This window comes from Prunus mume, linkage group LG2, assembly GCF_029339155.1.
Source record: "Prunus mume cultivar Tortuosa linkage group LG2, ASM2933915v1, whole genome shotgun sequence".
Taxonomy (NCBI): domain Eukaryota; kingdom Viridiplantae; phylum Streptophyta; class Magnoliopsida; order Rosales; family Rosaceae; genus Prunus; species Prunus mume.
The window spans coordinates 27,167,932-27,240,020 of NC_142699.1; the positions used below are offsets into that span (position 1 = coordinate 27,167,932).

The 72,089-nt window shown below is 36.8% G+C and overlaps 1 protein-coding gene and 4 long non-coding RNA genes across 5 annotated transcripts; 2 read left to right on the forward strand and 3 right to left on the reverse strand.

The window, feature by feature from the left end:
• Nucleotides 1–1,086: 1,086 nt before the first annotated feature.
• On the reverse strand, nucleotides 1,087–2,216 carry LOC103323953 (uncharacterized). Its single transcript, XM_008225981.2, has 2 exons — nucleotides 1,947–2,216; nucleotides 1,087–1,509 (listed from the first exon to the last, which is right to left on the reverse strand). Exons 1-2 carry the CDS (start codon nucleotides 2,073–2,075, stop codon nucleotides 1,408–1,410), a joined length of 231 nt encoding a protein of 76 aa, XP_008224203.1. The 5' UTR covers nucleotides 2,076–2,216; the 3' UTR covers nucleotides 1,087–1,407.
• Nucleotides 2,217–22,675: 20,459 nt separating this feature from the next.
• Nucleotides 22,676–23,526, reverse strand: LOC148919944 (uncharacterized). Its single transcript, XR_016123701.1, has 2 exons — nucleotides 23,385–23,526; nucleotides 22,676–22,965 (listed from the first exon to the last, which is right to left on the reverse strand). It is a non-coding gene; the product is annotated as an uncharacterized LOC148919944 (long non-coding RNA).
• Nucleotides 23,415–25,389, forward strand: LOC148919945 (uncharacterized). The gene is made up of 2 exons (XR_016123702.1): nucleotides 23,415–23,549; nucleotides 24,030–25,389. It is a non-coding gene; the product is annotated as an uncharacterized LOC148919945 (long non-coding RNA).
• A 22,402-nt stretch (nucleotides 25,390–47,791) lies between these two features.
• On the reverse strand, nucleotides 47,792–48,642 carry LOC148919946 (uncharacterized). The gene is made up of 2 exons (XR_016123709.1): nucleotides 48,501–48,642; nucleotides 47,792–48,081 (listed from the first exon to the last, which is right to left on the reverse strand). It is a non-coding gene; the product is annotated as an uncharacterized LOC148919946 (long non-coding RNA).
• Nucleotides 48,531–50,505, forward strand: LOC148919947 (uncharacterized). The gene is made up of 2 exons (XR_016123710.1): nucleotides 48,531–48,665; nucleotides 49,146–50,505. It is a non-coding gene; the product is annotated as an uncharacterized LOC148919947 (long non-coding RNA).
• The last annotated feature ends 21,584 nt before the right edge of the window (nucleotides 50,506–72,089 follow it).

Sequence of the window (72,089 nt, forward strand, 5' to 3'; positions counted from 1 at the left end):
TTGTTTGATATATTTTTAAATATCTTTCATGCTCTTTTCAAATAGAGAGAGAGAGAGAGAGAAGAGAGAGAGAGAGATTTAAAAATATACTAGCGTTTCCGCACCCTCTTCCACGCATGCGTGAGGCTTTAAAAAAAAAATTAGAATTAAAAAAGATAATGGATGGTTGTATTCCATAAAAATAGGATTTATTATCTGATTTTTTTTTTAATTTTAATTTTTTTAATATGAAAAAGTGTGAATTTACCATATTATCCTCATTTAATTAATAATTTTAATTCTTAATGTTTGCTAACCAACAACATTTTCTGCCATTTTAATGTTTCACAATTCTCTACATTTTGCTTTATATATATATATAGATAAAAAAAAAAATTTAAGTTGCTTTAAAATTATATTTTTTATAAATTTTAAGTTCTAAAAATATTAAAAATATATATTATATTATATTTAAAACTATGTGACGCTATACCATTGGATGTGTAGGCTTCACACATGTTCCACGTCATCAACTTAACAGAAAATCTAACGGAAACTAATGGCAAGAACCATTTTGATGCGTGAAGACTAACCTTAAGGACCATTAGTGTCACAAAAAACGTTAGGGATGAAAAGTGATAATTTCAGAAACCTCACAGACCATTTGTGATAAATAAATAGAAAAACCTTTTTTTTTATTTTTGGTCTGAAGGCCTACATCCAATTTAGGGCAATAAAGATTTTCTTTTCAACACACCCAATTTACACATTCTATAATCTTAAAAATAAGCCTAACCAAAATCATCACTGCCTCCAATATAAACTTTTTTTTTTTAACGAACCGTTCTTTAATACAAACCATATTCTATTTTAATATAATCTAAACTAGGTGTTTTAATATAATCTAAACTAGGTGGGATTCAAACTCGAGTGCACAGCCAACTTCACTAAGCTCATGTCTACCCAGTATCAATAGTTTTTAATGAACAGCTAAGGCATGAAATTTAACAGTAAATCCAGATATTCAACCTTCCAGCTTCACTCAAGCACAACCCAGAAAAGCAAACCAAAAGAACTGACTTTCAAGTAGATTCCAGCTCCACGAAGAACACGAAAATGAAAGTTCAATAGTATATGAGGAATATTGTAGATGTTTGGTCACTTTCAAATCCATCCATGGTTTATCACAACATATAATTTACATCCTGAGTCACAAAAGCTCGTTCGTCCTCCACACACAGCATGAAATGGGCAAAGTGGATTTGAAATTTTAAGTAGTATTTACAAGGCCACACTAGAACTTGAAATAAAACCCACTTGGCCTCACCATTATTTCGACTGAAATCTAAATGCAAAACACAGCATTTTTTCGTTTTCTCTATAGCAGGCACTTACAAGTTACAAAAGAAAAGAACCCCAAACAAAGCATCAACGGGCATTGTTCTTCCTAGCTAGTTCTCGCGCCATCTCTCTCATTTCCTCTGGTGACGGAGGTCTCGGCGCTTCAGGTGGATACACAACATAAGAATGCTGCAGACCAAAACCTAATAGCTCAGATCATATCAAAATCTATATAAGCAAAGCAAGCCCCTTTATGCCATGAACTAGAATATCACATCCATTCCCTCTCGGCTAAATTAAACCACACCATAAATTTCAAAACCAATAAACCCGCATCACATTTCAAGCAAACTTTTCAGTATCTAACAGATTCTACCCACAATATCACCTCAACTTCAAAGGGTTCAATTGACTCACTGCAACATGCTAGATTAATAAAACCCACATCAAAATTCAAGCAAATTTTTCAATATGAAACAGATTTTTCCCATAATGATACTGCAATTTCAGATCTACTCTTACCTCAACTTCGAACAATTTAAATTCACAGCTTGCTCCGTTATACATAAAAAAGCTAATACTAATACAAAACCAGTAACAGAGAGAGAGAGAGAGAGAGAGATTACGTTTCCCATGAATCTCTGGAGATTCGTAGTGTTGTTGGCGAAGGTGTACATAAGAACGATGGGGACGGAGACGTAGAGCCCAAACTTTGCGATCTCTAGAATTCCCTTTGAAGTTCCCAGAGAAGACATGTTCCCTAATCAATCAAAGGCCACTCTCACTGTTCGGTAACTGAAGTTTCAGCTCACAAACCCTAGAAAAATGTTCCACCTTCTCTCGCAGAGAGCCGAGAGAAGAGAGGGATTTAGAGGGTGAAGTGTGCGGATGAGGGACTTGATACGTGGAACGATTTTGTGAGCTACGAGTCAGTGTTTGTAGAATTGGGCCTGGCCTGTTTCGTTTAGTCTTTCTGTGGGCTTTGCAATTTTAATTTTAAAAACATTAATATTGAAGTCTCCCAAACCAAAGCCTGCAAGTCAAATTCAGGCCCCAGTTTGACATAGAAATCAAGAGCCCACATTTGAATATTGTTTGAAAATAAAAATTAAAGAACCCTAGTGAGAAATATCATACCACAAAGAGCTTGTGGGGGAGAGGAATCGTGCGGATATGTGAGAAAGAAGATGAAGGATAATTAATGTAAATTGTTTAAAGTTAACAGGAACATTGTAGGGATTTTTAAAAAAATCATTAAACAATATCAGCTCTCATTCCGCTTTTCGCAAAAGTGGAAATGCAAAGTTGTCATTGAGCTGATTCTCCAAATGGATGTGACTTACAATGATTTCTCATAATTTTTTTTTTAATCCTTCTTTACCAAATGGTAAGTTTTTGGTCTTCAAGCAAATGATGTAAAGAAAAGTACGGGTGTGTTGAAAAGAATCTTTATCGTCCTAAATTGGATGTAGGCCTTTCAATATGGGTTGCAGCCACTAGCCCTCATCCACCGTCACCTCACCACTCCCAGCCGCTCTCACCATGACCCGCTCTTTTGTTGGAGTTGGCAAATCCCTTCGAGTAGTCAAAGTCCTCCACAGAGATCTTAGCTTGGATTTTAGCGATGCGCGATTCGCCCACATCAAATCCGTTGTTGAAGTTGGAATTGGAATATCCCCTCAACTGATGACCGCCCTTCGCTCTGATTTCAACGTCGCCACCCCGAATTCCGATAGATTTGGGGTTGGAATTTTTAAGATAGGATTTGGGGTTGATTTCATTGTCCCCACCCCTAAACCCTACACAGCCTTGGTTGCAAAAGTTGGTTTGATCTTGATTCGACGTCATTATCTCTCTCAATGATTAGTTTTTAGGTTATGGTGTGTGTTTGCTCTGATGATCAACTCATTGCCTCATGGTTGGTCTCCTTTTATGCTTGTTGCTTGCATGGGCAAAAGTAGAAGATATTTTATAACGGCCGATACCCTGAGCATAATAAAGATTCTATATTGATCAAATTCTATACATTTTATCTTCTAGGAATAATATTCTACAGTGAGAGACAATACAGTCGTAGTGGCCTTTCTTGTTAGAGGATCTTTTTAACTTCTTTCACAAACACTTGCAATACATATAATATTCCTCACTCAAGTTATTGATGACCCTATATGTACAGTCAGCAGGCTTCACATGTATTTCACGTGTTAGTTATTAGAAACTGGTAAGAGTTTGTTAGTTTGTTAATAGCTTACTTAAGCTTTTAGTAAGCATCCTATAAGTATGCTAATGTATACTGTAATTCATTCTTAACAAATATGAAAATCAGAATATACTTCTTCATCTTTGATTTCTCTCTGCCTTTTCTCTACTTTCTTTAGCTTCCTTCAATTCTAGTCTCTGTGAAATATCTGATCCGGCATCAGTTACCACTGTCAAACCTCAGTAATGGGTTAGCTAATCTTTAACAAGGAAGTCAAGGCTTGTTTTGTAAGGTTTTTTTTTTTTTCCAAATAATGAAGAAGGGAAGGGAGCTCTTCTAACGGTGAGAAGAGCAATGCAACTTGGTTGATAGCTTGAAAGATGGATGGTGGGAAGTCTAACCAGTAATTCCTATAACTTCAAGGACAGTCCATTCTTATGATATTGCACGTTTAAAAAAGTTGAAAGCAATATTAATTGAATTGGATAAGGATAATGAAGTTGACATAGCTTTTCAGAGACAGATTCTATATTGATCATAATATTCACATAGTAAATTCGAATTCCATATATATGTAATATGAAGTTGATAAATCTTTCGGAAAGGATAGATCCATATCTAATATATTCCTCATTGAAGTTAATACTATAGGTCCCCAATACTGATGAGAATCTTTCTATCATATCAAGAATTCTCCACTTATTTCATGAGTTGTCCTTATATGGATGGTGGGAAGGTTAATTAGCTTTGTGAGTAGTTTCAAAATTCCTTGTCACACTCCAGATTCTGGATAGAGTAAAAGTTTGTGTTTCATGCCTGATGATAAAGTAAATAACAACTTAAAACCAAAAGATCAGCTTTCTTCTATATATATAAAGCAAAAGGCAGAGAATGGTGAAACATTCAAGATACCAGAAAATGCCCTTAGTTAATTCAAACATTAAAAATTAAAATTATTAATTAAATGAGGATAATATGGCAAATTCAGATTTTTTCATATTAAAAATTTAAAAAAAACAAAATCAAATAATAGGTCCTACTTTTATGGAACATAACTACCCATGTTGTCTTTTCTTAATTCTAAAAATAAAAAGAAAAAAGAAAAAAGAAAACCAATTGCAATATGCGTGAGCATGTGCTAAGAGGCTAGTAGAGAATAACCAAAAACATATATATAAAAAACATGATATACACTTATGCTATAACTTCAGCTCACCTAACCCATTAGAGAAAATGTCCCATATTGGAAAACTAACAAACCTTGAAAGGATTTATAAGGAGTTGAACTACTCGCTATTGCCAATTGATTTTGGGGTGGAAGAAGGATTAGACACTTGAAATTCTACAATTGTCAACAAATTCATAGCTTTGTCCAACCATGCAATAATAGATTGTATACTCAACAAACTCAAATAGAGGGAGGAAAATTAAAAGAATTAAAGGAAGGGAATCTTTCTTAGTTCGGATTTCTAATATTCACTTCTTCTTCTTTTATTCTATATATACAAAGAGTACCGAAGATGCTTACCTTGTTTCTTGCATGCCCTTCTACAATATCCTTTAAGGTGATCAAAATCTTCCTCTTGACATCTCTGTTTTGAGATTTCCAAGGACAGAGATTATAATATCGGTGAGCCCCTCAATGGAGATCCAATCCTTTTTAATAGAATTCTCTCGCATAACATTTTGCATTTGGCTTAAGGCATCTAACATGTACGTCTCAAAACCTGATAACAACTTTGCCTTGGAAGATCTTATCTTGAGGCAGTAATTAATTTCTCTCCACTCTTCTATTGATTGCCTCAATGGAAGGTTACCCCTCCATGAAATATCTTCAAGAACCTCATGTGTTTCGACGGCTAACTAATTTGATCCAACGATTAAGAGATAAGAATGACCATATATAAGGCCCTTACTATAGAATTCTTGCCCTCAACCAACTACTCCTATATCAAAACCTACTGCCTAGGCAAAGCCCCCTCAGACTATTAGGAAAGATGCCTTTGGTTCATTGCTAAACAAATGTCACAATTTCTTCTGGTGGGCGGGAGAGAGTCAACAACGATATAAAAGATCCTTATCTACATTTTTCTAGCTACAAATGTATACTAACTTTTTATTTTTAATGAAATCGCGAGGGAAATTCGATCTTGGGATATGTCAAAATAATATTATTAAGACCTAGTTGGTATTGACTATTTGATGTCAGATGTCAAATTATAAACGCAAAGTTACATTGTGTACTCTTATTAAGTACGTGGAATGTACATTGTGACTTTATGCAACATACCTTGGGTAGTGGTTTGGAGCAATTAAGTCCTAACATTTATGCAGTGTGCGTGAACTTAATATATTATTGCTCCTAGAAAAGGTCCTTTTAAAAAATAAATTCCTAACCAAAATCATTATTGCATCCAATATAAATAGTTTTTAACCAACCGATAAAGCACAGTAAAGCCAGATATTGAAATCCACCTTGCTACTTTTACATACTCACTCAAGCACAACAAGAGATATCGTAAGATGCTAACATGTTTGGCCACTTTGCAAATACATCCACGCTTTTATGATATTAAAACAAACATAATTTACATTGCATCCTGGTCACAAAGAATCTCATATTATACTTAACCAAAATAATGTAATATGTAGGATAAACTAATAAACTTCTTATTTTGTTTACATATGTTATAAATTAGGTTAATTTTTTCAATAATCTCTAATCTTAATTTGGGATAGAAGTCATACATTTTGATAAGATGTTTTTATTTTATTTTAAAGACTTAGCAAAAAATATTAAAAAATATTTCTAAAAAAATGAAAATAAAGCCCATGGTAGTTAAGCCCGTCTAGGCCCAACCGGCCTTTGAAACCTTGCTCCAGCCCGCCCCGTATCCAACTAGAACCCAAAAATTTCGGATCGGGCTGACGAACTGTACCTCAGGATACTTAAAAATGTTTTTGGCACCCACTATGTTCTTCTATGGTGTTTAATTAATTTCTTTTAAAAATTAAGAGTACTTGTATTTGAACCCATTATTTATCTATTTATTTCCGTAATCATAGGATCCAGAGGGCCAAATAGCTCTTGTAAAGCAACAATTCCCTTTATTTTTTATTTTTGAAAAAAGATTCCCTATCAAATAAAATACATATGAAGAGAAAATCTATTTCTACTGACATAATCTAAAAGTTAAATATTGACAAACAAAAAAATCTAAAAATCTAAAAAGTTAAATGTTGAATTTGATATTTAATGTCAAGCTCCATTAATTTATTAGAAGAACAGTTACATAAAAACGTGGCCTATAGGCTATAGATAAGAAAGGAGCCTCAAATATTAATACCGCATTAGCTCTTATTTTAGTGTAAGATATTTTAGTACATATTATTATGGCCTTGTTCAATTGTATGCTTGCAACGAGAGATTGCCATTACAAGATTACACACATAGAGATAGTACCGACATTGTTGTCGAAAAATCGGGCATTGTTAGGGTCAGCACCATATCTTATGTTGGAGTTGGAGTCGAAATATCGGGCATTGTTAGGGTTAGCACCAAATCTTATGTTGGAGTTGGAGTCGGCAAATCCCACAACGTTCTCCTCCGAGATGTTAGCTCTGATTTTAGTGAGGCCCGTGTTGTTCACACCAAATCTTTTGTTTGCAAGCCCCTTCAAGTAGTCAACGTCCTCCTCCGAGATCTTAGCTCTGATTTTAACGAGGCGTGGGTCGTTCTCATCAATTCTTTTGTTGGAGTTGGCAAATCCCTTCAAGTAGTCAAAGTCCTCCACAGAGATCTTAGCTTGGATTTTAGCGATGCGCGATTCGTTCACATCAAATCTGTTGTTGAAATTGGAGTTGGAATATCCCCTCAACTCATGATCGCCCTTAGCTTCGATTTCAATGTTCCCACCCCGAATTCCAACAAATTTGAGGTTGTTATTTTTAAGATAGAGTTTGGGGTTGATTTCATCGTCCCAACCCCTAAACCCTAAACAGCCTTGGTTGCAGAAGTTGGTTTGCTCTTGATTCGATGTCATTGCCTCTCTCACTGATTAGTTTTTAGCTTATGGTGTGTGTTTGCTCTAATGATCAACTCATTGCCTCATGGTTGGTCTCCTTTTATAGTTGTTGTTTCCATGTGCAAAAGTAGAAGATATTTTATAATGGCCGATACCCTGAGCATAATACAAATTATGTATTGATCAGATTCTATACATTTTATCTTCTTGGAATAATATTCTACAGTGATAGACAGTACAGTCGTAGTGGCCTTTCTTGTTATAGGATCTTTTTAACTTCTTTCACAAACACTTGGCAATACATATAATATTCCTCACTCAAGTTACTAATGACTCTATATGTACAATCAGCATGCTTCACATGTATTTCACGTGTTAGTTGTTAGAAACTGTTAAGAGTTTGTTAGTTTGTTAATAGCTTACTTAAGCTTTAAGTAAGCATACTATGCTAATGTATACTGTAATTCATTCTTAACAAATATGAAAATCAGAATATACTTCTTCTTGTTTGATTTCTCTCTACTTTCTCTAGTTCAATTCTAGTCTTTGTGAAATGTTTGATCTGTCATCAATTACTACTGTGCGTAGATTGTCAAACCTCATTAACGGGTTAGCTAATGTTTAACAAGGAATTCAAGGCTTGTTTTGTAAGTTTTGTTTTTCTTCCAAACAATGGAGAAGGGAAGGGAGCTCTACTAAGGGTGAGAAGAGCAATGGAACTTGGTTGATAGCTTGAAAGATGGATGGTGGGAAGTCTAACTAGTAATTCCTATAACTTCAAGGACAATCCATTCTTATGATATTGCATGTTTAAAAAAGTTGAAAGCAATATTAATTGAATTGGATAAGGATAATGAAGTCGACATAGCTTTCAGAGACAGATTCTATATTGATCATAATATTCACATATTAAATTCGAATTCCATATGTATGTATAATGAAGTTGATAAATCTTTCGGAAAGGATAGATCCATATCTAATATATTCCTCATTGAAGTTACTACTATTACTACTATAGGTCCCCAATACTAATTAGAATCTTTCTATCATATCAAGAATTCACCACTTATTTCGTGGGAAGGTTAATTAGCTTTGCGAGTAGTTTCAAAATTCCTTGTCACACTCTGGACCCGGGATAGAGTAAAAGTCTGTATCCCATGCCTGATGATAAAGTAAATAACAACTTAAAACCAAAATATCAACTTTCTTATAGAATAACCAAAAACATCTCTTTGCTTCCTGCCTTAAAGGCCTTGTGCCATAGTCCGCCTTTTATAATCAAGGAGGTGCTTAAGAAATGGCGTGCAGATCAATGATGTACTGAATGAATGCATATACATACTTGTACATCATTGTATGATAGTGTCAATTTGTTTCTTTTGTATGCAGATGTGTGAAATTCATGTTGTAAGCTTTTCCTTTTGCTTCCTTTCTGTTTCCCATTTAATTGTAACTAGCTTTGCTTGGTTCAGTGCAAGGGAAGAGGGGGCACACCTTGATGATATAGCCCGACAACTGAAAATTCCAGTGAATGATCTCATGTCTCTCTCTCTTTCTCCTTTCTCCTTTCTCCTTTCTCCTTTCTTTTTAAAATTAAGAGTACTTGTATTTGAACCCATTATTTCTCTATTTATTTCCATATTCCTAAGATCCAGAGGGCTAAATAGCTCTCGTAAAGCAACAATTCCCTTTATTTTTTATTGTTAAAAAAAGATTCTCTAACAAATTGGTTTCCATTAACATAAGGCCAGTTTGGAATTGTAGTGTTGTGAAAATAATCACTTTCAAATTTGCTGTGATAGAAATCAGTTGTGAATGAAAGCAGTTGAGCGTTTGGTAAACTATATGTTAAAAGTGATGTAGGTACAAAAATAAGTTTTATGAGTATTTGGTAAACTATGATGTAAAAGTGCTATAGTTATAAATAATGACTAAAATATAAATGATACTGAAAATAAATTTTTATTTAACTATTTAATAAAGAAAAGATTTTGACTTTCATTTATGCAAAGCTTGTACCTAAAAATTACACACCCCAAAAATATTTCAACATAGAATAATAAAGGTAAACAAATAACAAGTTGTGAACTTGCGTACTGCATGTTTGCCACCTCAAATATTCTTGAAGCTTCTATTATCTATTGTCCAGCCTCAAATGTCTTTATCATTGGCAACGTCTCTGATCTCCCTTCCTCTCACCCTTAATAAATAAATAAAAAAAGAACAGAAAATGCCTAAAATACTTTGGATCGAGATTGGTTTGGGCTGAACAATCCTCAGCTTTGTTATTCTTCCAGATGACATATCATTCTTCTTCCAGGTTCCTCTGCTATACAGAGCTTTTTCTGAGTTTGTCAAAAACAGTTGAGTTCCTCTCATCTCATGATCCGAATCATATTTATAGGATCCAGAGGGCTAAATAGCTCTTGTAAAGCAACAATTCCCCTTTATTTTTTATTTTTAAAAAATGATTCCCTATCAAATAAAATACTTATGATAGTAGAACATAAAATCATGTAAATATATAGTGCGCACCTGTCTCACAAACATAAAAAACATTTGTGTTACGATTAAGCAACTATTTGAAAAAGAAAAAGAAAATCCATTAAATCTCTTGGTTTACACTAGAGACAAAATCTGTTTCCATTGACATAGTCTAGAAAGTTCTCCATCATTTTATTTGAAGTACATTCAAGGAAGGAGCCACAGATACTGCATTAATTAGCTCTTATTTTAGTGTAGATATTTTATTGTGGTACACACATATTAAATATTTATTATGGCCTTCTTCAGTTGCGTGCATGCAACGAGAGATTGCCATTACAGGAATACACAGCCACCGATAGTAACGTTATTGTCATAACCTCCAGGAGGGGCCCGGGAACAGTTGAACGTACAGCTATTTCCAAAACTACCGGGATGGGCCCCGATGTTGGCCGTCCTACCATTCAGTTGAGCCAAGCCCGTGCTGCTCCTACCAAATCCTTTGTTGGCAAGTCCCTTCAAGTAGTCAACATCCTCCTCCGAGATCTTAGCTCTAATTTTAACGAGGCGTGGGTCGTTCTCATCAATTCTTTTGTTGGAGTTGGCAAATCCCTTCAAGTAGTCAAAGTCCTCCACAGAGATCTTAGCTTTGATTTTAGCGAGGTGTGATTCACCCACATCAAATCTGTTGTTGGAGTTGGAGTTGGGAAATCCCCTCAACTGATGACGGCCCGTAGCTTTGATTTGATCGTTCCCACCCCAAATTCCAGTAAATTTGGGGTTGATTTCATCGTCCCTACCCCTAAACCCTGAATAGCCTTGGTTGCCGAAGTTGGTTTGATCTTGATTCGACGTCATTGTCTCTCTCACTGATTAGTTTTTAGGTTATGGTTTGTGTTTGCTCTGATGACCAACTCATTACCTCATGGTTTGTCTCCTTTTATTGTTGTTTGCATGCGCAAAAGCAGAAGATATTTTATAACTGCCGATAACCCTGAGCATAATACAGATTCTATATTGATCAGATTCTATACATTTTATCTTCTTGGAATAATATTTGCAGTGACAGACAGTACAGTCGTAGTGACCTTTCTTGTTAGAGGATCTTTTTAACCTTTTTCACAAACACTTGGCAATACATCTCACTCAAGTTACTGATGACTCTATATAGTGGCGGATTCAGGATTCTCATGTCATAGGGTCACAATGTAAAAGTGTCGAAATTTTTTAGGCTAAACTGTTAAGGCATTTTGTAGAACAAATGAGTCACTTCGTATCCAATTATTATTTTTTAAATGTAAAAATAATAATAAATTTAAAATAAAATAAAAACACACACACACACCACTACTACATTTTAGTCTTTGCGACGAAAGTATTTTCACAAGAAAATCGATTTTAGTCGCACATCATTATGCGCGATGTAATATTCGTCGCGCACAATCCGTCGCGCAAAGGTCGTGAAGAAAGCATTTGCGCGACGAACAATGTCATTCGCGCGGTTTGCGCTACGATAACATTTTCGTTTCAAAAAACATTTGGGACGACCTCATTGTCCGTCGCACAAATATTTGCGCGACGAAAAGTCGTCGCAAAAAAATGACGGAATTGTCCGTCGCAAGTACATGAACCTTGCGCGACGACATCTTATTCGTCGCGCATACATCTTGCGCAACGAAATTACTCGTCGCGCAAGATTAAGATATATTTAAATGTTTTTGCGACGATTTATGTTTCGTCGCGCAAAAGCAATATATATTATTAAAAAATTTATTATTATTTGATTTTTAATTTTGTAAAAAAATAAATTTTGTTTTTTTTTAATTAAAATGAAATTACTATAAAAAAAATTAATCGTAAAGAAAACATCTATTATATAAAATAAAATAAATGTATACAAATTGTAAAAATAATTATAAAAATAAAAAACTAATCAAATAATGTTCCGAAATCTAATTGGTCATCGCCACATGCGGCTCGGAGGTAGGCGGCTCGAGGTATGGGTGTCTGCAGGGGCCGTGGTGTCTTGGGATGCTCGGGCTGGGCGGGCTCGGAGGTCGGACGCACCAAAATTCGGGATTGGAATCCGGACCGCGCGAGCTTGCAGAATCACCGACATCCGACCCTCAAGCTCGGCAACCGCGATGTCAAAAGCAGTCACCTGATCGTTTGCTCGCGACGATGACCGCGGTCGAGGTTCCCTCTGTCGGGCATTCCCATCCCCTACAATACGTTCCGGCCTCCTCCCAGTCCGATCCAACATCTGCGTCAAAATCAAATCCAAAGCATCATGCGGAGGATCCACAGACTCGATCGGAGTCTCGGGAGGAAGTTGGGAGGCGGACTCTTGAAGAACCAACTGGCTCCTCTCCACCATCGTCGTCTGTTTAACATTACATAAAATATAAATTCAAAAATGCATATAAATTGAAAGTGTAACATAAGAATTAAAAATACATAATACTTACATGAAGGGACTCGGCCAACTCATTCCCAGGTCGAACATAAACGTCACCAAAGACGTCGATCTCTGGGAATTTCGACCCCTTAATTGAACAAGAGAAGAAAAATATTAGTATGAACAAAAGAAATTAATAATAATGACGTATTAAAAATTAAATATAAATTATATTATTCTTACCCGACGCCGTGCATCCATCCTATATGAGAAGGGCCTGGAGCCGGAATGGTGAAGAAGAGTCTTCTTCTTCCTATTGCCCTTATTCACTTGGGCTTTATTCTGTTATACAAAAAATAAAACGTAAGAATTGAACTATAAATAAATTAAATAATAATGAGATATAAAAAATAAAATAAACATTAAACAAATATTATTAAAAAAATACCACATAATCGGGCGCCTGAAAATGAGCGCAGAGCCACGCCCAACTATCCTCCCGCCCCTCAAGCTCCTTGGGCAACCCTCCAAGAGCGACTTCAATCATCAAACGCTGGAAATGGTGGTGCAAGTCGCTCTTCCATCGCTTGTACCTCTCACCAAGAGTGCATTGACGTCGCCAAAGTCTCCTCGTTGAGGTCCTCTAAGTCGTAGTTCGCTGCAATAAATTGATTACATACATTAAGTAATAGAAATATATAAAGTTTGAAAGAAAAATAATTAAAAGATAGGAAAAATACCGACAACGGCCGCGAACTTGCATCTTGATCTCGTCGGTATGACCTTCCAAGACTTCCATTGCATCGGGCAATGGGTCCGAACGACGTGGCCAATGTCGTGGGCCAAGGAGCTATGCGGTCCGCCGTCGGTGCAGCCCGATGGCGCTCGTCATATCCGATCTTGTCATTGTTGGTCACCCGGGTGACCTTCGCCGTCTTCACCTGCCGACACGGCCCTCGGGTGTTCCTCTTGGCTGCAAAGGGATAGGACAATATTGTTACATATACAATCAAATTGAACCATCAAATTCCCAATTAAAAAATGTTAAACAAAAATGAAAGGGAAGGGTATTACCAGAGGTGCCCCGAGGCACCGATCGATCGATGGATGTGGTGTCGGTGGTGGTAGCGGGCGGTGTCGCCGCCTAGCGCTAAGAGGCTGCACCACCGAAGAAGATGATGATGCAGCGCACAGGATCCCCGAGACCAGCTAGCACGTGGTCGTGCTCCATCGATCTTTGGGCGGAGCGGTGATCTGGTGGCCGAGCCGGCCTCCGAACTTCGGTGTAGCCGTCACCGCCCTACGACGTCTAATCAAGTCGACATCGCACAATTTCATTAATCCAATGTAGCACATACAATGTCAGTAAAAATTGAACTAACTAATTAAAATCATAGTTTGACCTAGGGTTTGCGATTTCGGAGTATCCGGGACTCCGATCCACAATCCGTCGATTCCTAAAGCGATCCTATAAATACATGGTACCACATACGTGAGTTTCAGCTCGATCCAACGGTCCGAACATATCAAACCCTAAAATCGCACAATAGGTTAGAACCGTTCGAGACTCAAACGATAACCAAATTCCAATCCGAGCACACCTACGCGCTCGTGACAACGAAATGTTTGCACTGGGACAAAATGCCCTATGCCACAGACCCCACGCGCCACCACACGCGGCGGCGACACGTGGGTGCCCTAAGAGATAACGATCCCCGGGAAATCCTACAAATTAAGGGGCAAGGTTCCTACCCTAGGTTTAAAACATCAATTGGAGCCACTTTTGTTCTCGGACCTACCGAAAACGGACGGAAGTGGCCGGAATTTGAATTTCAAAACCGGCCGAAACCTAGGGTTTCAAATTGACTACCCTATGCACACAATCAATCAAATCCTACACAACCATCAGCTAGAGCATGAAAAATAGCCCAAAAAGCATACCTCAATTGCCGGATTTGGTGCCCGGAGGAGAGAGAACAACGGCGGCGGAGATTCGGGCTAAACCGAGCAATTCACGGCGGCAGGATGGACAGCCACGGCGGAGAAGCTCCTGGGATCGACGGTGGCGGCGGCAGGATCTGATTTGGGGCGGATTAGGGGCTGAGGTCACGGCGGAGAGATTTGGGAGGTTTTAGGGTTAGGTTTCAGAATTTGGGAAAGAAGGAGAAGATCGCGATTTTCAGAAAACTTATTCGACTTTGCGCGACGAACAATGAATTTCGTCGCGCAAACTTCATAAATAACCTTTGCGCGACGAAAAAATAAACATGTCGTCGCGCAATATTATAAAAATTGGACCTTTGCGCGACTAAAACAATCATTTTTCGCGCAAACTTGTAACAGAGATACTTTGCGCGCGAAAAAACTACATCGTCGCGCATGCTTGTGCGCCCAAAATTTTGGGATTTGATTTTGCGGGGAAAAATCAATGCAATGAGATTGCGCGAAAGGAAGGCTATTCGTCGCAAGAATCGCTTTTGATAAAAAATTTCACTAAGTCTTTGGAGCGGAGAGGAGGGAAATTTTGTTATTGATTTTGCGACGAAAAGAAGTTTCGTCGCATAATCGCTTTTGATAAAAAATTTCACTAAGTCTTTGGAGCGGAGAGGGGAGCGAAATTTGTAATGATTTTGCGCGACGAATTGATTCTTTGTCGCATAAGGTTTGCGCGACGCGTAAGTATCGATCGCGCAAAACCATAACCCTAAACCCTAAAACCTGTACCCTAAGCCCTAAACCCGAACTCCTAAACTAGTTTCAATGATCCAACCGACAATCTTCTTTTTTCATAGTTCAAGATCGTATACGTCAAAAATCATAATGAATGAACATTCAGAGATTGAGTAACGGGACAAAACGTTTCGACGGTTGTAAACAAATTGTCCCGATTCAACGGTGATTTTAGCTCCGATCTTGAAAATTTTTTACAGCTGCGGTTCTTGACCCTATATGAATACAGAGATGTAATTCGATCTTCAATTTCAGATATTTACAGTAGAAGACATCACATAATCTTATGTTAGACTGAAGGAATGTATAAAGAAATTATTCAGTTTTTATGAATATTGTCTTTTTATGGAATACGCATTCTAGGAAACTAGTTTCAGTAATCTAGCCGTCAAATATGTTTGTTTATACTTCGAGATCTTATACGTCAAAAATGAGAAAAAAAAAACATTGAACTCAAGTAACGGGACAAAGCGTTTGTGATTTATAAGCGAAAAGTCATGATTTAACGGTTATTTTGACTCTGATTTTGATGATTTTTTAAAGCTACACTGTTTAACCCTATGTGAATACAGTGAACTACTTCGATCGTCAATTTCAACTATATACGTGTGTATAATTCAGAAATATATATATATGTATATGTTTTTGCGCGAGTCTTTTTTCGTCGCGAAAGATACTTGCGACGATATTATTTGTCGCGCAAATGGTAGAGTATGCGCGACGTGTACATTATCCGTCGCGCAAAAATTGCGCGACCATTATGTCTTCGTCAAGCAAACCACATATTATTAATCTGAAGTATTCATCATTACATATAATTACTTGTATGAAAGTAAGGGGGGTGTATCCAATTCTAACTTTCAAAGACTTTTTTTAAGTGAGTAACTTTCCTAGAGTTGACAAATTCTTAATGACTTTAATATACTTGATAAAGTTAAGTAACAAACTTTCATATACTTTTGTCATATAGTTTTATAGACTTTTAAATACTTATTTTTAATGTTTTAAATTTTACGAATAGCATTTATCTTTTATGTTGAATGAACTAGTCGGCATACATGGAACAAAAAATTAGGAAAAAAAAAAATTGGATACAAATCCTTATTAATTGTGTATATTTTCATAATAGCTTATTAGTAAAATGCATCCAATGCACCTTTTTAATTTTTATTTATCAAATCTAATCACATAGATGAGTAACATATTTTTATTTATCCAATTCTAACTTCCAACAGAAATGGTCAGATTACAAGAGTCTATATTCCCACAATTCTCCTAGCCCAATACATGGGATGTAATCAAATTGAGAATATTATATGAAAAAAGTATCCACATAATGAATTATGGGTAAAGAAACAGTACCTAAATAATAAATTAATGGGTTTAAGGGCAAAAAATTATATAATAAAATATTGTATGCAAACAATAAAAATATGAGACAATCAATATAATAAAATATTTATATGCAAACATAGCTTTGTGATGAAATATTGATAAGCTTCAGGATGCAAGCATGATGAAAATAATAGAAGAAATATTCATCAACAGAGGGAAAGTACACGTGTGGATGAGAAGGGAAGAAAAACATTCAAAAATTTTTACTAACCTGAACTGAAGGAAGTGAAAAACATTCAAAAACATTTGCATTACACAAAATATGTCCACTAACATAATAAAATTACAATAAAAATTAATCATTCATCATCTGAACTATAATAACTTTCGTTATCGTTGCTATCATCACTTTCGGTCTCCCAATCCTCTTCCTCCTCCTCCTCCTCCTCCGCCTCCTCTATAACTACATCATCGTCGTTGCTCAGCCAACTGCAACATCATATCGCGGAAGATCACCGAGGTCAATTGTAATTGACTGAATCGGTATTTCGATTGAAGACACTCCTTGTATTTGAAATGGCTCTTGTATAACATTAGTATCTCGAAGTGTTTCCGCATCATTTTCCATTGAAGATTCTAAACGTTGGTCAGCTACATTGTTGACGTTGTTGTCAGTTGGGTCTAGTTCTGGTATAGCATACACGTTCCTGTGATCCATCTTTTGAACAACGTTCCAACCGCTTCCGGCTTTAGGGTCATCTAGATACACAATTTGTGTTGCCATGTTTGCCAAAATATAAGGGTCGTCATCATACCAAGTTCATTCATGTTCACAGATAGTAAGCCATGATCGATTTTAACACTTCCCGGCCTATTTGGGTTGGTGTCAAACCATCGACACTTAAACATGATCACTTGGTATCGATCTTTGTAAAGCAATTGCACGACAGTTGTGAGTTTGCCATAGAAATCAATGTCCGTACTTTCGCCTCCACCTGGAGACATGGACACCGCTGTTTTGCGTACACAACTTGTCATCTCGTGCTTCGGCCAAAAATTTGACACCGTTGACATTACAACCGAGAACAATTCAGCGCGAATCGGGCCAAACGCCAAGTTATATAACTCATCACTGTAAGTTGGGAATTCAATGATTTCAACTTATTCACCTAATATTATACAAAACCATTCATATGTTAGTCTGACAAAATTTATTAAAAAATTTATATTTCTCAAATAACAAACACTGATAACTTACAGAATCCAAAAACCATTGTGGAAACAATTCACGGTGTTTCTGGGCAACCAAATGTGATGGATGTTCTCGCTTCATCATCTCTTCATGCTCATATAAGTATCCCATGATCTCATCACAATTGTTCAGTACGAACCAATGCGCTACCTCCATGTCATTTCTAGAAAACGACTCTCCGCGTCCGGGATCTCCGAAGGGTCGTGCGCTTTGGGCAAAAACAGAAAGTTTTTCATTTCTCATACCTCCATCATGATTGCGCTGAGGACGATTGAAAACCGTCTCCACATCTTTTAAATACATTCCGCAGAAAGTAAGCGACTCATATTGAACCCAAGCCTCTACGATTGATCCTTGGGCCATACATTGCGTACACTTTTTCAGCTCCGAGAAGCCTGCCAAAATAAAACGATATGATTGAAATTAGCAAGCATGTGATAATGATGCATACACAAATGATAAGGATTATATACCTTTCTATTGGATACATCCAGCGATAGTTTGACAGGACCAGCAAGTAATGCCTCTTCTGGCAAGTGAACCATCACGTGCATCATACTTGTGAAGAAAGCTGGAGGAAATATCATCTCAAACTTGCATAGGACTTGGACAATGTCATGGCGCAACTGAAACATGTCCGTTTTTCGCAAAGTTTTCGCGTCGATTGGGAAAAAATCTGGACAACAAAATGATTGGCTTCACTACATCTTCAGGCAATAGGTGTCGAATACCAACAGAAGTAGGCGTTGCATAAACACATGGCAGTCATGGCTTTTAAGTCCAGTAAATTTACCCCGTCAACATTCACACAACGTGCGATATTAGAAGCATACCCATCGGGAAACTTTACTGATACAAACTTTAGAAACTCTTTCTTGTCATTCGGTTTCATAGAAAAGAATGCAAGATCCCTTCTAGCTTTATCATTGTCCATATTCATCCATAAACCCCTTCGTATGCCCATTCTTTCCAAATCAAGACGAGCTTTGATCGTGTCCTTTGTCTTCCCCTCGATATCTAGAATCGTGCCCACCAATGTGTCGAATACATTTTTCTCAACATGCATCACATCTAGATTGTGCCTCAATTTTAGTTTCGACCAATATGGGAGCTCAAAAAACATAGGTTTGTCGTCGTCCAGTTCATATGTGTAGCAGTGCGTCGACTAATGTTTTCCGAAGGAGCAAAATCAACGGTTCAGCTGGTCCAATATCTCATCACGGACCATTCTCTGGGTCTAAGGCGATGCTCAGTGTTCCCGTCGAACTCTTTATCTTTTTCCCTCCACTCATGGTCCCATGGCAACCATCTCCGATGACCAAGGTAACAAACTTTTCCAGCATGCCAACCAGAAGTTACATCTTCCTTGCATACAGGACATGCCATATAACCTTTTGTGCTCCACCCAGAAACCATTGCATATGCTTTGGGAAATCATTCACGATCCACATAGCGCTGCCCGCAAAGTGAACATCTTCCCGTTGATTTATAAATGCGTGCGAACACCGTTTGTCCACAAATCCTTTAGCTCATCAACCAGCGGCCTTAAGTAAACATCGATTGACCTCCCAGGATCCTCGTTATCAAACAGTCATCATCATGTATTCTTTTTCATGCATTTCCAATACGAAAATCGGCCAAGTCTTTGTGGTGTTGGTTTAGAATCCCATCTGGATTGAATCCGTCAGTGGCAAGTCCCAATCTAACATTTCGGGGATCAGCAGCAAACTCTGGGAACATTCGATCGAACTCTTTCCATGCCTCCCCATGCAGGATGCCGCATCACATCATCGTCTACCCGTTTTCCTGATGCCATCTCATATACGTGGCGTATCGTCGACATATACAATCGCTGCAACCTAGGTTTGAGGGCAAATAACGCATGACTTTTTGTAGGATCTTAGTCGTCCTATTACGAGATGTCATCTTGAACCTCGACTCATTGCATATAGGACATGTATCCAACGATTCATGCTCTTTGTAGAATAACATGCAATTGTTTTTGCAAGCATGGATTTTTCATAACAATCCAAGACCATTCAACACCTTCTGCGCTGTTTATGGTCTTTCGGCAAACAATTGTCCGTCGGAAGCATTCTCTTGAAAACCCCAAAAGTAATCGAAACACAGGTTCGACATACGATACTTTATTTTTCCGTGCATTAGCTCCACAATGGCGTGAGAGCGGAAAAGCTCGCACTTCCGGGTATAACTCTTGGTTGGCATTTTTAACAATTTCTCATATTGTTCAAACTCCATTTATCTATTGGTGTAGGCACATCATCTTGCTCTTCTTGATTCATGTTGGTCGATGCAAATGGAAAAACATCCTGTATAATATCAATGACTTCATCATTAGCATCCACAATAGGTTGAACATTGTCCACTCTTGTGGCATTTGAAGACGAAGCATGCTCTAATTGTTCCCCGTGAAGGTTCCAAATGCTATATGTCTCAATCATTCCATTTCTTACTAAATGAAATCCAACATTTTCAATTGTCTCCCATAGCGTGTTGTTGCACCTCCTACAAGGACAAGTTCTAGTTGCACCGGGTTGTGTCTACGTGCAAACTCAATAAAATCCTCGATTCCATCCAAGTATTAAATCTGCATCTGTTAGGGTTTTGTATCCACCTTACATCCATAATTCACTGAAACAGAATCACAACACAACAATCACAACAACTTCATACGAGTTATAATGTCACCTTATGCCTCCGGTAAGGGTCCTATCCCATTCGAGAATGCATACTCCTGCCACGTAACCTCGACTACATGAGATTAGATTTGGCGTGGATGAATTTACGACATCTCACTCAGTTCTTGAGGTGGCCATAGGTATAAATACCTATGTACCACCCGAAGAACGTCTTGAGATGACAGCGAAATATCCACAATCGAAACTAATCTGTAGCCATAGATGCGTGACAACACTATGCATTACCAAACTGTCCAAATAATGGGACAATTCAAAATTAATTGGACCGCGTCATGCATTACGCATCCATGCACGAAATCAACTAATCTCTACGGGAAACTAAGTGTTACTAAACATAAAAATAAAAGCACGAAGTTAATTTCAATTAACCGTACATCCTAACAGATTGTACTCGTTCGCACAACATAATATAAATATAACTTCACAAGAACATTTTAAACATATATAAAACAAATAAAATACCTTCTCAATCGTTCTCCACCAATCGCTAATTACAAATATCCTAACGAAAACAAATTAAAAAACCTTAGTACGAACTTAAATTAATACTTTTAAACTAATGCGAAAAATACTTACCCAATCAATGTATTGAAATCCCAGCGGCAGAGAGGTTGAGAGAGCGAGCGAGAATGCTTTGTTTTGCATTACGCCTCTGCAATGGCGAATTCTAATATGAAGAAGAAGGACTTTCTTGTGCGTGAACATACTTATTAATCGCGCAAACTCCGTCATAAAAAACCAAATTATTTCGCGCAAACCCATTTTTAAATCGCACAAACACACTGCCGACATCTAACTTTTGCGCGCTTGCTACTTTCGTCGCGCAAACTTTATCGCGCATAAAATTGTCGCGCAAAAACAAAATTCCGTCGCGCAAAGAAGATATTAAATCGCATAAGCGTTGAACTTTCGCGACGAAGCGTAAATCGTCGCGCAAAAAAATCCCACCGGTCATTTTGGCGCCAAAATAAAATATCTCTTGTTCTCTTACGCGACGGCGTATTTCCGTCGCGCTAAATCAGGGGACTGTCCTATTTGCGCGACGGAGGTTGTGTTCGTCGCGCAATGTTGCCTTCAGCGACGATATTTCTCGTCGCGCAAATGTTTCAGCGCTAAAAAAATTCCCCGCTTTTTTTAACTCAGTTTGCGCGACGAAAAATTTGTTTATCGCGCATATAACTTTTGCGCGACAAAAGAGTTTGGTGGCGCAAATTTTGAGTGCATTGAGCGCGAATATGTATTTTAAATCGCGCGATTATGGTTTCTTGTGACGAGTTTATATTCGTCGCGCAATGTTTCGTCGCGCAAATAGTGAAACGTAGTAGTGCACACACAAATACTCAACAATGAACCCCAACCTACCCTAGAAAGCCTTTGTCTAATAAGCGGAAGAAAAAGTTTTTTTATATATTAAATTTTTTTTTTTTTGGAGAACCCCTTTATAGATAATTTCATCACTAAAATTTAAGATTTTGAGCTATCTCTTCTTCCTTTTCTTTCTATGTCTTTTAAAATTTCCTGATAATTGTTTCCTACGAATCATTTTTTATTTCCAAATAAAAATCTCAATAATCACATCAACACATAACAAAGCACGAAACCATAATAATAAATCAGCTTTTAGAGCAATAATTTGATTAAAGGATCAACGAACAATAATTTGATTAAAGCTTCACATGTATTTCACGTGTTAGTTGTTAGAAACTGTTAAGAGTTTGTTAATAGCTTACTTAAGCTTTAAGAAAGCATACTATAAGTATGCTAATGTATATTGTAATTCATTCTTAACAAATATGCAAATCAGAATATACTTCTTCTTTGATTTCTCTCTGCCTTCTCTCTACTTTCTCTAGCTTCCTTCAATTCTAGTCTCTGTGAAATCTTTGAGCCGTCATCAGTTACTACTGTGCGTAGATTGTCAATCCTCAGTAATGGGTTAGCTAATGTTTAACAAGGAATTCAAGGCTTGTTTTGTAAGTATTGTTTTGTTTTGTTTTGTTTTTTTTTCCAAACAATGGAGAAGGGAAGGGAGCTCTTCTAACGGTGAGAAGAGCAATGCAACTTGGTTGATAGCTTGAAAGATGGATGGTGGGAAGTCGAACTAGTAATTCCTACAACTTCAGGGACAATCCATTCTTCTGATATTGCATGTTTAAAAAAGTTGAAAGCAATATCAATTGAATTCGATAAGGATAATGAAGTTGACATAGCTTTTCAGAGACAGATTCTATATTGATCATAATATTCACATATTAAATTCGAATTCCATATGTATGTATAATGAAGTTGATAAATCTTTCGGAAAGGATAGATCCATATCTAATATATTCCTCATTGAAGTTACTACTATAGGTCCCCAATACTGATTAGAATCTTTCTATCATACCAAGAATTCGCCACTTATTTCGTGAGTTGTCCTTATATGGATGGTGGGACGAGTAGTTTCAAAATTCCTTGTCATGCTCCGGACCCGGGATAGAGTAAAAGTTTGTGTCCCGTGCCTGATGATAAAGTAAATAACAACTTAAAACCAAAAGATCAACTTTCTTATAGAATAACCAAAAACATCTATAAAAACATGATATACAGTTATGCTATAACTTAAGCTCTCCTAACCTTCTAGAGAAAATGTCCCATATTGAAAAACTAACAAACTTGGAAAGGATTTATAAGGAGTTGAACTACTTCCCATTACCAATTGGTTTTGGGGTGGAAGAAGGATTAGACACTTGAAATTCTACAATTGTAAACCAATTCATAGCTTTGTCCAACCATGCAATAATAGATTGTATACTCAACAATTTCAAATTGATGGAGGAAAATTAAAAGAATTAAAGAAAGGGAATCTTTCTTAGTTCGGATTTCTAATATTCACTTCTTTTTTTGTTCCATATATACAAAGAGTACCGAAGATGCTTACCTTGTTTCTTGCATGCCCTTCTACAATATCCTTTAAGGTGATCAAAATCTTCCTCTTGACATCTCTGTTGTGAGATTTCCAAGGATAGAGCAGTAATTAAGTTCTCCCCACTCTTCTATTGATTGCCTCAATGGAAGTATCTTCAAGAACCTCATGAGTTTCTGGGTCAGTTCTCTTTCCACTGTCAAACCAAGCTATATATGATGGCGGCTCAATCACATGTAGTACCACTCTCGTACACTAAAATAAGAGCTGATGCGGTATTTGAGGCTCCTTTCTTATCTATAGGCCATGTTTTTATGTAGATGTTCTTCGAATAAATTAATGGAGCTTGACATTAAATATCAAATTCAACATTTAACTTTTTAGATTTTTTGTTTGTCATTATTTAATTTTTAGATTATGTGACCGTTTGGTATTGCTTATTTGGGGCAAAAATCACTTTCTTCAAAAAATTTAGCTAAACAACCCATTTGATAAAGAGGGAGAAATCTGCTTTTTATTGACATAATCTAGAAAGTTCTCCATTATTTTATTAGAAGTACATTCAAGGAAGGAGCCACAGATACTGCATTAGCTCTTATTTTAGTGTAGATATTTTATTGTGGTACACACATATTAATTATTTATTGTGGCCTTCTTCAGTTGCGTGCATGCAAGGAGGGATTGCCATTACAGGAATACACAGCCACCGATAGTAACGTTATTGTCATAACCTCCAGGAGGGGCAAGGGAACCGAAGACCGTAGAGCTATTTCCAAAACTTCCGGGACAGGCCCCGCAGTTGGCCGTCCTACCATTCAGTTTAGCCAAGCCCGTGTTGTTCCCACCAAATCCTTTGTTGGCAAGTCCCTTCAAGAAGTCAACACCCTCCTCCGAGATCTTAGCTCTAATTTTAACGAGGCGTGGGTCGTTCTCATCAATTTTTTTTTTGGAGTTGGCAAATCCCTTCAAGTAGTCAAAGTCCTCCACAGAGATCTTAGCTTTGATTTTAGCGAGGCGTGATTCACCCACATCAAATCTGTTGTTTCTGTTGTTGGAGTTGGAGTTGGCAAATCCCATCAAGTAGTCAAAGTCCTCCACAGAGATCTTAGTTTTGATTTTAGCGGGGCGTGATTCACCCACATCAAATCTGTTGTTGGAGTTGGAGTTGGAGTTGGAGTTGGAGTTGGGAAATCCCCTCAACTGATGACACCCGTAGCTTTGATTTGATCGTTCCCACCCCAAATTCCAGTAGATTTGGGGTTGATTTGATCCTCCCCACCCCTAAACCCTAAATAGCCTTGGTTGCCGAAGTTGGTTTGATCTTGATTCGACTTTATTATCTCTGTCAGTCCCGTAAACCCTGAATACCCTTGGTTGCCGAAGTTGGTTTGATCTTGATTTGACGTCATTGTCTCTCTCACTGATTAGAGCATCTCCAAGGGAGATGTCAAATACCAAACATCAAATTTAAATTTGATGGCTAATGTGGCAATTTGATATTTACATAGTTTTACACTCCACCCGATATGTCAAATAAATAATTATTGTAACAGTCAAATCATTTAAGATAAAAAATATAAAAAATACAAAAAGGAAAATAATTAATGAAAGTAACAACCAACTATCTTTAAAAATAATAAAATATTTATTTGACATCTTACTTTTGGGATGTCAAAAATAACATCTCAACCTCCAGCCTTCATTCCACATCAGCTTTGACACATCGGTTGGAGTGATATGAGATGTTATTTCTAACCGTTAAATGTCTATGTGGCACTTTTAACACATCGGCTGGAGATGCTCTTAGTTTTTAGGTTATGGTGTATGTTTGCTCTAATGACCAACTCATTGCCTCATGGTTGGTCTCCTTTTATAGTTGTTTGCATGCGCAAAAACAGAAGATATTTTATAACGGCCGATACTCTGAGCATAATACAGATTCTATATTGATCAGCTTTTATACGTTTATCTTCTTGGAATAATACTCTGAGCATAATACAGATTCTATAGCTTCCTTCAATTCTAGTCTTTGTGAAATCTTTGATCCGTCATCAGTTACTACTATGCGTAGATTGTCAATGCTTAACAAGGAATTCAAGGCTTGTTTTGTAAGTTTTTTTTTTCTTTCCAAACAATGGAGAAGGGAAGGGAGCTCTTCTAACAGTGAGAAGAGCAATGCAACTTGGTTGATAGCTTGAAAGATGGATGGTGGGAAGTCGAACTAGTAATTCCTATAACTTCAAGGACAATCCATTATTATGATATTGCATGTTCAAAAAAGTTGAAAGCAATATCATTTGAATTCGATAAGGATAATGAAGTTGACATAGCTTTTCAGAGACAGATTCTATATTGATCATAATATTCACATAGTAAATTCGAATTCCATATAATGTATAATGAAGTTGATATATCTTTTGGAAAGGATAGATCCATATCTAATATATTCCTCATTAAAGTTACCACTATAGTTCCCCAATATTGATTAGAATCTTTCTATCATATCAAGAATTCACCACTTATTTCGTGAGTTGTCCTTATATAGATGGTGGGAAGGTAAATTAGCTTTGCGAGTAGTTGCAAAATTCCTTGTCACACTTCGGACCTGGGATAGAGTAAAAGTCTGTGTCTCGTGCCTGATGACAAAGTAAATAACAACTTAAAACCAAAAGATCAACTTTCTTACAGAATAACCAAAAACGTCTATAAAAACATGATATACACTTATGCTATAACTTCAGCTCTCCTAACCCTTTGGAAAAAATGTCCCATATTGGAAAACTAACAAACCTTGAAAGGATTTATAAGGAGTTGAACTACTCGCTATTGCCACTTAATTTTGGGGTGGAAGAAGGATTAGACACTTGAAATTCTACAATTGTCAACAAATTCATAGCTTTGTCCAACCATGCCATAATAGATTTGTATACTCAACAAATTCAAATAGAGGGAGGACAATTAAAAGAATTAAAGGGAATCTTTCTTAGTTCGGATTTCTAATATTCACTTCTTCTTCTTTTATTCTATATATACAAAGAGTACCAAAGATGCTTACCTTGTTTCTTGCATGCCCTTATACAATATCCTTTAAGGTGATCAAAATCTTCCTCTTGACATCTCTGTTTTGAGATTTCCAAGGATAGAGATTATAATATCGGTGAGCCCCTCAATGGAGATCCAATCCTTTTTAATAGAATTCTCTCGCATAACATTTTGCATTTGGCTTAAGGCATCTAACATGGACGTCTCAACACCTGATAACAACTTTGCCTTGGAAGATCTTATCTTGAGGCAGTAATTACGTTCTCTCCACTCTTCTATTGATTGCCTCAATGGAAAGTTACCTCTCCAACGGCTAACTAATTTGATCCAACGGTTAAGAGATAGGAAGGACCATATATAAGGCCCTCACTATAGAATTCTTGCCCTCAACCAACTACTCCTATATCAAAACTTACTGGCTAGGCGAGGCCCCCTCAGACTATTAGGAAAGATACCTTTGGTTCATTGATAAACAAATGTAACAATTTCTTCTAGTGGGCGGGAGAGGGTCAACAACGATATAAGAGCAGCTCCAGGTAGGGAGCCCAGCCGAGTCTGGGGAAAAAATTGCGTTCAGTGGACAGCCCAGAGCCCCAAGGGACCCACCAACGGGTGGCCGAAGCGGCTCTGCAGAGTCTAAAGCGAGGGTGTCGGCGCATCTTGAGTCAAATTTGCTGGAAGCCACGTGGCACCCCAGCGCTCCGATTTGCTTCTCAGCCTTCATCCAACGGTATCGTTTTCAACAATAAAATTATGAAAAAAAATTGAATTTTTTTTTAAAAAATACTATAAAATACTTTAAAATTCTGTTTTTTTTTTCCCTATAAATACCTATAAATACCCTTCACTTTCAACACCAATTCTCATACATTTTATTCTACTTATACTATTACTCAACATTTTATTCACTCTTCACTCAACATATTCATCTCTTTCACCTTGTATTTTTATTTCTTATTTTTATGGCTTCTTCTATCGAAACCGGAGGGGCGTGTAGCACCATGGAAGATGTTTCTTTGTGTGAGGCTTGGCTTCGAGTTTGTCATTGTCCCGTGACAGGCAATGAGATGAAATTTTTCCATATGTGGAAAAAAATTCATGCCGAATTTTGCGAAAAAATTCCGGAGTCGCCTCGTATGGAAATAGCATTGTCAAGTAGGTAGAAACTTCTCAACAAAGAGATGGCAAAATGGAGAGATGTCTTGACAAAAGCGATGAACTTGTATAGAAGTGGGGAAAATCGTACTTACGAGGTAAGTATTTTGTAATTTTCGTTTTATAAAGTTTAATGTCCTAATATATATATGTTCTTAATATTTATTACATTTTCAATATTTTGTTAATATTTATTGTATTTTAAATATTTTGTTGATATTTCTTGCATTTTCAATATGTTGTTAATATTTATTGCATTTCCAATTGTTTCTTCATATGTCTTGCACTTTCAATTTATTTGTAAGGTTAATTGCATTTCCATTATTTTTATTTTGTTACTTGCATATCCAATATATTTTAAATATTTCTTGCATTTTCATTTTTTTGTTAAATAGCTGATTCAAGCACAGATGTGGTTCGGTGCAACCGGGGGTGGCAAAAAAAGTTTCACCCATCATGAATGTTTGGAGGTGGTGAAATATTGTAAACGCTTCATAATTATTCCCACGGGTCCCAACGTTGTGTTAAACGAGACGCCTCTCCGTGATTCAACGACATCGGATTCACCTCTCGATTCTCCTATGAGTGAAGACTCATCCATCCAAAATGAACCGAGGCCCATTGGCCGAAAGGCTGCGAAGACAAAGAAAGCGGGTAATTCAAGCAATCGTAATTCAAAGTTTTGGAGGAAATTGCAAGGCAAAACGCCATAAGAATTGAAATGGAGCAGAAATGCCAAGATATGGAGATGGCACTTCAAGCCGAGTGTGCACGAGAAAATGAGTATTTGAGCAAAAAAGATATGGAGAAGACAAATCGGGAAACCATGGCGATGGATATAAGCCATATGTCCCCTGAAACAAAACAATATTAGAAACTAGAACGAAGGGATGTTATGAGAAGAAGACTGTTCCAGGATGATGGGCCTAGCAACACGGATTGGTTAAATGATCAAAACCATTAAATTAGTTGGCATACCTTTTATGTATTTTTATTTTTCATATTTTGTATTAAAGTTGGTGTACTTCATGTATTTTATTTTAGTAGTAGTAATTCTTAATGACTTGTATTGGATTTCTTTATTTAATAAACAAAGCATTTAATAAAAGACCATTTTATTCAACATATTCCATGCATCAAACAAAAGATAATTAAAATTAAAAAAAAACTACAAACAAGGCACAATAATAAATAAAAAAAACAACACAACCAAACCATAAGTAAATAAAATATAACCAAAACATCTATGCTCCATCATTCATCTTCATTCCCTCTCACCGCCCATAGATGCTCCATCAAGTCAAGTTGACGCCTTTCATGAATATACAAAGATTGCATCTCTGTATATCGATCTATCATCAGGGTCATGAAACGATCGTCCCTCACCAACGGTTCCAGCTCAAACGGTTCTCCATTTGGCCCCATGGGCATTTCATAAATTCGGGTCAAAGTCGTGTTCATTGGATTCGGTTCGTAGACCCCTCCAACATCATAATCGTGCTCATCCTCCACAATCATATTATGGAGGATGATGCAAGTCATCATAATGCTTCGGAGGATCTCCTCATCAAACATATGGGCCGCACCTCGAATAATCAACCACCGAGCTTGAATGATGCCAAAACACATTTTGACATCTTTCCTGTATCCTTCTTGATAAGTAGCAAATAATTTTTGCTTCTGGGATCGGGGGATTCGGAATTGATTTGACAAATGTGGTCCACCTTGGGTAGATACCGTCAACTAGATAATACCTCGTCTGGTAGACTGTATTGTTGACTTGATAGGTAATATTGGGGCCTTTGCCTCTCAAAACATCATTGAAGACCGGAGATTGACCCATGACGTTGAGGTCATTTTAGGCTCCGACAACTCCGAAGAAAGCATGCCAAACCCATGTGCCGAAGCGATGCGGCTTCGGGATGATACTTTTTGGCTTTTTCTATTTCCGTAATCACCTTGCAAGGCAGTTGGGCAATTCTTCCATTATCAATGCATGCAGTCGATGCTACCAATCATTCCTGGAAATCCTCGAGCTTGGCTTTTGTAGAAAGCCGTTGGAGGTCCACAGGAGTAAGTCGCGTAAGTAGTCCATAGTGTACAGATTTTCAACTGTATCACAAAATCTTACCAAAGCCTCCAGCGTAGTGGACTTCCCCATTGAGCAACCTCATCCACGATCGAGATGCTCTATCGCTAACATTCATTATAACAATTGTAAGCTTTTGCTCGGAAGAAGCCCCAAAACCCCAGCAGCATCATACTTTTGAACAAAGTATGCATCATAATTGCAAATATCATGCATGACTTTATTGAACAAATGGGGTTGCATTCTAAATCCCTTAAAATATCAACATCATAGTACAAAGTAGTTGGGATAAAATAATCTTCTAAAATATTCTTACCTTGAGAATGCCTATGTCTGTCCACATTCCGGCAACGGCCGACTTGCGAACGACGGCGACAACCTTGGTTCTCTTCCTATTCCATTGTCACTGCTATGAGAACTTGTTCATAGACTTGTCTCTGCAACTCATTGATTTCATCGGTTCTACGGTTTCTCTCCTTTCTTTCTCGGTGTTGCCTCTCCAAGCATCTCCTATATTTTTCCATTGAGAATGAATGGAGTATGAATTCTAAACTATAAGAAATGAAAATATAGAAAGATGTGGTGTGAGAGGTATGAGCTGAGCCTCTGGTTTTATATAAAAACACTGGCAAAATAGAGATGCCACGTGGCTTGATTTGATTGGATGAAAATCTTATCTGAAATTTGAAATTCATCGAAATTTGAACCCAAATTTATCTGAAATTTGAATTTTGAAATTCATCCGAAATTTGAACCTAAAAATCTTATCCGGAAATTTTATCCTATTATGAATAGTCTTGACACGTAGGAAGGAAATCTTATCCGAAAATATTATCCAAATTAATTATTGAGGTAAAAAAATTTGTGAATAAAACAAAAAAATGAATAGTAACTGCCCTTAGCCATGGTAACGGGTGGAAACACAAAATACTATTTGCAAAGGCAGCCACTGTTCACGTGAATAGTGGCTGCCCAAGCTCCCCCCTTGCCATGGCTAAGGGCAAATGGGTAGAGTTGCTATAAGGGATCCTTATCTACATTTTTCTAGCTACAAATGTATACTAACTTTTTATTTTTAATGAAATCGCGAGGGAAATTCGATCTTGGGATATGTCAAAATAATATTATTAAGACCTAGTTGGTATTGACTATTTGATGTCGGATGTCAAATTATAAACGCAAAGTTACATTGTGTACTCTTATTAAGTACGTGGAATGTACATTGTGACTTTATGCAACATACCTTGGGTAGTGGTTTGGAGCAATTAAGTCCTAACATTTATGCAGTGTGCGTGAACTTAATATATTATTGCTCCTAGAAAAGGTCCTTTTAAAAAATAAATTCCTAACCAAAATCATTATTGCATCCAATATAAATAGTTTTTAACCAACCGATAAAGCACAGTAAAGCCAGATATTGAAATCCACCTTGCTACTTTTACATACTCACTCAAGCACAACAAGAGATATCGTAAGATGCTAACATGTTTGGCCACTTTGCAAATACATCCACGCTTTTATGATATTAAAACAAACATAATTTACATTGCATCCTGGTCACAAAGAATCTCATATTATACTTAACCAAAATAATGTAATATGTAGGATAAACTAATAAACTTCTTATTTTGTTTACATATGTTATAAATTAGGTTAATTTTTTCAATAATCTCTAATCTTAATTTGGGATAGAAGTCATACATTTTGATAAGATGTTTTTATTTTATTTTAAAGACTTAGCAAAAAATATTAAAAAATATTTCTAAAAAAATGAAAATAAAGCCCATGGTAGTTAAGCCCGTCTAGGCCCAACCGGCCTTTGAAACCTTGCTCCAGCCCGCCCCGTATCCAACTAGAACCCAAAAATTTCGGATCGGGCTGACGAACTGTACCTCAGGATACTTAAAAATGTTTTTGGCACCCACTATGTTCTTCTATGGTGTTTAATTAATTTCTTTTAAAAATTAAGAGTACTTGTATTTGAACCCATTATTTATCTATTTATTTCCGTAATCATAGGATCCAGAGGGCCAAATAGCTCTTGTAAAGCAACAATTCCCTTTATTTTTTATTTTTGAAAAAAGATTCCCTATCAAATAAAATACATATGAAGAGAAAATCTATTTCTACTGACATAATCTAAAAGTTAAATATTGACAAACAAAAAAATCTAAAAATCTAAAAAGTTAAATGTTGAATTTGATATTTAATGTCAAGCTCCATTAATTTATTAGAAGAACAGTTACATAAAAACGTGGCCTATAGGCTATAGATAAGAAAGGAGCCTCAAATATTAATACCGCATTAGCTCTTATTTTAGTGTAAGATATTTTAGTACATATTATTATGGCCTTGTTCAATTGTATGCTTGCAACGAGAGATTGCCATTACAAGATTACACACATAGAGATAGTACCGACATTGTTGTCGAAAAATCGGGCATTGTTAGGGTCAGCACCATATCTTATGTTGGAGTTGGAGTCGAAATATCGGGCATTGTTAGGGTTAGCACCAAATCTTATGTTGGAGTTGGAGTCGGCAAATCCCACAACGTTCTCCTCCGAGATGTTAGCTCTGATTTTAGTGAGGCCCGTGTTGTTCACACCAAATCTTTTGTTTGCAAGCCCCTTCAAGTAGTCAACGTCCTCCTCCGAGATCTTAGCTCTGATTTTAACGAGGCGTGGGTCGTTCTCATCAATTCTTTTGTTGGAGTTGGCAAATCCCTTCAAGTAGTCAAAGTCCTCCACAGAGATCTTAGCTTGGATTTTAGCGATGCGCGATTCGTTCACATCAAATCTGTTGTTGAAATTGGAGTTGGAATATCCCCTCAACTCATGATCGCCCTTAGCTTCGATTTCAATGTTCCCACCCCGAATTCCAACAAATTTGAGGTTGTTATTTTTAAGATAGAGTTTGGGGTTGATTTCATCGTCCCAACCCCTAAACCCTAAACAGCCTTGGTTGCAGAAGTTGGTTTGCTCTTGATTCGATGTCATTGCCTCTCTCACTGATTAGTTTTTAGCTTATGGTGTGTGTTTGCTCTAATGATCAACTCATTGCCTCATGGTTGGTCTCCTTTTATAGTTGTTGTTTCCATGTGCAAAAGTAGAAGATATTTTATAATGGCCGATACCCTGAGCATAATACAAATTATGTATTGATCAGATTCTATACATTTTATCTTCTTGGAATAATATTCTACAGTGATAGACAGTACAGTCGTAGTGGCCTTTCTTGTTATAGGATCTTTTTAACTTCTTTCACAAACACTTGGCAATACATATAATATTCCTCACTCAAGTTACTAATGACTCTATATGTACAATCAGCATGCTTCACATGTATTTCACGTGTTAGTTGTTAGAAACTGTTAAGAGTTTGTTAGTTTGTTAATAGCTTACTTAAGCTTTAAGTAAGCATACTATGCTAATGTATACTGTAATTCATTCTTAACAAATATGAAAATCAGAATATACTTCTTCTTGTTTGATTTCTCTCTACTTTCTCTAGTTCAATTCTAGTCTTTGTGAAATGTTTGATCTGTCATCAATTACTACTGTGCGTAGATTGTCAAACCTCATTAACGGGTTAGCTAATGTTTAACAAGGAATTCAAGGCTTGTTTTGTAAGTTTTGTTTTTCTTCCAAACAATGGAGAAGGGAAGGGAGCTCTACTAAGGGTGAGAAGAGCAATGGAACTTGGTTGATAGCTTGAAAGATGGATGGTGGGAAGTCTAACTAGTAATTCCTATAACTTCAAGGACAATCCATTCTTATGATATTGCATGTTTAAAAAAGTTGAAAGCAATATTAATTGAATTGGATAAGGATAATGAAGTCGACATAGCTTTCAGAGACAGATTCTATATTGATCATAATATTCACATATTAAATTCGAATTCCATATGTATGTATAATGAAGTTGATAAATCTTTCGGAAAGGATAGATCCATATCTAATATATTCCTCATTGAAGTTACTACTATTACTACTATAGGTCCCCAATACTAATTAGAATCTTTCTATCATATCAAGAATTCACCACTTATTTCGTGGGAAGGTTAATTAGCTTTGCGAGTAGTTTCAAAATTCCTTGTCACACTCTGGACCCGGGATAGAGTAAAAGTCTGTATCCCATGCCTGATGATAAAGTAAATAACAACTTAAAACCAAAATATCAACTTTCTTATAGAATAACCAAAAACATCTCTTTGCTTCCTGCCTTAAAGGCCTTGTGCCATAGTCCGCCTTTTATAATCAAGGAGGTGCTTAAGAAATGGCGTGCAGATCAATGATGTACTGAATGAATGCATATACATACTTGTACATCATTGTATGATAGTGTCAATTTGTTTCTTTTGTATGCAGATGTGTGAAATTCATGTTGTAAGCTTTTCCTTTTGCTTCCTTTCTGTTTCCCATTTAATTGTAACTAGCTTTGCTTGGTTCAGTGCAAGGGAAGAGGGGGCACACCTTGATGATATAGCCCGACAACTGAAAATTCCAGTGAATGATCTCATGTCTCTCTCTCTTTCTCCTTTCTCCTTTCTCCTTTCTCCTTTCTTTTTAAAATTAAGAGTACTTGTATTTGAACCCATTATTTCTCTATTTATTTCCATATTCCTAAGATCCAGAGGGCTAAATAGCTCTCGTAAAGCAACAATTCCCTTTATTTTTTATTGTTAAAAAAAGATTCTCTAACAAATTGGTTTCCATTAACATAAGGCCAGTTTGGAATTGTAGTGTTGTGAAAATAATCACTTTCAAATTTGCTGTGATAGAAATCAGTTGTGAATGAAAGCAGTTGAGCGTTTGGTAAACTATATGTTAAAAGTGATGTAGGTACAAAAATAAGTTTTATGAGTATTTGGTAAACTATGATGTAAAAGTGCTATAGTTATAAATAATGACTAAAATATAAATGATACTGAAAATAAATTTTTATTTAACTATTTAATAAAGAAAAGATTTTGACTTTCATTTATGCAAAGCTTGTACCTAAAAATTACACACCCCAAAAATATTTCAACATAGAATAATAAAGGTAAACAAATAACAAGTTGTGAACTTGCGTACTGCATGTTTGCCACCTCAAATATTCTTGAAGCTTCTATTATCTATTGTCCAGCCTCAAATGTCTTTATCATTGGCAACGTCTCTGATCTCCCTTCCTCTCACCCTTAATAAATAAATAAAAAAAGAACAGAAAATGCCTAAAATACTTTGGATCGAGATTGGTTTGGGCTGAACAATCCTCAGCTTTGTTATTCTTCCAGATGACATATCATTCTTCTTCCAGGTTCCTCTGCTATACAGAGCTTTTTCTGAGTTTGTCAAAAACAGTTGAGTTCCTCTCATCTCATGATCCGAATCATATTTATAGGATCCAGAGGGCTAAATAGCTCTTGTAAAGCAACAATTCCCCTTTATTTTTTATTTTTAAAAAATGATTCCCTATCAAATAAAATACTTATGATAGTAGAACATAAAATCATGTAAATATATAGTGCGCACCTGTCTCACAAACATAAAAAACATTTGTGTTACGATTAAGCAACTATTTGAAAAAGAAAAAGAAAATCCATTAAATCTCTTGGTTTACACTAGAGACAAAATCTGTTTCCATTGACATAGTCTAGAAAGTTCTCCATCATTTTATTTGAAGTACATTCAAGGAAGGAGCCACAGATACTGCATTAATTAGCTCTTATTTTAGTGTAGATATTTTATTGTGGTACACACATATTAAATATTTATTATGGCCTTCTTCAGTTGCGTGCATGCAACGAGAGATTGCCATTACAGGAATACACAGCCACCGATAGTAACGTTATTGTCATAACCTCCAGGAGGGGCCCGGGAACAGTTGAACGTACAGCTATTTCCAAAACTACCGGGATGGGCCCCGATGTTGGCCGTCCTACCATTCAGTTGAGCCAAGCCCGTGCTGCTCCTACCAAATCCTTTGTTGGCAAGTCCCTTCAAGTAGTCAACATCCTCCTCCGAGATCTTAGCTCTAATTTTAACGAGGCGTGGGTCGTTCTCATCAATTCTTTTGTTGGAGTTGGCAAATCCCTTCAAGTAGTCAAAGTCCTCCACAGAGATCTTAGCTTTGATTTTAGCGAGGTGTGATTCACCCACATCAAATCTGTTGTTGGAGTTGGAGTTGGGAAATCCCCTCAACTGATGACGGCCCGTAGCTTTGATTTGATCGTTCCCACCCCAAATTCCAGTAAATTTGGGGTTGATTTCATCGTCCCTACCCCTAAACCCTGAATAGCCTTGGTTGCCGAAGTTGGTTTGATCTTGATTCGACGTCATTGTCTCTCTCACTGATTAGTTTTTAGGTTATGGTTTGTGTTTGCTCTGATGACCAACTCATTACCTCATGGTTTGTCTCCTTTTATTGTTGTTTGCATGCGCAAAAGCAGAAGATATTTTATAACTGCCGATAACCACTGAGCATAATACAGATTCTATATTGATCAGATTCTATACATTTTATCTTCTTGGAATAATATTTGCAGTGACAGACAGTACAGTCGTAGTGACCTTTCTTGTTAGAGGATCTTTTTAACCTTTTTCACAAACACTTGGCAATACATCTCACTCAAGTTACTGATGACTCTATATAGTGGCGGATTCAGGATTCTCATGTCATAGGGTCACAATGTAAAAGTGTCGAAATTTTTTAGGCTAAACTGTTAAGGCATTTTGTAGAACAAATGAGTCACTTCGTATCCAATTATTATTTTTTAAATGTAAAAATAATAATAAATTTAAAATAAAATAAAAACACACACACACACCACTACTACATTTTAGTCTTTGCGCGACGAAAGTATTTTAAATCGCGCCGCTTTAATCGCACATCATTATGCGCGACAGAATATCGTCGCGCAATCCGTCGCGCAAAGGTCGTGAAGAAAGCATTTGCGCGACGAACAAATGTCATTCGTCGCGGTTTGCGCTCGTATAACATTTTCGTTTCAAAAAACATTTGGGGACGACCTCATTGTCCGTCGCACAAATATTTGCGACGAAGCAGTCGTCGCAAAAAAAGTGCGGAATTGTCCGTCGCGTAATCTATGAACCTTGCGCGGCGACATCTTATTAGTCGCGCGCATACTATCTTCTTAGCGAAATTACTCGTCGCGCAAGATTAAGATATATTTAAATGTTTTTGCGCGACGATTTATGTTTCGTCGCGCAAAAGCAATATATATTATTAAAAAAAATTTATTATTATTTGATTTTTAATTTTGTAAAAAAATAAATTTTGTTTTTTTTAATTAAAATGAAATTACTATAAAAAAAATTAATCGTAAAGAAAACATCTATTATATAAAATAAAATAAATGTATACAAATTGTAAAAATAATTATAAAAATAAAAAACTAATCAAATAATGTTCAGAAATCTAATTGGTCATCTGCCACATGCGGCTCGGAGGTAGGCGGCTCGGAGGTATGGGTGTCTGCAGGGGCCGTGGTGTCTTTGGGGATGCTCGGGCTGGGCGGGCTCGGAGTCGGACGCGCAAAATTCGGGATTGGAATCCGGACGCGCGGCGGCTGCAGAATCACCGACATCGACCCTCAAGCTCGGCAACCGCGATGTCAAAGCGAGTCACTGCTTGTTTACTGCGACGATGACGGTCGAGGTTCCCTCTGTCGGGCATTCCCATCCCCCTACAATCGTTCCCGGCCTCCTCCCGAGAGTGCGATCCAACATCTGCGTCAAAATCTGAAATCCAGCATCATGCGGAGGATCCACAGACTCGATCGGAGTCTCGGGAGGAAGTTGGGAGGCGGACTCTTGAAGAACCAACTGGCTCCTCTCCACCATCGTCGTCTGTTTAACATTACATAAAATATAAATTCAAAAATGCATATAAATTGAAAGTGTAACATAAAATTAAAAATACATAATACTTACATGAAGGGACTCGGCCAACTCATTCCCAGTCGAACATAAGCGTCACCAAAGGCGTCGATCTCTGAATTTATTTATAATTGAACAAGAAGAAAAATATTAGTATGAACAAAAGAAATTAATAATAATGCGTATTAAAATTAAATATAAATTATATTATTCTTACCCACGCCGTGCATCCATCCTATATGAGAAGGGCTGGGCGGAATGGTGAAGAAGAGTCTTCTTCTTCCTATTGCCCTTATTCACTTGGGCTTTATTACATTATACAAAAAATAAAACGTAAGAATTGAACTATAAATAAATTAAATAATAATGAGATATAAAAAATAAAATAAACATTAAACAAATATTATTAAAAAAATACCACATAATCAGGGCGCTGAAAATGAGCGCGAGCCACGCCAACTATCCTCCCGCCCCTCAAGCTCCTTCGGGCAGCCCTCACTGAAGAGCGACTTCCGAATCATCAAAGCGCTGGAAATGGTGGTGCAAGTCGCTCTTCCACTGCTTGTACCTCTCACCGAAGAGTCTGTTGACGTACGCCAAAGTCTCCTCGTTGAGGTCCTCTAAGTCGTAGTTCGTCTGCAATAAATTGATTACATACATTAAGTAATAGAAATATATAAAGTTTGAAAGAAAAATAATTAAAAGATAGGAAAAATACCGACAACTGGCCGCGAACTTGCATCTTGATCTCGTCAGGTATGACCTTCCAAGACTTCCATTGCATCGGGCAATGGGTCCGAACGACGTGGCCAATGTCGTGGGCCAAGGAGCTATGCAGTCCGCCGTCGGTGCAGCCCGATGGCGCTCGTCATATCCGATCTTGTCATTGTTGGTCACCCGGGTGACCTTCGCCGTCTTCAGCTGCCGACACGGCCCTCGGGTGTTCCTCTTGGCTGCAAAGGGATAGGACAATATTGTTACATATACAATCAAATTGAACCATCAAATTCCCAATTAAAAAAATGTTAAACAAAAAATGAAAGGGGAAGGGTATTACTGTAGGTGCCCCGAGGCACCCGATCTGATCGATGGATGTGGTGTCGGTGGTGGTAGCGGGCGGTGTCGCCGCCTAGCGCTAAGAGGCTGCACCACCGAAGAAGATGATGATGCAGCCGCTGGGATCCCCGGGACCAGCTAGCACGTGGTCGTGCTCCATCGATCTTTGGGCGATGGCGGTGATACCTGGTGGCCGGGGCCTCGAACTTCGGTGTAGCCGTCACCGCCCTACGACGTCTAATCAAGTCTGACATCTGCACAATTTCATTAATCCAATGTAGCACATACAATGTCGGTAAAAAATTGAACTAACTAATTAAAATCATAGTTTGACCTAGGGTTTGCGATTTCGGAGTATCCGGGACTCCGATCCACAATCCGTCGATTCCTAAACGATCCTATAAATACATGGTACCACATACGTGAGTTTCAGCTCGATCCAGCGGTCGAACATATCAAACCTAAAATCGCACAATAGGTTAGAACCGTTCGAGACTCAAACGATAACCAAATTCCAATCCGAGCACACCTACGCGCTCGTGACAACGAAATGTTTGCACTGGGACAAAATGCCCTATGCCACAGATTTACCCCACGCGCCACCACGCGGCGGCACGTGGGTGCCCTAAGAGATAACGATCCCCGGGAAATCCTACAAATTAAGGGGCAAGGTTCCTACCCTAGGTTTAAAACATCAATTGGAGCCACTTTTGTTCTCGGACCTACCCCGAAAAACGGACGGAAGTGGCCGGAATTTGAATTTCAAAACCGGCCGAAACCTAGGGTTTCAAATTGACTACCCTATGCACACAATCAATCAAATCCTACACAACCATCAGCTAGAGCATGAAAAATAGCCCAAAAGCATACCTCAATTGCGGATTTGGTGCCCGGAGGAGAGAGAACACGGCGGCGGAGTCGGGCTAAGCAAGAGCAATTCACGGCGGCGGGATGGACAGCCACGGCGGAGAGCTCTGGGATCGGCGGTGGCGGCGGCGAGATCTGATTTGGGCGGATTAGGGGCTGAGGTCACGGCGGAGAGATTTGGGAGGTTTTAGGGTTAGGTTTCAGAATTTGGGAAAGAAGGAGAAGATCGCGATTTTCAGAAAACTTATTCGACTTTGCGCGACGAACAATGAATTTCGTCGCGCAAACTTCATAAATAACCTTTGCGCGACGAAAAAATAAACATGTCGTCGCGCAATATTATAAAAATTGGACCTTTGCGCGACTAAAACAATCATTTTCGTCGCGCAAACTTAATAACAGAGATACTTTGCGCGCGAAAAAACTACATCGTCGCGCACTATCTTGTAGCCCAAAATTTTGGGATTTGATTTTGCGGGGAAAAATCAATGCAATGAGATTGCGACGAAAGGAAGGCTATTAAATCGCATAAGGCTTTTGATAAAAAATTTCACTAAGTCTTTGGAGCGGAGAGGGAGAAATTTTGTTATTGATTTCTTGACGAAAAGAAAATTTCGTTAAATCGCATAAGCTTTGATAAAAAATTTCACTAAGTCTTTGGAAGCGGAGAGGGGCGAAATTTGTAATGATTTTGCGCGTGAATTGATTCTGTTTGTCGCATAAGGTTTGCGCGACGCGTAAGTATCGATTCGTCGCGCAAAACCATAACCCTAAACCCTAAAACACATGCCTAAGCCCTAAAGCCGAACTCCTAAACTAGTTTCAATGATCCAACCGACAATCTTCTTTTTCATAGTTCAAGATCGTATCGTCAAAAATCATAATGAATGAACATTCAGAGATTGAAGTAAGGACAAAGCGTTTGATTGTAAACAAATTGTCCCGATTCAGCGGTGATTTTAGCTCCGATCTTGAAAATTTTTTACAGCTGCGGTTCTTGACCCTATATGAATACAGAGATGTAATTCGATCTTCAATTTCAGATATTTACAGTAGAAGACATCACATAATCTTATGTTAGACTGAAGGAATGTATAAAGAAATTATTCAGTTTTTATGAATATTGTCTTTTTATGGAATACGCATTCTAGGAAACTAGTTTCAGTAATCTAGCCGTCAAATATGTTTGTTTATACTTCGAGATCTTATACGTCAAAAATGAGAAAAAAAAAACATTGAGAACTCAAGTAAGCGGGACAAAGCGTTTGTGGTTATAAGCGAAAAGTCATGATTTAACGGTTATTTTGACTCTGATTTTGATGATTTTTTAAAGCTACACTGTTTAACCCTATGTGAATACAGTGAACTACTTCGATCGTCAATTTCAACTATATACGTGTGTATAATTCAGAAATATATATATATGTATATGTTTGCGTGACGGGTCTTTTTTCGCGCATGAAAGATACTTGCGACGATATTATTTGTCGCGCAAATGGTAGAGTATCGTGACGTGTACATTATCCGTCGCGCAAAAATTGCGCGACCATTATGTCTTCGTCGCGCAAACCACATATTATTAATCTGAAGTATTCATCATTACATATAATTACTTGTATGAAAGTAAGGGGGGTGTATCCAATTCTAACTTTCAAAGACTTTTTTTAAGTGAGTAACTTTCCTAGAGTTGACAAATTCTTAATGACTTTAATATACTTGATAAAGTTAAGTAACAAACTTTCATATACTTTTGTCATATAGTTTTATAGACTTTTAAATACTTATTTTTAATGTTTTAAATTTTACGAATAGCATTTATCTTTTATGTTGAATGAACTAGTCGGCATACATGGAACAAAAAATTAGGAAAAAAAAAAATTGGATACAAATCCTTATTAATTGTGTATATTTTCATAATAGCTTATTAGTAAAATGCATCCAATGCACCTTTTTAATTTTTATTTATCAAATCTAATCACATAGATGAGTAACATATTTTTATTTATCCAATTCTAACTTCCAACAGAAATGGTCAGATTACAAGAGTCTATATTCCCACAATTCTCCTAGCCCAATACATGGGATGTAATCAAATTGAGAATATTATATGAAAAAAGTATCCACATAATGAATTATGGGTAAAGAAACAGTACCTAAATAATAAATTAATGGGTTTAAGGGCAAAAAATTATATAATAAAATATTGTATGCAAACAATAAAAATATGAGACAATCAATATAATAAAATATTTATATGCAAACATAGCTTTGTGATGAAATATTGATAAGCTTCAGGATGCAAGCATGATGAAAATAATAGAAGAAATATTCATCAACAGAGGGAAAGTACACGTGTGGATGAGAAGGGAAGAAAAACATTCAAAAATTTTTACTAACCTGAACTGAAGGAAGTGAAAAACATTCAAAAACATTTGCATTACACAAAATATGTCCACTAACATAATAAAATTACAATAAAAATTAATCATTCATCATCTGAACTATAATAACTTTCGTTATCGTTGCTATCATCACTTTCGGTCTCCCAATCCTCTTCCTCCTCCTCCTCCTCCTCCGCCTCCTCTATAACTACATCATCGTCGTTGCTCGGGCCAACTGCAACATCATATCGCGGAAGATCACCGAGGTCAATTGTAATTGAGTGAATCGGTATTTCGATTGAAGACACTCCTTGTATTTGAAATGGCTCTTGTATAACATTAGTATCTCGAAGTGTTTCGCATCATTTTCCATTGAAGATTCTAAACGTTGGTCAGCTACATTGTTGACGTTGTTGTCGATTGGGTCTAGTTCTGGTATAGCATACACGTTCCTGTGATCCATCTTTTGAACAACGTTCCAACCGCTTCGGCTTTAGGGTCATCTAGATACACAATTTGTGTTGCCATGTTTGCCAAAATATAAGGGTCGTCATCATACCAAGTTACATTCATGTTCACAGATAGTAAGCCATGATCGATTTTAACACTTCGGCCTATTTGGGTTGGTGTCAAACCATCGACACTTAAACATGATCACTTGGTATCGATCTTTGTAAAGCAATTGCCACGACAGTTGTGAGTTTGCCATAGAAATCAATGTCCGTACTTTCGCCTCCACCTGAGACATGGACACCGCTGTTTTGCGTACACAACTTGTCATCTCGTGCTTCGGCCAAAAATTTGACACCGTTGACATTACAACCCGAGAACAATTCAGGCGAATCAGGCCAAGCGCCAAGTTATATAACTCATCACTTTGTAAGTTGGGAATTCAATGATTTCAACTTATTCACCTAATATTATACAAAACCATTCATATGTTAGTCTGACAAAATTTATTAAAAAATTTATATTTCTCAAATAACAAACACTGATAACTTACAGAATCCAAAAACCATTGTGGAAACAATTCACGGTGTTTCTGGGCAACCAAATGTGATGGATGTTCTCGCTTCATCATCTCTTCATGCTCATATAAGTATCCCATGATCTCATCACAATTGTTCGATCAGAACCAATGCGCTACCTCCATGTCATTTCTAGAAAGCGACTCTCGCGTCCGGGATCTCGAAGGGTCGTGCGCTTTGGGCAAAAGCAGAAAGTTTTCATTTCTCATACCTCCATCATGATTGCGCTGAGGACGATTGAAAACCGTCTCCACATCTTTTAAATACATTCGCAGAAAGTAAGCGACTCATATTGAACCCAAGCCTCTCGATTGATCCTTCGGGCCATACATTGCGTACACTTTTTTTCAGCTCTCCGAGAAGCCTGCCAAAATAAAACGATATGATTGAAATTAGCAAGCATGTGATAATGATGCATACACAAATGATAAGGATTATATACCTTTCTATTGGATACATCCAGCGATAGTTGACAGGACCAGCAAGTAATGCCTCTTCTGGCAAGTGAACCATCACGTGCATCATACTTGTGAAGAAAGCTGGAGGAAATATCATCTCAAACTTGCATAGGACTTGGACAATGTCATGGCGCAACTGAAACATGTCCGTTTTTCGCAAAGTTTTCGCCGTCAGTTGGGAAAAAAATCTGGACAACAAAATGATTGGCTTCACTACATCTTCCGGCAATAGGTGTCGAATACCAATAGGAAGTAGGCGTTGCATAAACACATGGCAGTCATGGCTTTTAAGTCGATAAATTTACCCCGTCAACATTCACACAAGCGTGCGATATTAGAAACATACCCATCGGGAAACTTTCGTGATACAAACTTTAGAAACTCTTTCTTGTCATTGGTTTCATAGAAAAGAATGCAAGATCCCTTCTAACTTTATCATTGTCCATATTCATCCATAAACCCCTTCATTATGCCCATTCTTTCCAAATCAAGGACGAGCTTTGATCGTGTCCTTTGTCTTCCTCGATATCTAGAATCGTGCCCACCAATGTATCGAATACATTTTTCTCAACATGCATCACATCTAGATTGTGCCTCAATTTTAGTTTCGACCAATATGGGAGCTCAAAAAACATAGGTTTGTGCGTCCGTTCATATGTGTAGCAGTGCGTCGACTAAGCTTTTCCCGAAGAGCAAAATCAACGTTCATTGGTCAATATCTCATCACGGACCATTCTGGGTCTAAAGCGATGCTCGGTGTTCCGTCGAACTCTTTATCTTTTTCCCTCCACTCATGGTCCCATGGCAACCATCTCCGATGACCAAGGTAACAAACTTTTCCAGCATGCCAACCGAGAAGTTACATCTTCCTTGCATACAGGACATGCCATATAACCTTTTGTGCTCCACCCGAAACCATTGCATATGCTGGGAAATCATTCTGATCCACATAACTGCTGCCCGCAAAGTGAACATCTTCCCGATTGATTTATACGTGCGAACACCGTTTGTCCACAAATCCTTTAGCTCATCAACCAGCGGCCTTAAGTAAACATCGATTGACCTCCCAGGATCCTCAGTTATCAAAACAGTCATCATCATGTATTCTTTTTTCATGCATTTCCAATACGAAAATCGGCCAAGTGCTTTGTGGTGTTGGTTTAGAATCCCATAGATTGAATCCGTCGAGTGGCAAGTCCCAATCTAACATTTCGGGGATCAGCAGCAAACTCAGGAACATTCGATCGAACTCTTTCCATGCCTCCCCATCTGCAGGATGCCGCATCACATCATCGTCTACCCGTTTTTCCTGATGCCATCTCATATGTCTGTGGCGGTATCGTCGACATATACAATCGCTGCAACCTAGGTTTGAGGGCAAATAACGCATGACTTTTTGTAGGATCTTAGTCGTCCTATTCTGAGATGTCATCTTGAACCTCGACTCATTGCATATAGGACATGTATCCAACGATTCATGCTCTTTGTAGAATAACATGCAATTGTTTTTGCAAGCATGGATTTTTCATAACAATCCAAGACCATTCAACACCTTCTGCGCTGTTTATGGTCTTTCGGCAAACAATTGTCCGTCGGAAGCATTCTCTTGAAAACCCCCAAAAAGTAATCGAAACACAGGTTCGACATACGATACTTTATTTTTCCGTGCATTAGCTCCACAATGGCCGTGAGAACGGAAAAGCTCTCGCACCCCGGGTATAACTCTTGGTTGGCATTTTTTAACAATTTCTCATATTGTTCAAACTCCGCACTGTCTATTGGTGTAGGCACATCATCTTGCTCTTCTTGATTCATGTTGGTCGATGCAAATGGAAAAACATCCTGTATAATATCCAATGACTTCATCATTAGCATCCACAATAGGTTGAACATTGTCCACTCTTGTGGCATTTGAAGACGAAGCATGCTCTAATTGTTCCCCGTGAAGGTTCCAAATGCTATATGTCTCAATCATTCCATTTCTTACTAAATGAAATCCAACATTTTCAATTGTCTCCCATAACGTGTTGTTGCACCTCCTACAAGGACAACGGATTCTAGTTGCACCCGGGTTGTGTCTACGTGCAAACTCAATAAAATCCTCGATTCCATCCAAGTATTCGTCTGCGCATCTGTTAGGGTTTTGTATCCACCTTACTGTCCATAATTCCTGAAACCAGAATCACAACACAACAATCACAACAACTTCATACGAAGTTATAATGTCACCTTATGCCTCCGGTAAGGGTCCTATCCCATTCGGGAATGCATACTCCTGCCACGTAACCTACGACTACATGAGATTAGATTTCGACGTGGATGAATTTCGACAGCATCTCACTACAGATTCTTGAGGTGGCCATAGGTATAAATACCTATGTACCACCCGAAGAACGTCTGAGATGACAACGAAATATCCACAATCGAAACCTAATCCTGTAGCCATAGATTACGTGACAACACTATGCATTACCAAACTGTCCAAATAATGGGACAATTCAAGAATTAATTGGACCGCAGTCATGCATTACGCATCCATGCACGAAATCCAACTAATCTCTAGGAAACTAAGTGTTACTAAACATAAAAATAAAAGCACGAAGTTAATTTCAATTAACCGTACATCCTAACAGATTGTACTCGTTCGCACAACATAATATAAATATAACTTCACAAGAACATTTTAAACATATATAAAACAAATAAAATACCTTCTCAATCGTTCTCCACCAATCGCTAATTACAAATATCCTAACGAAAACAAATTAAAAAACCTTAAATACGAACTTAAATTAATACTTTTAAACTAATGTGAAAAATACTTACCCAATCAATGTATTGAAATCCCAGTGATGGCAGAGAGGTTGAGAGAGGCGGAAGGCGAATGCTTTGTTTTGCATTCTGCCCTGCAATGGCGAATTCTAATATGAAGAAGAAGGACTTTGCGGCGAACATACTTATTCGTCGCGCAAACTCCGTCATAAAAAACCAAATTATTCGTCGCGCAAACCCATTTTTTACGTCGCACAAACACACTGCCGACATCTAACTTTTGCGCGACGCTGCTACTTTCCGTCGCGCAAACTTTCGTCGCGCAAAATTGTCGCGCAAAAACAAAATTCCGTCGCGCAAAAGAAGATATTCGTCGCATAAGCGTTGAACTTTACGCGACGAGCGTAAATCACGTCGCGCAAAAAAAAATCCCACCAGGTCATTTTGGCGCCAAAAATAAAATATCTCTTGTTCTCTTACGCGCGAACGTATTTCCGTCGCGCTAAATCGGACTGTCCTATTTGCGCGACGGAGGTTGTGTAAATCGCGCAATGTTGCCTTCAGCGACGATATTTCTCGTCGCGCAAATGTTTCGCGCTAAAAAATTCCCCGCTTTTTAACTCAGTTTGCGCGACGAAAAATTTGTTTATCGCGCATATAACTTTTGCGACAAAAGAGTTTGGTGGCGCAAATTTTGAGTGCATTGGCGGCGAATATGTATTTTAAATCGTGCTTGATTATGGTTTTGCGCGACGAGTTTATATTAAATCGCGCAATGTTTCGTCACGCGCAAATAGTGAAACGTAGTAGTGCACACACAAATACTCAACAATGAACCCCAACCTACCCTAGAAAGCCTTTGTCTAATAAGCGGAAGAAAAAGTTTTTATATATTAAATTTTTTTTTTTTTGGAGAACCCCTTTATAGATAATTTCATCACTAAAATTTAAGATTTTGAGCTATCTCTTCTTCCTTTTCTTTCTATGTCTTTTAAAATTTCCTGATAATTGTTTCCTACGAATCATTTTTTATTTCCAAATAAAAATCTCAATAATCACATCAACACATAACAAAGCACGAAACCATAATAATAAATCAGCTTTTAGAGCAATAATTTGATTAAAGGATCAACGAACAATAATTTGATTAAAGCTTCACATGTATTTCACGTGTTAGTTGTTAGAAACTGTTAAGAGTTTGTTAATAGCTTACTTAAGCTTTAAGAAAGCATACTATAAGTATGCTAATGTATATTGTAATTCATTCTTAACAAATATGCAAATCAGAATATACTTCTTCTTTGATTTCTCTCTGCCTTCTCTCTACTTTCTCTAGCTTCCTTCAATTCTAGTCTCTGTGAAATCTTTGAGCCGTCATCAGTTACTACTGTGCGTAGATTGTCAATCCTCAGTAATGGGTTAGCTAATGTTTAACAAGGAATTCAAGGCTTGTTTTGTAAGTATTGTTTTGTTTTGTTTTGTTTTTTTTTCCAAACAATGGAGAAGGGAAGGGAGCTCTTCTAACGGTGAGAAGAGCAATGCAACTTGGTTGATAGCTTGAAAGATGGATGGTGGGAAGTCGAACTAGTAATTCCTACAACTTCAGGGACAATCCATTCTTCTGATATTGCATGTTTAAAAAAGTTGAAAGCAATATCAATTGAATTCGATAAGGATAATGAAGTTGACATAGCTTTTCAGAGACAGATTCTATATTGATCATAATATTCACATATTAAATTCGAATTCCATATGTATGTATAATGAAGTTGATAAATCTTTCGGAAAGGATAGATCCATATCTAATATATTCCTCATTGAAGTTACTACTATAGGTCCCCAATACTGATTAGAATCTTTCTATCATACCAAGAATTCGCCACTTATTTCGTGAGTTGTCCTTATATGGATGGTGGGACGAGTAGTTTCAAAATTCCTTGTCATGCTCCGGACCCGGGATAGAGTAAAAGTTTGTGTCCCGTGCCTGATGATAAAGTAAATAACAACTTAAAACCAAAAGATCAACTTTCTTATAGAATAACCAAAAACATCTATAAAAACATGATATACAGTTATGCTATAACTTAAGCTCTCCTAACCTTCTAGAGAAAATGTCCCATATTGAAAAACTAACAAACTTGGAAAGGATTTATAAGGAGTTGAACTACTTCCCATTACCAATTGGTTTTGGGGTGGAAGAAGGATTAGACACTTGAAATTCTACAATTGTAAACCAATTCATAGCTTTGTCCAACCATGCAATAATAGATTGTATACTCAACAATTTCAAATTGATGGAGGAAAATTAAAAGAATTAAAGAAAGGGAATCTTTCTTAGTTCGGATTTCTAATATTCACTTCTTTTTTTGTTCCATATATACAAAGAGTACCGAAGATGCTTACCTTGTTTCTTGCATGCCCTTCTACAATATCCTTTAAGGTGATCAAAATCTTCCTCTTGACATCTCTGTTGTGAGATTTCCAAGGATAGAGCAGTAATTAAGTTCTCCCCACTCTTCTATTGATTGCCTCAATGGAAGTATCTTCAAGAACCTCATGAGTTTCTGGGTCAGTTCTCTTTCCACTGTCAAACCAAGCTATATATGATGGCGGCTCAATCACATGTAGTACCACTCTCGTACACTAAAATAAGAGCTGATGCGGTATTTGAGGCTCCTTTCTTATCTATAGGCCATGTTTTTATGTAGATGTTCTTCGAATAAATTAATGGAGCTTGACATTAAATATCAAATTCAACATTTAACTTTTTAGATTTTTTGTTTGTCATTATTTAATTTTTAGATTATGTGACCGTTTGGTATTGCTTATTTGGGGCAAAAATCACTTTCTTCAAAAAATTTAGCTAAACAACCCATTTGATAAAGAGGGAGAAATCTGCTTTTTATTGACATAATCTAGAAAGTTCTCCATTATTTTATTAGAAGTACATTCAAGGAAGGAGCCACAGATACTGCATTAGCTCTTATTTTAGTGTAGATATTTTATTGTGGTACACACATATTAATTATTTATTGTGGCCTTCTTCAGTTGCGTGCATGCAAGGAGGGATTGCCATTACAGGAATACACAGCCACCGATAGTAACGTTATTGTCATAACCTCCAGGAGGGGCAAGGGAACCGAAGACCGTAGAGCTATTTCCAAAACTTCCGGGACAGGCCCCGCAGTTGGCCGTCCTACCATTCAGTTTAGCCAAGCCCGTGTTGTTCCCACCAAATCCTTTGTTGGCAAGTCCCTTCAAGAAGTCAACACCCTCCTCCGAGATCTTAGCTCTAATTTTAACGAGGCGTGGGTCGTTCTCATCAATTTTTTTTTTGGAGTTGGCAAATCCCTTCAAGTAGTCAAAGTCCTCCACAGAGATCTTAGCTTTGATTTTAGCGAGGCGTGATTCACCCACATCAAATCTGTTGTTTCTGTTGTTGGAGTTGGAGTTGGCAAATCCCATCAAGTAGTCAAAGTCCTCCACAGAGATCTTAGTTTTGATTTTAGCGGGGCGTGATTCACCCACATCAAATCTGTTGTTGGAGTTGGAGTTGGAGTTGGAGTTGGAGTTGGGAAATCCCCTCAACTGATGACACCCGTAGCTTTGATTTGATCGTTCCCACCCCAAATTCCAGTAGATTTGGGGTTGATTTGATCCTCCCCAACCCTAAACCCTAAATAGCCTTGGTTGCCGAAGTTGGTTTGATCTTGATTCGACTTTATTATCTCTGTCAGTCCCGTAAACCCTGAATACCCTTGGTTGCCGAAGTTGGTTTGATCTTGATTTGACGTCATTGTCTCTCTCACTGATTAGAGCATCTCCAAGGGAGATGTCAAATACCAAACATCAAATTTAAATTTGATGGCTAATGTGGCAATTTGATATTTACATAGTTTTACACTCCACCCGATATGTCAAATAAATAATTATTGTAACAGTCAAATCATTTAAGATAAAAAATATAAAAAATACAAAAAGGAAAATAATTAATGAAAGTAACAACCAACTATCTTTAAAAATAATAAAATATTTATTTGACATCTTACTTTTGGGATGTCAAAAATAACATCTCAACCTCCAGCCTTCATTCCACATCAGCTTTGACACATCGGTTGGAGTGATATGAGATGTTATTTCTAACCGTTAAATGTCTATGTGGCACTTTTAACACATCGGCTGGAGATGCTCTTAGTTTTTAGGTTATGGTGTATGTTTGCTCTAATGACCAACTCATTGCCTCATGGTTGGTCTCCTTTTATAGTTGTTTGCATGCGCAAAAACAGAAGATATTTTATAACGGCCGATACTCTGAGCATAATACAGATTCTATATTGATCAGCTTTTATACGTTTATCTTCTTGGAATAATACTCTGAGCATAATACAGATTCTATAGCTTCCTTCAATTCTAGTCTTTGTGAAATCTTTGATCCGTCATCAGTTACTACTATGCGTAGATTGTCAATGCTTAACAAGGAATTCAAGGCTTGTTTTGTAAGTTTTTTTTTTCTTTCCAAACAATGGAGAAGGGAAGGGAGCTCTTCTAACAGTGAGAAGAGCAATGCAACTTGGTTGATAGCTTGAAAGATGGATGGTGGGAAGTCGAACTAGTAATTCCTATAACTTCAAGGACAATCCATTATTATGATATTGCATGTTCAAAAAAGTTGAAAGCAATATCATTTGAATTCGATAAGGATAATGAAGTTGACATAGCTTTTCAGAGACAGATTCTATATTGATCATAATATTCACATAGTAAATTCGAATTCCATATAATGTATAATGAAGTTGATATATCTTTTGGAAAGGATAGATCCATATCTAATATATTCCTCATTAAAGTTACCACTATAGTTCCCCAATATTGATTAGAATCTTTCTATCATATCAAGAATTCACCACTTATTTCGTGAGTTGTCCTTATATAGATGGTGGGAAGGTAAATTAGCTTTGCGAGTAGTTGCAAAATTCCTTGTCACACTTCGGACCTGGGATAGAGTAAAAGTCTGTGTCTCGTGCCTGATGACAAAGTAAATAACAACTTAAAACCAAAAGATCAACTTTCTTACAGAATAACCAAAAACGTCTATAAAAACATGATATACACTTATGCTATAACTTCAGCTCTCCTAACCCTTTGGAAAAAATGTCCCATATTGGAAAACTAACAAACCTTGAAAGGATTTATAAGGAGTTGAACTACTCGCTATTGCCACTTAATTTTGGGGTGGAAGAAGGATTAGACACTTGAAATTCTACAATTGTCAACAAATTCATAGCTTTGTCCAACCATGCCATAATAGATTTGTATACTCAACAAATTCAAATAGAGGGAGGACAATTAAAAGAATTAAAGGGAATCTTTCTTAGTTCGGATTTCTAATATTCACTTCTTCTTCTTTTATTCTATATATACAAAGAGTACCAAAGATGCTTACCTTGTTTCTTGCATGCCCTTATACAATATCCTTTAAGGTGATCAAAATCTTCCTCTTGACATCTCTGTTTTGAGATTTCCAAGGATAGAGATTATAATATCGGTGAGCCCCTCAATGGAGATCCAATCCTTTTTAATAGAATTCTCTCGCATAACATTTTGCATTTGGCTTAAGGCATCTAACATGGACGTCTCAACACCTGATAACAACTTTGCCTTGGAAGATCTTATCTTGAGGCAGTAATTACGTTCTCTCCACTCTTCTATTGATTGCCTCAATGGAAAGTTACCTCTCCAACGGCTAACTAATTTGATCCAACGGTTAAGAGATAGGAAGGACCATATATAAGGCCCTCACTATAGAATTCTTGCCCTCAACCAACTACTCCTATATCAAAACTTACTGGCTAGGCGAGGCCCCCTCAGACTATTAGGAAAGATACCTTTGGTTCATTGATAAACAAATGTAACAATTTCTTCTAGTGGGCGGGAGAGGGTCAACAACGATATAAGAGCAGCTCCAGGTAGGGAGCCCAGCCCGAGTCGGGGAAAAAATTGCGTTCAGCGGACGGCCCGAGCCCCAAGGGACCCACCAACCCGGGCTGGCCCAAGGCGCTCGCCGAGTCTAAAGCGAGGGGGTGCGTCAGCGCATTGAGTCAAATTTGCTGGAAGCCACGTGGCACCCCAGCGCTCCGATTTGCTTCTACAGCCTTCATCCAAGCTGTCGTTTTTCAACAATAAAATTATGAAAAAAAATTGAATTTTTTTTTAAAAAATACTATAAAATACTTTAAAATTCTGTTTTTTTTTTCCCTATAAATACCTATAAATACCCTTCACTTTCAACACCAATTCTCATACATTTTATTCTACTTATACTATTACTCAACATTTTATTCACTCTTCACTCAACATATTCATCTCTTTCACCTTGTATTTTTATTTCTTATTTTTATGGCTTCTTCTATCGAAACCGGAGGGGCGTGTAGCACCATGGAAGATGTTTCTTTGTGTGAGGCTTGGCTTCGAGTTTGTCATTGTCCCGTGACAGGCAATGAGATGAAATTTTTCCATATGTGGAAAAAAATTCATGCCGAATTTTGCGAAAAAATTCCGGAGTCGCCTCGTATGGAAATAGCATTGTCAAGTAGGTAGAAACTTCTCAACAAAGAGATGGCAAAATGGAGAGATGTCTTGACAAAAGCGATGAACTTGTATAGAAGTGGGGAAAATCGTACTTACGAGGTAAGTATTTTGTAATTTTCGTTTTATAAAGTTTAATGTCCTAATATATATATGTTCTTAATATTTATTACATTTTCAATATTTTGTTAATATTTATTGTATTTTAAATATTTTGTTGATATTTCTTGCATTTTCAATATGTTGTTAATATTTATTGCATTTCCAATTGTTTCTTCATATGTCTTGCACTTTCAATTTATTTGTAAGGTTAATTGCATTTCCATTATTTTTATTTTGTTACTTGCATATCCAATATATTTTAAATATTTCTTGCATTTTCATTTTTTTGTTAAATAGCTGATTCAAGCACAGATGTGGTTCGGATTGCAAGGGTGGCAAAAAAAGTTTCACCCATCATGAATGTTTGGAGGTGGTGAAATATTGTAAACGCTTCATAATTATTCCCACGGGTCCCAACGTTGTGTTAAACGAGACGCCTCTCCGTGATTCAACGACATCGGATTCACCTCTCGATTCTCCTATGAGTGAAGACTCATCCATCCAAAATGAACCGAGGCCCATTGGCCGAAGGCTGCGAAGACAAAGAAAGCGGGTAATTCAAGCAATCGTAATTCAAAGTTTTTGGAGGAAATTGCAAGGCAAAACGCCATAAGAATTGAAATGGAGCAGAAATGCCAAGATATGGAGATGGCACTTCAAGCCGAGTGTGCACGAGAAAATGAGTATTTGAGCAAAAAAGATATGGAGAAGACAAATCGGGAAACCATGGCGATGGATATAAGCCATATGTCCCCTGAAACAAAACAATATTAGAAACTAGAACGAAGGGATGTTATGAGAAGAAGACTTTCCAGGATGATGGGCCTAGCAACACGGATTGGTTAAATGATCAAAACCATTAAATTAGTTGGCATACCTTTTATGTATTTTTATTTTTCATATTTTGTATTAAAGTTGGTGTACTTCATGTATTTTATTTTAGTAGTAGTAATTCTTAATGACTTGTATTGGATTTCTTTATTTAATAAACAAAGCATTTAATAAAAGACCATTTTATTCAACATATTCCATGCATCAAACAAAAGATAATTAAAATTAAAAAAAAACTACAAACAAGGCACAATAATAAATAAAAAAAACAACACAACCAAACCATAAGTAAATAAAATATAACCAAAACATCTATGCTCCATCATTCATCTTCATTCCCTCTCACCGCCCATAGATGCTCCATCAAGTCAAGTTGACGCCTTTCATGAATATACAAAGATTGCATCTCTGTATATCGATCTATCATCAGGGTCATGAAACGATCGTCCCTCACCAACGGTTCCAGCTCAAACGGTTCTCCATTTGGCCCCATGGGCATTTCATAAATTCGGGTCAAAGTCGTGTTCATTGGATTCGGTTCGTAGACCCCTCCAACATCATAATCGTGCTCATCCTCCACAATCATATTATGGAGGATGATGCAAGTCATCATAATGCTTCGGAGGATCTCCTCATCAAACATATGGGCCGCACCTCGAATAATCAACCACCGAGCTTGAATGATGCCAAAACACATTTTGACATCTTTCCTGTATCCTTCTTGATAAGTAGCAAATAATTTTTGCTTCTGGGATCGGGGGATTCGGAATTGATTTGACAAATGTGGTCCACCTTGGGTAGATACCGTCAACTAGATAATACCTCGTCTGGTAGACTGTATTGTTGACTTGATAGGTAATATTGGGGCCTTTGCCTCTCAAAACATCATTGAAGGCCGGAGATTGACCCATGACGTTGAGGTCATTTTAGGCTCCGACAACTCCGAAGAAAGCATGCCAAACCCATGTGTCGAAGCGATGCGGCTTCGGGATGATACTTTTGGCTTTTTCTATTTCCGTAATCACCTTGCAAGGCAGTTGGGCAATTCTTCCATTATCAATGCATGCAGTCGATGCTACCAATCATTCCTGGAAATCCTCGAGCTTCGGCTTTTGTAGAAGCCGTTGGAGGTCCACTGGGAGTAAGTCGACGTAAGTAGTCCATAGTGTACAGATTTTCAACTGTATCACAAAATCTTACCAAAGCCTCCAACGTAGTGGACTTCCCCATTCAGGCAACCTCATCCACCTGATCAGCAGATGCTCTATCGCTAACATTCATTATAACGGTGTAAGCTTTGCTCCGGAAGAAGCCCCAAAACCCCAGCAGCATCATACTTTTGAACAAAGTATGCATCATAATTGCAAATATCATGCATGACTTTATTGAACAAATGGGGTTGCATTCTAAATCCCTTAAAATATCAACATCATAGTACAAAGTAGTTGGGATAAAATAATCTTCTAAAATATTCTTACCTTGAGAATGCCTATGTCTGTCCACATTCCGGCAACGGCCGACTTGCGAACGACGGCGACAACCTTGGTTCTCTTCCTATTCCATTGTCACTGCTATGAGAACTTGTTCATAGACTTGTCTCTGCAACTCATTGATTTCATCGGTTCTACGGTTTCTCTCCTTTCTTTCTCGGTGTTGCCTCTCCAAGCATCTCCTATATTTTTCCATTGAGAATGAATGGAGTATGAATTCTAAACTATAAGAAATGAAAATATAGAAAGATGTGGTGTGAGAGGTATGAGCTGAGCCTCTGGTTTTATATAAAAACTTGGCAAAATAGAGATGCCACGTGGCTTGATTTGATTGGATGAAAATCTTATCTGAAATTTGAAATTCATCGAAATTTGAACCCAAATTTATCTGAAATTTGAATTTTGAAATTCATCCGAAATTTGAACAAAAATTTATCTGAAATTTGAATTTTGAAATTCATCCGAAATTTGAACCTAAAAATCTTATCCGGAAATTTTATCCTATTATGAATAGTCTTGACACGTAGGAACCGGAAATCTTATCCGAAAATATTATCCAAATTAATTATTGAGGTAAAAAAATTTGTGAATAAAACAAAAAAATGAATAGTAACTGCCCTTAGCCATGGTAACGGGTGGAAACACAAAATATTATTTGCAAAGGCAGCCACTGTTCACGTGAATAGTGGCTGCCCAAGCTCCCCCCTTGCCATGGCTAAGGGCAAATGGGTAGAGTTGCTATAAGGGATCCTTATCTACATTTTTCTAGCTACAAATGTATACTAACTTTTTATTTTTAATGAAATCGCGAGGGAAATTCGATCTTGGGATATGTCAAAATAATATTATTAAGACCTAGTTGGTATTGACTATTTGATGTCGGATATCAAATTATAAATGCAAAGTTACATTGTGTACTCTTATTAAGTACATGGAATGTACATTGTTACTTTATGCAACCTACCTTTGGTAGTGGTTTGGAGCAATTAAGTCATAACATTTATGTAGTGTACGTGAACTTAATATATTATTGCTCCTAGGAAAGGTCCTTTAAAAAAATAAATTCCTAACCAAAATCATTATTGCATCCAATATAAATAGTTTTTAACCAACCGATAAAGCACAGTAAAGCCAGATATTGAAATCCACCTTGCTACTTTTACATACCCACTCAAGCACAACAAGAGATATCGTAAGATACTAACATGTTTGGCGACTTTTCAAAAACGTCCACGCTTTTATGATATTAAAACAAACATAATTTACATTGCATCCTGGTCACAAAGAATCTCATATTATACTTAACCAAACTAATGTAATATGTAGGATAAACTAATAAACTTCTTATTTTGTTTACATGTGTTGTAAATTAGGTTAATTTTTTCAATAATCTCTAATCTTAATTTGGTATAGAAGTCATACATTTTGATAAGATGTTTTTATTTTATTTTAAAGACTTAGCAAAAAATATTAAAAAATATTACTATAAAAAATAAAAATAAAGCCTAGCATGTTAGGCCCATGGAAATCAAAGTTGAAAACCTTGCTCCAGCCAGCCCCGTATCCAACTAGAACCCAAACTGGCCTTTGAAAACCTTGCTCCAGCCCGCCCCGTATCCAGCTAGAACCCAAAAATTTCGGATCGGGCTTACGAACTGTACCTCAGGATACTTAAAAATGTTGTTGGCACCCACTATATTCTTCTATGGTGTTTAATTAATTTCTTTTTAAATTAAAGAGTACTTGTATTTGAATCCATTATTTATCTATTTATTTCCATAATCATAGGATCCAGAGGGCTAAATAGCTCTTGTAAAGCAACAATTCCCTTTATTTTTTATTTTTGAAAAAAGATTCTCTATCAAATAAAATACGTATGACAAGCGAGAATCTATTTCTAGTGATATAATTTAAAAGTTAAATATTGACAAACAAAAAAATCTAAAAATCTAAAAAGTTAATAGAAAATTAGTTAAATACCCATTCCTAGTCATAGTTTTGTAAAGAAATCCTATATCATTCAATGTATATAAATACACCCAAAATAAACCCCCAAAAATTGACGGCTATCGATTTCTTAAATCCAACAGCAATGTTTGATTACTGTTTTGCCCTTTGGCTTTGTCTATTAGAAGCGATTCGGCCCACACAAAATCCGTTTCCCAGCCCGAGGGAGGGGGAAAACAAAAAACTCGTCGGTGGCGTCACCGCGTTTAAAAATTTTTTTGGCGCGTGCAATGGCGTCGTGACGCCTACCAACGGTGGAAGCCACGTGGCACTCCCAGCTCCGATTTGATTCCAAATTTTAATCCAAGCTGGCGATTTTGGACAATAAAATTATGAAAAAAAATCGAATTTTTTAAAAAAATACTAAAAAATTCTGATTTTTTTTCCTATAAATACCTATAAATACCCTTCACTTTCAACACCAATTCTCATACATTTTATTCTACTTCTACAATTACTCAACATATTTTTCACTCTTCACTCAACATTTTCTTCACTCTTCACTCAACATTTTCATCTCTTTCACCTTGTAATTGTAGTTATTATTTTTATGGCTTCTTCTATTGAAACCGGAGGGGCGTGGAGCACCATGGAAGATGTTTCTTTGTGTGAGGTTTGGCTCCGAGTTTGTCATTGTCCCTTGTCAGGCAATGAGATGAAATTTTTCCATATGTGGAAAAAAATTCATGCCGAATTTTGTGAAAAAATTCCGGACTCCACTCGTACGGAAATGGCATTGTCGAGTAGGTGGAAACTTCTCAACAAAGAGATGGCAAAATGGAGAGATGCCTTGGCAAAAGCGATGAATTTGTATAGAAGTGGGGAAAATCGTACTAACGAAGTAAGTATTTTGTAATTTTCGTAATCATTAAGTTTAATGTCCTAATATATATATGTTGTTAATATTTATTGCATTGTCAATATTTTGTTAATATTTCTTGCATTTCAAATATTTTGTTAATATTTCTTGCATTTGAAATATTTTGTTAATATTTCTTGCATTTTCAATATGTTGTTAATATTTATTGCATTTCAAATATTTTGTTAATATTTCTTGCATTTTCATTATGTTGTTAATATTTATTGCATTTCCAATTGTTTCTTCATATTTCTTGCACTTCCAATTTATTTGTAAGGTTAATTGCATTTCCATTATTTTTATTTTGTTACTTGCATATCCAATATATTTTAAATAGTTATTGCATTTCCTTTTTTTTGTTAAATAGCTCATTCAAGCACAGATGTGGTTCGGTGCAACCGGGGGTGGCAAAAAAATTCACCCATCATGAATGTTGGGAGGTGGTGAAATCACTGCGCTTCAATATTATTCCAGCGGGTCCCGACGTTGTGTTAAACGAGACGCCTCTCCGTGATGCAACGACATCGGATTCACCTCTCGATTCCCCTATGAGTGAAGACTCACCCATCCAAAAGGAACCGAGGCCCATTGGCCGAAAGGCTGCGAAGGCAAAGAAAACGGGTAATTCAAGCAATCATAATTCAAAGTTTTTGGAGAAATTGCAAGGCAAAACGGCATAAGACTTGAATTGGAGCAAAAACGCCAAGATATGGAGGTGGCAATTCAAGCCGAGTGTGCACGAGAAAAGGAGTATTTGCGCAAAAAAGATATGGAGAAGACGGATCGGGAAACTATGGCGATGGATACAAGCCATATGTCCCCTGATACAAAACAATATTGGAAGCTAGAACGAAGGGATGTTATGAGAAGAAGACTTTTCCAGGATGATGGGCCTAGCAACACGGATTGGTTAAATGATCAAAACCATTAAATTAGTTGGCATACCTTTTATGTATTTTTAATTTTCTTGTTTTCTATTAAAGTTGGTGTACTTCATGTTTTTTATTTTAGTAGTAGTAATTCTTAATGACTTGTATTGGATTTCTTTATTTAATAAACAAAGCTTTTAATAAAAGACAATTTTATTCAACATATTCCATACATCAAACACAACATAATTCAAATCAAAACAAAAACTAGAAACAAGGCACAATAATAAATAAAAAAACAACACAACCAAACCATAAGCAATACTAAACAACACAACCAAAACATAAGGCCTAAAACATAACCAAAGCATCTATGCTCCATCATTCATCTTCATTCCCTTTCACCGTCCATAAATGCTCTATCAAGTCAAGTTGACGGCTTTCATGAATATAGGAAGATTGCATCTCTGTATATCGATCTATCATCCGGGTCATCATACGATCGTCTCTCACCAACGGTTCCAGCTCAAACGGTTCTCCATTTGGCCCCATGGGCCTTTCATAAATCCGGGTCAAGGCCGTGTTTATTGGATCCGGTTCATAGACCTCTCCAGCATCATAATCGTACTCATCCTCCACAATCATATTATGGAGGATGATGCAAGTCATCATAATGCTCCGGAGGATCTCCTCATCAAACAAACGAGCCGCACCTCGAACAATCAACCATCGAGCTTGAAGGATGCCAAAACACCTTTCGACATCTTTCCTGTATCCTTCTTGATAAGTAGCAAATAATTTTTGCTTATGGGATCGGGGATTCGAAATGGATTTGACAAATGTGGTCCACCTTGGGTAGATACCGTCAGCTAGATAATACCCCGTCTGGTAGACTGTATTGTTGACTTCATAGGTAATATTGGGGCCTTGGCCGCTCAAAACATCGTTGAAGACCGGAGATTGACCCAGGACGTTGAGGTCATTTTGGGCTCCGGCAACTCCAAAGAAAGCATGCCAAACCCATGTGTCGAAGCCAGCAACGGCTTCCAGGATGATACTTTTTGTGCCTTTCCTATTTCCGTAATCACCTTGCCAGGCAGTTGGGCAATTCTTCCATTGCCAATGCATGCAGTCGATGCTACCAATCATTCCTGGAAATCCTCGAGCTTCGGCTTTTTGTAGAAGCCGTTGGAGGTCCCTGGGAGTAGGTCTACGCAGTAGTCCCTAGTGTACAGGTTTTCAACTGCATCACAAAATCTTACCAAAGCCTCCAACGTAGTGGACTTCCCCATTCGGGCAACCTCATCCACCTGATCAGCAGATGCTCCATACGCCAACATGCATTATAACAATTGTAAGCTTTTGCTCCGGCAGAAGGCCCAAAACCCCAGTAGCATCACACTTTTGAACAAAATATGCATCATAATTGCAAATATCATGCATGATTTTATTGAACAAGTGGGGTTGCATTCTAAATCGCCTTCGAAAATCAACATCATTGTACAAAGCAGTTGGGATAAAATAATCTTCCAAAAGATTCTTACCCCGAGAATGCCTATGTCTGTCACATTCCGGCGACGGCCGACTTGTGAACCACGGCGGCGACCTTGGTTCTCTTCCTCTTCCATTGCCACTGCTATGAGAACTTGTTCATCAACTTGCCTCTGCAACTCATTCATTTCATCGGCTCTACGGTTTCTCTCCTTTCTTTCTCTCTCATGCCTCTCCAAGCATCTCCTATATTCTTCCATTGAGAATGAATGGAGTATGAATGCTAAACTCTAAGAAATGAAAATATTGAAAGATGTGGTGTGAGAGGTATGAGGTGAGCCTTTGGTTTTATAGAAAAATTTGGCAAGATAAAGATGCCACGTGGCTTGATTTCATTGGATGAAAATCTTATCTGAAATTTGAAATTCATCCGAAATTTGAACCCAATTTTATCTGAAATTTGAATTTTGAAATTCATCCGAAATTTGAACCCAAATGTATCTGAAATTTGATTTTTGAAATTCGAAATTTGAATTTTGAAATCCGAAATTTGAATTTTGAAATTCATTCGAAATTTGAACCCAAAAATTTATCTGAAATTTGAATTTTGAAATTCATCCGAAATTTGAACCAAAAAATCTTATCCCGAAATTTTATCTGATTATGAATAGTCTTGACACGTAGGAACCCGTAAATCTTATCCGAAAATATTATCCACATTAATTATTAAGGTAAATAAAATTGTGAATAAAACAAAAAAATGAATAGTAATTGCCCTTAGCTAGGGCAATGGGTGGAAACACAAAATTCTGATTTTGCAAGGGCAACCACTATTCACGTGAATAGTGGCTGCCCTAGCTCCCCCCTTGCCATGGCTAAGGGCAATATGGGTGGAGTTGCTCTCAATCAACTTAATATTCATCAACCAGCATCTCGAACTTTCTTCTTCTTCTTCAACGATGGCGAGGTTCATCGAGCTCTGCTTCTAGCTTTTCTCCTAGTCCAATTCTCTATTGTATTTTCATCGTCTCTTCCACAACCCGTGTCGACTCCATCGCTGCAACCTGCCGCTGATTCACCTTCGCCCAAAACTCCATCGCCAATTTCCCTTCCTCCATCTCTGTCGGACATTCCAGTTAATGCACCACATCCTTCTTCACCTTCGGCGCCACTGCAATCATCTCCGTCTCAATCTCCATCGGCAGATGACAAGCTTCCAATTCCATCTCCAGCGCTGTCGAATTTGAGCAATGTCAACCACAGCAACCTCGGATGAAGATAGAGCTAAGAACTCCTCTGGAGGAATAAGCCATGTAAAGAAATCAGATATTGTACTTGAGATGATCGTTGGATAACATTCGTCGATCTCAGTACAAAGACGCCGCCATGAGAGAATTTCTTTGAAGAACTACGCATAGTCTCGCATGTGCAAAAGCTCTTGAAGGTTACTATGAAAATTTTAATTTCTCGTATTTTTTGTTGTTGTTAATTTTTGTGTTTGCTTATTGTATGATTGAATTGAGGTTTTGGCGATGGTGATATGGTGATTCAATTTTGGGATGAGTTCTTGGTGTAAACTACTTGATTAGTCAATATGAATCATTGATGTATTGCTTTTTCTATTTTAGAATTATATAATAATTGGAATTAATGAATTAGAATTCATTATGCTTGTTTTTCTCACTGTTGTTGACTTGTTTGGCTTTATCTGTGTATGCTACCTAATGTTTGTGAGCAAATTGCCATCTAAGTTCAGTTTTGTGTAACCTGATTCTGTAGGCTTATGGGGAAGATTTCAGCATCTCTTGATGCATCACATGCCATTTCTTGTCCTTAAAAAATTTGTGATATTTGTTTAAGGCAATGCTCATTTTGTAGCTACCTGATTGCTTCAATGGGTTTGCAAGTCATCTGGAGTTTAGTGTTGGCATTGCTAGATGCATATTCTTTGGTGAAAAAGAAGGTCCTCCACAACCATGTATTGGTTAGCTCTTTGTAGTTGGAGACTGGGTCAGCGTCTACAAATCCTTGACTTCCTTAGATGAAAATCTTGTGTGTCCATATAGTGCTTGCCATTTAATAGCTTGCTCTTTTACTTTTCTAATAGCTTACAGCAATATTGTCTCTTGCAGCAACTTCTGCCTCATCTGGCATAATTGTGTTGTACTTTAGTGACTTGAGCCACTACAATTTTGTAGAGGAATGCCAAAAATACTATATGGCAGTTGCATTGGCGTACCTGAGCTGGGTAACAATTGCAATTTCTTCTCTAATTATGCTTAGGCTATTGGCAGCATGTTACACCACTTGTTCGCAGTGGCGGATTCACCATGGAGTCAATGGGGTTAGACGACCCCATGGCAGCCCTGGAAATGGCTTGGAGGTTCTTGGTTTCTCTTGGACCCATGGAAGATGACCCCATGGAGAAGAAGATGCAAGCTGCTAGGGAGAAGAAATAGGGAGAAGAAATGAGAAGAGAGAGAGAGAGAGAGAGAGAGAGAGAGAGAGAGAGAGAGAGAGAGAGAGAGAGAGAGAGGGAGGAAGATGAAGAAGATAGAGGGAGAAGAAGATGCGCTGACATAAATTTTTTTTAAAAGGAAGATATTTGTTAAGGTTTTTTAAATATTATTTTAATTTTGTTGAGTAGACCTATAAATACTAGAAGTATATATCAATAACATAAAGATATCATTTACCATAATGGTCTTTAAATTGAAATGGACCTTAAGGTCAAGTGTTCAACACTCACTGTGTTCCTTTTGTTTTTTCAATATTCAAGGTATTTTATTATTTGGGTTATTTTTGGGTGAGTTTATTTATTATTTGGGTTGGTGTTATTATTTTGATGAAATTTATGGCTTACATAATACATATATGAGCCTGATTTATTGAATGATGTTTTTGTTAGTTGGAATAAGTCTGGTGTGTTTTTAAATTATTATTATTTTTGCATTGTTTCATTTTGAAAAGAAAATTGGAACTTTAATATTATGAACCCATAGAGTAACAATCCTGGATCCGCCACAGCTTGTTCGTATAGGCCATAAGATTTGTTTCATCTCATTGTAGCCCTTCTGTGTCATACATATTTCATTTTTTTTTTTCTTCAGTACATAAATAAGAAATTGCAGTGTCAATAAAAAAAGGAAACAAACTGGATAGAACATAGCAGTACAATATTAAAAACTTAATCTCATTATGTTGTCTTTTCACTTGAAGAAGTGGGATTAGAGTTGGGAAACAGTTGTATCAAACTAGAATTATAAAACGGATATACATTTACTTGTAAAGTTGGAGGATTAGCAAAAGGAATTACTTTTGTCGAATTTCTCCAAATTGATGATGATGTGAATTGGTTAGTGGCTGAAAGATCCTCATGAGTTTGTAATATTATTAAGGAGAAAGGCAGAGTATGTATGCTTTTTGCCTTCCAGTTTTCCACTATGAGTTAGCTAACAATGATTTTGCATACAAGAACTTAAACTATATATCTGTATTGTTGGTGTGGCATCTTACCACTACATCTTCATTTTCTTTTCTAATACAAATTGAATAAAAGAAAAGAAATTTGATAATTTTTGTTCTTGGATTTAGATCCTCAGTGATCTAGGTTCTTTGTAATTTTAATGCCCAAAATATTGTTTAGTGTTGACTTGGTTTTAATGTTTGGTACTGTTTGGATTCTTTATCTTATTTATTATGCAAATGAAATGATGTAGTTGTTAACTTCCAATAAGTGGTATGAACAGTTGTTATACTGTTCATACCCCGCAAATGAGTTGATTTCTATGACATAGTATTAACAGTATACTTCTATGATATAGTATTATCAGTATACTTCTATGAAATAGTATTAACAGTATACTTCTATGACATAGTATTAATAGATTTTCAGTAACAAAGCATGCTCTATATTTTACTCTATATATAACTATGCACTTGAAGTTTATGATATGCACAGTGTGATTTTTACTAGAAAGATAGTTATATGACATAGTATTAAAACTGTACTTTTTTTTTCTTCTTTTAGAGATATTTCTTTTTGCTTTTGCAATTGTTTCTGGTGAAATTGTGGACAATTAGAGTTGGTTTATGCAAAGGATATCAGATGTCTTGCTGGGCTTTTTTGGGTTTTTATTTGAGTTTTTTGTATGAAATGGTATTAACAATGTACTTCTAAGACATGATATTAACAATGTACTCTAGGATATGGTATTCATAATGTACTTCGGGTTTGTTGGGCTTGTTTTAGGTTTTTTTTTTGAGTTTTTTGTGTTGGGCTTGTTTTAAGTTAATCAATGAAAATCATGTAATTTATAGGAACTTCAACACTCATTTCTTATATAGTAAATGATTTTTGGGTATATTTTTAAAGTGCATTCTATGTGGGGTATAATTTCAGTCCCTATTTTGGGTATAATACTAAAGCTCCCAAAAGTTAAATATTGAATTTGATATTTAATGTCAAGCTCCATTAATTTATTAGAAGAACAATTATATAAAAATGTGGCCTATAGGCTATAGATAAGAAAGGAGCCTCAAATACCGCATTAGGTCTTCTTTTAGTGTAAGATATTTTAGTACATATTATTATGGCCTTGTTCAATTGCATGCTTGCAACGAGAGATTGCCATTACAAGATTACACACATAGAGATAGTACCAACATTGTTGTCGAAAAATTGGACATTGTTAGGGTTAGCTTATGTTGGAGTTTGTTAGGGTCAGCACCAAATCTTATATTGGAGTTGGAGTTGGCAAATCCCAGAACGTTCTCCTCCGAGATGTTAGCTCTGATTTTAGCGAGGCCAGTGTTGTTCACACCAAATCTTTTGTTTGCAAGTCCCCTCAAGTAGTCAACGTCCTCCTCCGAGATCTTAGCTCTGATTTTAATGAGGCGAGGGTCGTTCTCATCAATTCTTTTGTTGGGGTTGGCAAATCCCTTCAAGTAGTCAAAGTCCTCCACAGAGATCTTAGCTTGGATTTTAGTGATGCGCGATTCGTCCACATCAAATCTGTTGTTGAAATTGGAGTTGGAATATCCCCTCAACTCATGATCGCCCTTAGCTTCGATTTCAATGCTCCCACCCCGAATTCCAACAAATTTGAGGTTGTTATTTTTAAGATAGGGTTTGGGGTTGATTTCATCGTCCCAACCCCTAAACCCTAAACAGCCTTGGTTGCAGAAGTTGGTTTGCTCTTGATTCGACGTCATTGTCTCTCTCACTGATTAGTTTTTAGGTTATGGTGTGTGTTTGCTCTAATGATCAACTCATTGCCTCATGGTTGGTCTCCTTTTATAGTTGTTGTTCGCATGTGCAAAAGCAAAAGATATTTTATAACGGCCGATACCCTGAGCATAATACAAATTCTATATTGATCAGATTCTATACATTTTATCTTCTTGGAATAATATTCTACAGTGACAGACAGCACAGTCGTAGTGGCCTTTCTTGATATAGGATCTTTTTAACTTCTTTCACAAACAATTGGCAATACATATAATATTCCTCACTCAAGTTACTGATGACTCTATATGTACAATCAGCATGTTTCACATGTATTTCACGTGTTAGTTGTTAGAAACTGTTAAGAGTTTGTTAGTTTGTTAATAGCTTACTTAAGCTTTAAGTAAGCATATTATGCTAATGTATACTGTAATTCATTCTTAACAAATATGAAAATCAGAATATACTTCTTATTCTTTGATTTCTCTCTGCCTTCTCTCTACTTTCTTTAGCTTCCTTCAATTCTAGTCTTTCTGAAATGTTTGATTTGTCATCAGTTACTACTGTGCGTAGATTGTCAAACCTCAGTAATGGGTTAGCTAATGTTTAACAAGGAATTCAAGGCTTGTTTTGTAAGTTTTGTTTTTTTTCCAAACAATGGAGAAGGGAAGGGAGCTCTACTAATGGTGAGAAGAGCAATGGAACTTGGTTGATAGCTTGAAAGATGGATGGTGGGAAGTCGAACTAGTAATTCCTATAACTTCAAGGACAGTCCATTCTTATGATATGGCATGTTTAAAAAAGTTGAAAGCAATATCAATTGAATTCGATAAGGATAATGAAGTTGACATAGCTTTTCAGAGACAGATTCTATATTGATCATAATATTCACATATTAAATTCGAATTCCATATAATGTATAATGAAGTTGATAGATCTTTTGGAAAGGATAGATCCATATATAATATATTCCTCATTAAAGTTACTACTATAGTTCCCCAATATTGATTAGAATCTTTCTATCATATCAATAATTCACCACTTATTTCGTGAGTTGTCCTTATATAGATGGTGGGAAGGTTAATTATTGCTTTGCGAGTAGTTTCAAAATTCCTTGTCACACTCCGGAAATGGGATAGAGTGAAAGTCTGTGTTCCGTGCCTGATGATAAAGTAAATAACAACTTAAAACCAAAAGATAAGCTTTCTTATAGAATAACCAAAAACGTCTATAAAAACATGATATACACTTATGCTATAACTTCAGCTCTCCTAACCCTTTGGAGAAAATGTCCCATATTGGAAAACTAACAAACCTTGAAAGGATTTATAAGGAGTTGCTACTTGCTATTGCCAATTAATTTTGGGGTGGAAGAAGGATTAGACACTTGAAATTCTACAATTGTCAACAAATTCATAGCTTTGTCCAACCATGCCATAATAGATTGTATACTCAACAAATTCAAATAGAGGGAGGACAATTAAAAGAATTAAAGGAAGGGAATCTTTCTTAGTTGGATTTCTAATATTCACTTCTTCTTCTTTTATTCTATATATACAAAGAGTACCGAAGATGCTTACCTTGTTTCTTGCATGCCCTTCTACAATATCCTTTAAGGTGATCAAAATCTTCCTCTTGACATCTCTGTTTTGAGATTTCCAAGGATAGAGATTATAATATCGGTGAGACCCTCAATGGAGATCCAATCCTCGTTAATAGAATTCTCTCGCATAACATTTTGCATTTGGCTTAAGGCATCTAACATGGACGTCTCAACACTTGATAACAACTTTGCCTTGGAAGATCTTATCTTGAGGCAGTAATTACGTTCTCTCCACTCTTCTATTGATTGCCTCAATGGAAGGTTACCTCTCCATGAAGCATCTTTAAGAACCTCATGTGTTTTAATGGCTAACTAATTTGATACAATGGTTAAGAGATAGGACCTCACCTAAGGGCCATATATAAGGCCCTCACTAAAGAATTCTTGCCGTCAGCCAACTCCTCCTATATCAAAACCTGCTGGCCAGGCAAAGCTCCCTCAGACTATTAGGGAAGATGCCGTTGGTTCATTGATAAACAAATGTCACGATTCTTCTGGTGGGTGTGAGAGAGTCAACAACGATATAAAAGATCCTAATCTACATTTTTCCAGCTACACATGTACACTAACTTTTTAGTTTTAAGGAAATGGCGAGGGAAATTCGATCTTGGGATATGTCGAAATAATATTATTAAGACCTAGTGGGTATTGACTGTTTGATGTCAGATATCAAATTATAAATGCAAAGTTACATTGTGTACTCTTATTAAGTACATGGAATGTTCATTGTGACTTTTTGCAACCTACCTTGGGTATACAATCTATTATTGGTTGGACAAAGCTATGAATTGGTTTACAATTGTAGAATTTCAAGTGTCTAATCCTTCTTCCACCCCAAAACCAATTGGCAATAGCGAGTTGTTCAACTCCTTATAAATCCTTTCAAGGTTTGTTAGTTTTCCAATATGGGACATTTTCTCTAGAGGGTTAGGAGAGCTGAAGTTATAGCATAAGTGTATATCATGTTTTTATAGATGTTTTTGGTTATTCTATAAGAAAGTTGATCTTTTGGTTTTAAGTTGTTATTTACTTTATCATCAGGCACGGGACACAAACTTTTACTCTATCCCGGGTCCGGAGCGTGACAAGGAATTGTGAAACTACTCGTCCCACCATCCATATATGGACAACTCACGAAATAAGTGGTGAATTCTTGGTATGATAGAAAGATTCTAATCAGTATTGGGGACCTATAGTAGTAACTTCAATGAGGGATATATTAGATATGGATCTATCCTTTCCGAAAGATTTATCAACTTCATTATACGTACATATGGAATTCGAATTTAATATGTGAATATTATGATCAATATAGAATCTGTCTCTGAAAAGCTATGTCAACTTCATTATCCTTATCGAATTCAATAATATTGCTTTCAACTTTTTGAAACATGCAATATCACAAGAATGGATTGTCCTCGAAGTTATAGGAATTACTAGTTAGACTTCCCACCATCCATCTTTCAAGCTATCAACCAAGTTGCATTGCTCTTCTCAACGTTGCATTGCACTTCTCTGTCTCTGTGATTCTTATTCTTCATTGTCAAGTAAACATTTTATATATGATTATCTTGGTAGTGACCTATTGTTTCTTCGTTTAGCGTTTTGAACTATTTGAGAATTTTAACTATGTTTATATGAAGATGCTGATACTTCCTTACAATCATGTGACATATCAATAATAGGCTTTAATTTTCTGAAATTGATTCAATGGTAGCAAAGGAAGATTGATGTAACAATTAGCAGGGAGTTGCTATAGGATTCTATGCAATGAAGTGCTTCCACTACTTCAACAACAAAATAAAGGAGGTGTGAACAAAGATTGCTACAGAATTGAAAGAACAGAGGAAATCTCATTATTCAGGAGCTGAATATGGTCATTAAGTCTTCATGCTCAACAAAATCACCCCACTCTGTAAACCAGAATTGTATGAGGAGAAGGTTTCAAATATGTTAATGAGATATGAGTACATTTGCTGTTTTATGTAGGATCATGGTATTTGTAGGTATTTTTAATGGCGAATTCATATGGTTAATTTTACTTAAAAATACAGGAATGGGTCCACAGTGTAGCAATGTATGCACTGTAGTAGAACATTTGCTTTACAATGGTCTGAAAATGGTTTTTTTTTATTATAAATATAAATAAAAAAAGCAACCAATAAAGATGTTTTCCCAACTATAAAAGCACCACCTTAAGAATTATAAACAAAATTAAAGGATTCTTAATGTACTTTATTGCACTTAAGTGAAACATAGAAAATGCCTCTACTTTCTTTGACATAGTATTTGTGATGAGACTTAAATTAAAAAAATTATCATTCTGCATTACCATACAATTGCATACAATCCTCCTATTTTACATTGTTAAAGCCTCTTTAGGCCCAAAATTATGTTTATCATAGTGTTAAGGTAGCACACAAGTCAAGGTAGCAGACAATTGCATAAAGTCTTCCTATTTTACATTGTTAAAGCCTCTTTAGACCCAAAATTGTGTTTATCATAGTGTTAAGGTAGCAAATTATGAAACTGTTCCTTTAATCCTCTAGCAATTTCTTATCAATTGTTTTATTGTTAAACTTGGCTTCTTATATAGAAACGAAAGGATTTTCCTTTCGTCTCATCTCTTGACTTTTGAAAATGACACTATTTTTGGTACAGTTTTCTTCCGATAATTGGAGTAGACAGTAGCAAAGGATAAACTATCAAAATTGAAGGTGAGTATACTATTCCCAAATTATGCTAAAATTTGATTAGCACAAATTTAAAAGTATATGTTTAAGTTTGGTTTCATCTCATGTTATTTATGTATAAATTGACAATAAAAAAGTGAAAGATCAATTAGAGAAGAACGTGTGGCACAAGTGGTCTTGATCGTTGCATTTCTTCCTCCTATGTGCATATTATGTAGGCTTAAATGTCAAAATAGTCCCTGTATTTGGCCAATTTAGTCCCCGTGCCGCTATACTATGTTTTATATAATAAAAATGCGGTAGTATATGCGGGGCAGTGATACCCCTTAATTATATTATATTTAAAAGGAGTACAGTCGAGTGACTATACTATTTATTAAATAAAATTACGAAAAAAGTACCATTCTATTTGCATTAGTTTATACTTTATAGATACTAGCCTTTCTGCACGCGCTTACGCTATGCAAGAGACTTTTTAAATCACACGCGCTACACGAGACTTACAAAGTTTCGTAAATATTTTTTTGCAATTGTATTTATATAGATGTCTGTTTAACTGTTTCATATTTTAATTGTGCGTGTGTGATAAATCGTCGTCTTAAAAATTTCCTTTTATTGCCCGTATTTTTCTAGATGTCAATCTTAGTATTTTACAATATAAGGAAAAAAAAAACTGCTAAGATGGACGTCTAGAAAAATACGGGCAATAAAAGGAAAACTTTTAAGACGACAATTTATCACATGCGCACACTGTTGAAACGGATATCTATATAAATACATTTGCAAAAAGATATTTACGAAACTTTGTAAGTCGCGCGTAGCGCGTGATTAAAAAAGCCTCGCACGCGGGTAAGCGGGTGTAGGAAGGCTAGTAAGATATTATTCCAAGAAGATAAAATGTATAGAATTTGTATTCTTAGGGTATCGGCTGTTATAAAAAATCTTTTGCTTTTGTGCATGCAAACAACAACTATAAAAGGAGACCAACCATGAGGCAATGAGTTGATCATCAAAGCAAACACACACCATAACCAAAAAACTAATCAGTGAGAGAGACAATGACGTCGAATCAAGATCAAACCAACTTCTACAACCAAGGCTATCTTAAGGGTTTAGGGGTGGGGATGATGAAATCAACCCCAAACCCTATCTTAAAAATCCCAACCCCAAATCGATTGGAATTTGGGGTGGGGATGATGAAATCAAAGCTAAGGGCGATCATCAATTGCGATATTCCAACTCCAACTTCAACAACATATTTGATGTGGGCGAATCGCACCTAATAAAATCAAAGCTAAGATCTCTGTGGAGGACTTTGACTACTTGAAGGGATTTGCCTCCAACAAAATAACAGGTCTCGCTAAAATCAAAGGTAAGATCTTGGAGGAGGACGTTGCGGGATTTGCCAACTCCAACTCCAACTCAAGATCTGCTATGGGCAACCCAGGCCATCCTAACGTTGCTGGATTTTTCGACAACAATGTCGGTACTATCTGTGTAATCATGTAAGAATAATGCTACTCTTACCACATTTGTATACCACATTCCTATATCATCTTATGTGGAAGCTGAGGTGGACAACCACATCAATTAAAATTATTTCATATTTTCTTTTCTTTTATGATTTATTCTACTATTTGTTTTTCTAATTATCTTAATTAAAATACACTTCATTGATTTAATTGATGTGACATATAATATGAACATGCCACATTATGTGGTATAAAAATGTGGGTTAAAAATGTGGTAAGTGTAGCATTACTCAACTACTATTTGATACGTGGAACGATTTTGTGTGCTCCGAGTCAGTGTTTGTAGAATTGGGCCGGGCTTGTATCGTCTCCTCTTTTCCGGGCTTTGCCTTTAAAAAAATAAACACTAATAATGAATCCCCCCAAACCCAAGCCTGCAAGTCAAACTTAATTTGGAGAAAAACTTAGTTACAACGGGATAACATTATTTTGTTATCACCGGCCATTAATGCTATGACACGCATAATAATTTTTTAGTGCTGCTATTTCCACTCATCTGTCCTATTTTTTCATCCACCTTATCTTCAAAATGACTTTTAAGGACTTATGGAAAATGATTAAAAAAACAAAACAATTGCCTCAAACTTAAAATTAAAAAAAGTTCAAAAAAAAAAAAAAATCCAAAGCACAAAGATCAAACGTCAAATCCAAAGCATCCCTCAACCTCTTATTTTATCTCCATCCTAAAACCCTAACCCCAAAA

What these genes read in the sequence shown, in the direction of transcription:
- LOC103323953 (XM_008225981.2), bottom strand. Translation starts at nt 2,075, where the DNA reads ATGTCTTCTCTGGGAACTTCAAAGGGAATTCTAGAGATCGCAAAGTTT. An exon ending in TCCAGAGATTCATGGGAAAC is followed by an intron (nt 1,510 to 1,946) that starts GTAATCTCTCTC and finishes TTTGGTCTGCAG; the next exon opens with CATTCTTATGTTGTGTATCC.